Here is a 71,571-nt window from a genome sequence, read left to right on the forward strand (position 1 = left end):
ACCTTACTGCAAGTTATAAATCGCGCCCCAAATGCCTGAATTAGTTTCCCAAAACTATGAATGGAGCCTTTCCTCGAACCATTGGACCATTTCATTTCTGTGGGCCTGAGGCTGGACAAGAACACTTTGCACATCAACCCGTCGTTCTAGGAATAAAGCGACATCATCTGAATATAATGGCTGACGTGCTCCACTAGGTCGGTTTTGCCATTGTAACAGATAAATGATGGGCGATTGACATGCCTTGGCATTTCAGTACACTCTATTTCATCAGAGAAAGGTGATCGGGCAGCTTTCCTCCACGCTTGGCTCATGACATCCAAAGCTGCATTATGATGCTTGTGCCTATCCCAATGGGGAGAATTGTGATGGCATTCCATGGTTTCATAAGATCTATCCCTCGATCGACGTAAATTGCTAGAATGAGACGATTCTCTAGTGTCACCCTTAGAGTAATTGGGGTCATCAGAAAACCTCTCACGGTCCTTCTTACGGCATCGGCCTCTGAACTCAATCTCCAACTTTTTGACTTGCTTTTGTAATTTTTCTAGCTCCTGGTCCCGCTCACTGCGATAAGATTGCTTGGGGAAGTAAGATATAGTTCATTCCCTTTGTGAGGATCCTTCGCCGAAATCAAATCTGGTTTGATGCCCTTCTTGCATGCATTGTTGCTCTTTCCTATGCTCCCTTTCCAACCTCCTTTGGCCTCGTGACGAGGCCCATGAATGGTTTCCCCTAACCGACCCTTCTTCAACATGCTTGCCTTCCATATTTGGACAATATCAGGCTAGCTCAAAGCCTCCTATTGAGTAGAATTCCCACATACGATGCCAATTATGGTGCCCAAACCCAGTGGTGCTTTTTTCAGGGACGAAGAATTTGGGCTCCCAATTTATTTTTTGGTGGGTTTCTTTGCGTTCCTACTGGTTGTTGTCTCAAACGCTGCCTTGACAGCCCAACCCCTTTACCTTTGTGGTCATAAGCTCAGTTTTAACCTACCCTCTAATTTTCCTTCTCACTCAAAGTATTGCTATCTCTCTTAACTCTCTCTCTCTCTCTCTCTCTTTGTTTGCCAACCCCCTCTCCATTCGTCCCATCTTTTCGTTTATAGTCTCCCCTTAATAGGGATCCAAATTATTACTTTTGCATCAGTTCCCATGCAATTCCACTTTTGCCTGGAATCCCAAGGAAAATGATTCATTCTGAGAATTCTCTTAAAACTTGTTCCTGATGTCAAATAGTGTTCGACAGCGAACTTCCCAAAGGCATTAACTATGCTTGGGGGACTGACCTGAATTTGACCATCCCCTTATTGGCCTCCCCTAGCTTGTTAGTCAGTATTGGAACTAACCCAACCCAGACACAGTAGGTTTCCCCCAAGCACCAACCTTACACTCTTGTACATTTGTCTTTCGGCTGGGCCTATCCCTATAGTGTTGGGCCAGTTTCAATTACCTAGGACAGCCTTGGTTACTGAGCCAGCCTTGGGCCTTGGTTACTTGGGCCATTCTTGGTCACTTGGGCCTAAGTCCCTACAATATTTGTATTTTGTAATTTTGTTTTTGTTTTTTTGGAGATAAGTAAACACTATTGATTTAAGGGCAAAACTTAAGTATAGTACTTAGGTATTATTTCTTAAGTTCCCCTCTTGAATTTTGCCATGTGGATTTTTTCTCATAGGATGGAAGAATACTTTTTATGATCCATTTGGATTAGGAGAAGTAAAGTAAAGGAGAGTAGATTTTACCCAAAATTAGTCTATTTTCAACCAATTCTACTTTACCCCCCTCCACTCCCTCTCAATCCAAACGGGCCCTTAGTTAAGTAGCCACATGGTTGAATCATAAGAGGGGAACCTAAGGAATAGCGTTTAAGATACTGTACCTAAGTTTCTTCCTTAATTTAAATCTTGAAATTCTTCACAATGTAAAATTATCCAATTCACCAAGTGTTTTGTAGCTCAATAGAATGACTTTATTCTCATTTGTTGAGAGAATTAGTGGTTTCTAACTTCATAATGCTTTGGGTTTAAAATAGAATTGTATATGGACCAAGCTATTTATGAGCAACCCACATTTAGCTTGGGAAAAATACTTGTTTGTTTAGCAAACAAGCCAAACTCATGTTCAAGTTTAGGCTCAATTATTACATAGACAAAACTCATACATAATAATGCGTTATTGAACAAACTTGTAAACATAAGGCTCGATCTAACTATATATAATATTATATTTTATATGTATATTTGTCTAACATTATGCTATATATAGACATAATATTGTATTGTATATGTTTGTAAAAAGGTTAATATAATATCCAATAATTATGTGTACTTTATAGATAATATAAATAGCTCATTCGTGGTAAAAATTCATAAAGTTGTTAATGGGTAATAAATTTTAGTAATGATTTTACTATATATGGTAAAAGAATAAGTTAATAACTTAGCTTGTGAAGATGATCGAGTTTTTTTTCAACATGAAAATGAATCAAGCTTTAACATATAATATTGTTTTGGGTAATTTTACGGTACCCTTTTTTTTGGTACGATACTGTAGACACCGCATTTTGTACCCCTTATGACTTGGACTTCCGTTCCCCAATGATGGTAAAATTCTAAATCCCAAGGTTGGTTTAGGGTCTGATTAGATTATAAATTGACTTAAGAAAAGTTTTTATGGAAAATATAACTCTTTTATAAATAAAATAAAGCTATTTTTGGAAAATAAAGGCCACAGAAACTCTGGGGTTGCATACGCATACACGCGTATGCGTACGCAGGTTTCATGTATGTGTACGCGTACACGGTCCTGCATACATAGTTAGGGTTCCAAAAGCTATAAAAGATAAGCTTTTCTACATTAAAGCTGAGATTTGAAATGAATCCCACATTGTCTGGAAGCCATTCCAAACCTTGTTTAAGAGTAACACATATAGAAGGAAAGAAAAATAATCATTTTATGACAATATTAATATTAAACTCCTATTTAAAAATAAATGGCTAAATATATAGAAGTATTTTGGAAGTTTTAGTAAAAAATTTATTAAATCTAATTCCATTCTCTCTAATTCTTCCCAATTTTGTTCTCTCTTATTCATTTCATTCCCTCTCACTTAAACTCTCAAACTAGGAAAATTGATTTCCCATTCCCTTTATTAGAACTTCCAAACAAGGGAAGTGAAGAATATTCTAAAATTATTCTTTCCATTTCTTTCCCTCCTCCCAAACCCAAACAGGTTGTTAGGGTTTTGTGTTAGTAGTCGTATGGGTTCTTATGGTTGGTTTGGAAGAGAAGAAGTTGAGATAAAATAAATGAGAGAGACATAAGTGTAGGGGGAGAATTTGAAGCATGTAGAGAGAAACACACACACACACACACACACACACACACACACACATATATATATGTATATATATAACCAACCCGCTTCATCAGTAACCAATATCCACTAAAATTAAATAAATGATCAAGATCAAAACACCATTAAATTAATGGTTTAAATTTCGGTGGGTACCGTACCTCCAAAAAAAGGGATACGGTAGAATGACTCTCTTGTTTGATGATGAACTCAAGCTTGAGCTCGATTTGTTTTCAAAATAAAATTAAATGAACAATCTTGAATCTTTAATATTTAGCTTGTTTATAACCAGGGCCGGCCCTAGGCTTAGGCAACTTAGGTCATCACCGAGGGCCCTTTACTAGAGAAAGGCCCACAAATTTGTGGGCAAAAATTGATATTTAAAAAAAAAAAAAGGAAATATAGGAAAAAATTAGTTTTACATTTTTTTTTCTACTTTTAAGAAGTTCTAAAGAATTGAGTAATGTTAAAGATAATACAACTTTAAACACATAAATCTTACAAATATGTGTCACTAATCAGAAGAAATAATTCAGATAGGAAAATGCCAGAAATACTCTAAATTTTACTTCAAAGTCTTTACAAATTGATGTAACAATTAATATGATTAGTGGACGTTAACATTAAATGCATTTTTGAATTACTTTTTGTGATTAGTAATATATCTTTATAAGTCTCATGTTGTAAAATTTATAATATCCCTAACATCATATACAAATACTTGTTTATTATATTCTTGAAATGTCACTAATCACATTCATTGTTACATTGTTTATAAGTTTTTTTGTAGTAAAATTTGTTATACCTTTAGCATTTTTCCACACAAAAAAGCATATTACAAAATAAAAAGAATGAATTTTTATTATAAAATATTATGATATTAAACACTAATTATAAAATATTATGATATTAAACACTAGTTAAATATTATTTAAGTAATAACAAAAAGACCCTTTTTAAGTATATCGCCTTAGACCTCCAAAGTTGTTGGGCCACCCCTGTTTACGGCTATAGTTTGGAACCTCTAGAACCAACCCCAAGGAATTATTTTCTTTGAAAACTTGGTGTGTGTGAGAAGAAGAATTATACATACCTAAAAAAATAGTAAAATCTCAAAGTGTTTTGTATACCCTCATTTCTATAATTAAATATATATATATATATATATATTAAATTTAGAGTTCTAATTATTATTGTAACTATCAAATCATCAAATCAAAACAAAAAAATCTAATTGACTCATTCATAGTAGATGAATATCATCAATGTTTTAGATAATTCTAATCCACTACCAATGCTTTAGCCGAATATATAAATATATATATTTTAAATTGTATCAATGTGGAGTGTTTTTTTTTTCTTCTTATTTAATTAGCTTTGTGAACTTAGACAGTTGATTAAGTTGTACGGTTGAGGTTGACTATGATTATCTACCAATGTAGTTATTTGTTTATTATTATTATTTATGAATAAGGATAAATATATAAAAAGAGTGCAAAGGAAGAACTCAACCCATCTTAATCTTCTAGGGAAAAAACCAAGGAAGAAGAGTAGAGATAGAAATGATTCCATCCCAATTACAAAAAAGCAGCTCAACGAGTCAAGTTGTGAGAAAGGAAATTAACATACTTAGAAACAAAAGAAAGATCCCAACAAAAAAAGAGAACTAAGAGCAGCTTTGACATTTTAGAGAAAAGAGGCAAGGAACCAAGGAGGAGACAAGTTGATGTTCTGCAAAGCCTCAATAACTCCATTGAAATCACCTTCACAGAGAACATAAGAATACTTGTGGTAGACTGCAAGCTTGATGACTTGAAAAGTAGTTAGTGTTTCACCAAGAGTCAAATCAAAAGGAGGGGAGAGATTTGAATGGGCAAATAAGATATCTCAAAATTCATTTCTCCCAATAGCAGTGATGGTAACATGAGGTCTAATAGCAACATCAAAATTTGTTTCAATCCAACCTACAAGCTAGGGATAAAACCATTTCAAGGCCGGACGTGCTAGGTGAGATGTCCAAGCTACAATATGTTCTGAATAAGCTTGTTAATTATAGCAAAATCTTAATAGTAGCATCTTTTCTAGGATCAGGCTTGAAATTTGCAAATATCATCTGGTTCATAATTCTCCAAATGTTGTCAAAGAAGATTTAAACAAAATAGAGTGATCTTGTATCCATCTTTTGAAGAAATTAACCTATAAATGCTTATGAGGGAAAATTGCATATTTCATAATGTCAATTGGACCTACAGTGGCGTTTGTAAAATGCCACTATAGGTCCTAAAAATGCCATTATAGGCCCATTTGGACTATAGCAACGTTTGCTATAATGAAGTTTTATTGTACCGCGACTATAAACCTATGGTGAGTTGAATTTTAAATGGAGACAGTGGGATAGGTGGCAAAGTTCACTCTCACTTTGGATTCCTTCTTTCTCTCTTTTTCTCTCTTTCTCTGTAGTAGTGTTTGCTATAATGGAGTTTTATTGTACCACGACTATAGACCTATAGTGGGTTGAATTTTAAATGGAGATAGTGGGATAGGTGGCAAAGATCACTCTCTACGGATTCCTTCTTTATCTCTCTTTCTTTGTGTCTGAGCAAAAACTAAAAAACCCTCTGGTTTTTATGAGTATATCAACAGATACTACTACCCATAATTTATGAGTATATCAACGGATTGGGTTACTATATGAAGATATTCAATCAAAGCAGCAAGGCTCCATATCAAGTGCGTACTTGGTAAAATTTTGAAGATACGATAGTGCAAATGATGATGAGTTGTAATCACTAAGGTATATCACTGAAATTTTCTTACTATGATTTGTAAACTTTTGTAGAACAATCTTAATTAGAACTAGGTCAAAGGTCTGCATCTGTTAGAAACGTTGAGATGGTATTTTAGTTCTATATGCTACCATGTTTTATGAAAAAATTCCCCCTCTTTTATGGCGGTTACCACGTATCTTGAGGCACGCATATATATATATATATATATATATATTGTGATATAAATATTTGAATTAGGTTATGTAATATTGTGTTCGACCTGGAATATCTTAATTGGCATGAGATCCTGTCAAAAAGAAAGATTTTTTTTTAATTAAAAAAAAAAACTAATTATGAGGACCTTTAAAAAATTTCTAAGGAAAAAAACAATAAATTTTTTTGATACTTTGTAATAAAAATGATTTCAAAACATTTTTAAAATAATTTATTAACAAATAATCCTTCTTGACTTTCTTTGTCTCTCATAAAAGCAACGCTCTTTTTCTTCTGACACTATATTTTATCTATATATCTCTCTGGCTATTAAAAAAAAAAAAAAAAAAAGCCCTTTATTTCATATTTTTTGTTCAATATTGTGGTGAAGGAGGTTTCTTATTATTGGAAAGTCTAACTTTGTTAAAGCATGGTGCATTTGTTGTGAAAGTTTTTTTTTTTTTTTTTTTTTTTTTGAGAAAATGTTGTGAAAGTTTTATATTGAATGATCACTGTAATAGAATATTATTGGTATGGAGCTGTGTGAATTCTAGTGTGATCCATTTAATTAGTTAGTTGAAAAGTTTAAGAAGCTTTGGGAAAGTCTTTTAAAGCTACCTGAATTCTTGTGTATTTTTTTACAAGTGGGTCTTTTATTTAATTTTTTTCGTCGCTCACTCGCTTTCTTATGCGTTTGCGTTATTGTAGGATCAATCATACTTAGATTTAATTTTTGTTGCTTGCCGATTTTTTGGTAGCTATGAGTGCTCGTTTGATTATTAGAGTGCTAGACAAGTTGGATTGGTTTGAATAATTTTTATGTAAAAGAAATAGTTGGTACGTTATATTGTTCAATGTGTATTTTTAAAGAATGGAATTTTGAATTTCTTGAATTTTTTGGGCAATCTCAAGCTATCCTTCTTATATATGTTGTTTTCTACCTTAGTTTGGCTGACCTACCTTCGTTCATCATTAGCATTTACTTCATTAGGGTCGGCTTTTGCATTTGACAAGACTGTACTAACCAAAATGGTAGAGAGTGGCATGTATGCAATGAGACCAGAAATTGAAATTTCGGGCTTTTCATCATCCCACCAAACTGAAGAAGAGCAGCTTGATTTCCTCGAAATTAATCTACCTAATTATGATCCTGGTACGTACATATATTTCTCTAATTAAGTTCTAATAATTAAATTTTCTTAGCTTTTGAATTATATGAGTAGCAAAATATGCTTATTATATATGCTATTATGGTTTTTTTTTTTTTTTTGGTTATAACAGGATTGCCAGTTTGTCCCTTCTGCTTACTGCCTGTCTTTCCTAGCACTCTTGCGGAGCTAAACGATTTCAAGGAAGAGATCCCTGCCATATTTTTAAAATACGAGTTGCCTCCACGCAATTCATCTGAGACAGATGAAGAATGGGTAATTTTACATTTACTTTTTTTTTTAATGTTTTGTTTTTATAAGTTTTTATTTTTATTATTTTATTTTTCGTTCTTGTTTATCTATCAGAGTTTCTTAGATTTCTTGGAGAAAATTCCGCCAGCCAAAGTTACTTGGGAATTCGATAATATGAATAAAGTACTCCACTTTGGGCAATATTTTCGAAAAATATTTATGGGTATTGCGGACATTCTGTACTCATATCATAAGAGTAATTTATTTTCCGGTGATGTCATTGGTCGAATGAGGATTCATAATGACCTACGCATTGCCCACCCCTATACACCCGCCAACACCAGTCATAACGATTATTTAGATGGGAAATCAAGAAAAAAGAAAAAAGATTTAGATGGGAGAAAAGTAGATATCATGCACTTCCGGTGGCTTGTTGCAAAGGTTGTGAGAAAATTCTTTGGAGAAGATTATGAATCGCACTTATCTAAGTATTTCAAGCTTTGTTTTTCGGAATTATTTCTTCACTCGGATGGGTTGGAACGCTACTACATGTTTCAATATTATCATCCTGTGTTCTACAATGATGGGGATAAATACAAGTTGGTCCATGTGCTGGCTGATCTTCGAAAACGAGACGTACTGTACTTCACACAATATTTTGGGCTTCATGATCCTGAGTACGGCTATCATTGTTGGTGGTCATCACTTGCAAAAGAAAATGACGAATCAATGCTTGGTGGTGTATATTTATACAAAGATAATAAGATTGCCGCGTATGACAATAATTCAAACAGTCTACCGATTTTTCTCCGGAACTGTCACGAGCACCATACAGGTGGTTCTGAGACGAAAAACAGGAGGATTATAGAACGCAACCAACAGATTGAAGAGGAGAACAGAGAGATTCAAAAAAAAAACAAAAAGGTGCAACAAAGAATGCTTCACTGTGGTCAACAAGCCAATTTAGAGCTAGAGCGTAAGGTATGCATTATCTTCAATGTTATTTATTTATTTTAAAATGTTAATTATTATGGTATGATTTAGATTAAAAAAATATGTTGGTTATTATGGGTAGAGAATGGGAGTTAGCCTCCCAAAAGATGGGGTAAAATTATCTACCATAATCTCTCTCAAACTCTGCAAATGTTAAAATGTTATCAATGTTTTCTGATATAGTTGACTACACCAAAACAAAATATTCTACCGGATCAACTGCCGTTCCACTGTGAACTTGAACCCAAGATAACCGAAAGGTTTCCAGGTATCTACGCATGTATGATTGACTCGTGCATTCGAGGATTTAATGATAATGGGGAAAGGCGTTTTGGTTGCACGTTAGCCCAATTGCTGTTTGATAAGAGCCCATTTGGTTGTCAGGTAATAAATCAGTACCGTTAAGTTATTGATTAACAATCTATTTTAAGAAAATTTTGATATTACTCATATGGAAAATGAAAAAATTGTCAAAATATTAATTTTTTTTCTTTTCTCATAAAAACTTTCTTTAAATGGATTGTTAACATTCCCCATAAATATTTAATTTTTTATTTTTTTTGAAATAAGGAATATATAAGAATATATTTACTTGATTCTTATTATTAGTGATTGGAAGAATATGTCTGACTTATGGAGTTCAATGCAGCAGCAACAACAGGTGGGGTATATCGGTGCCGCTACTTTGCAGACTGAGATCGCTCCTTAAAGAGAGACGAAGAAGAAAAAATGTAGGGAGAAAGGTGATTTTTTCTGCATATCATAATGGTATGGTAAATGTTTGATTGACTAATGATTTAAAAAAAAAAAAATCGGATCATTTTGCATGTTTGTTAAAACTTTAGGCCTATTTGGGAAGTTTGATGGCGGAGTGTTATGTTATATATTGTTGACATTTTTCATGTTGGGCTAGCATAGTCATTATTTTGGTGAGTATGTATTTATTAATAGCATGGATTTATCACTGTGTGTTTGTTTGATTAGACAGCCTTTAATGTGTAGGGCTTACAAATTTTAGTTCTCACAGCGGAAAGGTCCTAACTTGCCACAGTATTGGATTACCCATTAAAATCCAGTACATTATGATCGTTTCTTACCCACAAAATACACACCATTTCGTTTTTACTCACCATGTCTGTGGCTTCCTCCTTTTTGTTCTCATGGACTTTTATATTCACCATCAGGTATGCCCATGCTTGTCTTCTCATTATATTATGTCAAATATATGCTAGTGATTTTGTAGAGAATTTAACAGATTCTTCTGTGGATTCTGGCTAAGTTTTCTGTCAATTGATATATAGTTTACAATCTATATTTGTCTAAGAGTAGATTTGATGTTTTCATGCCATTAAGAGTGTTTCAGAGCAAAGCATTTCTGTCAATTTTTGGCTCTAATCGTTTTGATGGTTAATGTTAAGTGGGCACATTTCTTTCTCAATCCATCAAGCTAATGTTGTACCGGTTTAGATCATTAATTAAAGGTTTAAATTTTAAGTTTTTGTATTCTTAAATTATGTATAAAAAATAATTTTATGGATTGAATAGCAAATAATTTCTGATTTACAAAATTTGACATGAGTGTTAAAAACATAAAGAAAATGAAATCAAATGGTTGAATTTCAAAATATGGAGTCATGCTAATTTTTTTAGTGGGAGTTTTGTAACTAAACTTTGTACTAAATATTATATTATAGTTTATGTTACACCATTTGCAACTTTGCAACTTGATAGTTGATACACTTCTTTTATTAATAATATTTTGAATTTAGTAATAATAGCATATATTGTAATTATGTATATCATGAATTTGATGTTAATGCAAATTTGAGTGAAATTGTAAATGGAAGTTCAAAGGATAGGCTTAGTCCATATGATTGACCATTGGATCTCCTAAAAATATCCTATTCATAATATCAAAAAGTTATTTTATTTATTTTAGCATAACATTTAACAATACACTTTACATCACATCTTCTATTTTAAGATTAGAACACATTAAAATAAAGAAAAAGTTTGGCTACAAACTTGATTGTAGTTGTTGGCTACAAACTTCTTCTAAAAAAATTAACATAACTACATATTTTGAAAATCTAGCCGTCGAATTGCATTATCTTTAAACATACATGTCAAATTTCATGTCAATTGAATGTTAGTTACCATTCGATTTAAGAACTTATTTTTTATGCATAATTTTATATTACAAAAACTAAAAATTTAAATAGTTGATTGATAACAAAGCTATTGATATTTAATCTTTTGGAAATTTTGCAAGCATGATATAAGAAAGAAATGTAATCTAATAGTAAATTTGTCAAAATTCACATCTAATAAAAAAATATTGAGTGAAGTTGTAACAATTGGCTATAACTAAGTTTATAGCCAAACTTCATTCTTTAAAAAAAAGTTTATAGCCAAACTTTGTTCTTAAAATAATATAAAATATATATATTTTAAAACCAAGTTACAACCCCAAAAAACCATCACCAGTCCCAAAATCGTCTCCACAACCACAACACAAACCACCACTCAAAATGCTAATCCAAACCACCACAAACAACCAAGAACCCACCACATTCACATTGGAATCCACCAATTCACACACTACCCCTACAACCCACCACATTCACAACTCTCAAAACCCATCCCAAAACCAAAAAACCCATATATGGCCACAACTCACAGAGACCAAAAAACCCATGTATGGCCACAACTCAGAGAGAGAGAGAGAGAGAGAGAGAGAGAGAGAGAGAGAGAGAGAGAGAGAGAGAGAGAGAGAGAGAGAGAGAGAGAGAGAGAGAGAGAGAGAGAGAGAAGTTGAATAAAAAAATACTCAAAATTATATAGCATTTACGCATTAATAGATGTAGCTCATGCCGACTTTTTTTGACATTTGAGACATCTAATGGAGGTGATTTTTGGTGTTTGGCATGCTAAATGCTAAAAAATTAGCATTTAACACATCCAATGCTACTACTCTAAGGTGTTTGTGAATGTCTATGTCTCTACTAAGGTAAAGTCTAATTGGTTAAGAGGCCAAGGCTTACTCCACCAAGCCAAAGAAATTGGAGTGTGTTTGTGAAAATGATTATTTGCTTGGCATTTCTTTATTGGCTTATGTTGTTGCTTTTAGTGGATGCCTATGTGGTGGTGTCATTTAGGCTTCGTTTGAGAGTTCATAAGGGAAAGGAATGGAATGATCATAAGGGAATGAAAATGAATAGAATGGAATGTATTTAATGAATGGAAAGCAATGGAAAAAAAAGGAATGAAATAGAATTAAGTAATTTTGTTTGAATGTTTTAAAATAAAGTAATAGAAAAGAATGAAAATTAATGAAATGTAAATAACCTTGTTTGGGAGTAACATAGAGGGAAATAGATAGAATCATTTTATGACAATATTATTATTAGACTCCTATTTTAAAATAAATGGTTGAATATATAGGGATATTTTAGGAGTTTTAGTAAAAAATTTATTAAATCTAATTTTATTTCCTCCTATCCCTTCTAATTTTGGAAAGAATAAAAATTTGAGATTTTAAGGGAATAAAGAGGAATGATTGTTCCCTCCTACTCATTTCATTTCATCCCACTTAGACATGGCAAAACGGGTCAGAATTTTCTGACCCGACCCGAACCCGATTTTTTTTTACCCGAAGCAAAAACGGGTTGACTCGTGACCCGACCCGTGTTTTGTGCGGGTCAACCCGACCCGACCCGCGACCCGACCCGAACCCGAACCATTTTTTAAAAACTTTTTTTTTTTGGTAAAAAAAATAGTGAAATTAAGACAATATTGGTTTAATTGTTTATTGTGAGCTTTAAGGAAATAATTTATATATTTACATAACTGCATGCAAATTAATTGAAAAATAAATGGTTGAGCATTCTGTAATGAGTAAAGATTTTTAGATATCAAATAGCAAAGTACATGCCAAGATAATCTGATTACAGTAAAGTTAAAAACATATTTAAAGTTGTAGATATGTATGAGACACATTCACAAGTGTAAAAATAGTAAAGCCAAAGTATCAAATTAGCATAAATTATGAATGCTTAGATCAATTTTTTAACAATTTATGTTCAAAATAAACGGCTTTTCAAAATAAATTATGATATTTCCTAGAGTGTGTACAATGATATGATCTTCATAAAAGAGACTAGGTATAAATAAGTAAGCAATCAAACTTTAATGTATATCTCAAATTGAAATAGAGTGTCAACCACAATTGATAATAGATTATAAAATTAATTTTTAAAATTGTAACTTTCTTATATGTTTTTATTCTTTATCAAATGAGTTATCCAATAAGTCATTTGTAATTTTTTTTTTTTTTGGAATGTTGATATTGTGTAAAAATAAAACTTGTATATTTGTTTTACTTATCTTTGTGTTATTTTGTTTTAGATAGCAATGTTAGGATTTGTATAATTTTAAAATTATTGAATAAATATTAATAAGTTTAACTGAGTTTATTCTTGATATAAGTAGTGAATGCAAAATAATGCATTTTACATCAAGTAATATGTTGCATAACTATCCAAATGGCAAATACATATTGTTTTCTTTATAAAAAAAATAAAAAATAAAAAATAAAAAATTTCATGTGAAAAATACGGGTCAACCCGACCTGACCCGCAACCCGATTGACCCGAACCCGATTTCAACCCGCTTAAAATGACCCGTTTGACCCGTGACCCGACCCGAACCCGACCCGACCCGCTCGTTTTGCCATGTCTAATCCCACTTAAACTTCCAAACAAAGGAATGAACTTTTTATTTTCACTATTAAAACTCTCAAACAAAGGAAGGGAAGAATGTTCTAAAATTATTATTTTCGTTCCTTTCCATTCCATTGCATTCCTTCTCCCGAAACAAGGGCTTATGGTGTATTGTTGCTTTAGATGCATGGTGCTCCTGGGCTCTAGGAAGGGGATTTAGAGGGGGTAAATGAAATATTTTATATTAAGCTTCGGCCTGAACGAGGTCTTTGTAAGAGCATAACATGTCCATTTTGCCCTGCAATTTCCTAGACCCATAGCCCAAGTTGGTGATAAATAAGAAAAGGGAGGTCATTTACCCTGGGGCATGACCTCTCAGTTACCAAGTAACTAGGAAATGCTGAAAGTAAATATGTTACTTTGCCCAATTTTGTGCACATAATTATTTTATGTAATTGCCAACGTTATTTTCTTGCTAACTGTTTTTCTAGTTGGACAATTGTATGGGGCAGCTTGATTCACAATTTTTGTTGCCTCTATAGTAGTCGCTAGTTGGATAAGAATCCTATCGATTGCTTTATTTTTTGGTAATTTTATATTGAAACAATGAGAAAGCTCCAGCAGGGTAGATGTTATTGATAACAATTCAATGTAGTAGTGGTAGGTTTTTTTTTTCGATCATCTAATCAGCTATATAATTTTTTTTTTCAGTGTGATGATGAAACTTGCAAATTCACCATGCTCAGGAACAGTTGGCACGCCTGAAGTTGCTCTAGCCAATAACTAAAAAAGATAAGTTAGAATAGAATTTGCATTTTGCTAAATAATGCAATACTCACTATTTATCCTACAAAGAGTTGTGTATAAATACAAATTATAATGCTCATCTTAGTTACTGCACAATGTTTTAGAAGCCGTGAGTATGGGACTAAGCTATGGGCTGGTGCAAATGAGATGTGTAGAAGCTCCCAAATTTTGCAGGGATGCTGGATTCCAAAAACTAGTGCTGTAATGCTCCAATAGGCAATCGTATATTCCTCATGTGAATCTAAGTTAGCATTTGTTATTGCAGAAATTCAACTGCTGTCGATGGCTTTTAATGGTTGATAACATTCTAATTCTCTAATGCAACTAGTTGTGTTTGATTGTGTGAGCTACTTAATATTGGTTTTTTGGTATTATGAATCATTACTTAATAATTAGAACGGCTGTTGTGAAGATTAATACACCATTTTTATTCTATTCTAAATGCTAATATGATGTTTTAAATGTTTGTAGAGGAGAACGTCATGCTACCATTGATATATCGATATAATCTCCATTCAAAAATCAGGAAGCCGGGGAAGTTCACAAGACAAGCCAAAATTATTATTACATGAGACTTACCTACATTTGTTCTCTTTGTAATAATTTTGACTTGGGGCCAATTGAAAGTTATGTAGTACTAATTTTATAGGCTTAAACTCCAAAAGGTAGTTTTAACAGTCTTGTAATGTATTAGGACCTAATTCTAATTCAATTTCTTGAAGGCATTTGGTGGAACTTTTATATTATTTTTGAAATGATCTTTGGAAAATTTGTAAACAAATTGCTATTTAGCTGCACCATTGTTTAAACAGGACACCTGATAATCAAAGATGCCTATCTAAAGTCATCAAAAAAGTGTTTCCTTGTTGGCATAGAGTGTTTATTTTCACAAGTAGAGTTAAAGCCAATTTATACTGGACTGCTCATATGATATAACTAATGATATCTTTTGTGTTAAAAGATTTATTGAATACTTGGAAGAGTTTCTCGATGACTTGTAGTCACTAGATAATTTTGCACAAAAACAGAGGCAAAAACAAATGGTTTTTATTTGGATGGATTGTAAAATAATATATTCCAAGCAGTTTCTCGATAATCCAAATAAATGACCTTATAATTCACAAATATGATTTATCTAATAGCCATCTAGCCAAAACAATATTAAGTACAAGAGAACCAACAGGATAGACAGAGCAATGACAATGTAATTTGTACATCAAACCCCAAACAACTTTTAGCAACCCCTTTAGCAAAAAAATAACTTTTAGCTACCCCAAAACTTTTAGCTACAAGAGGAGAATTTTTAAAATTAATTTGCCTGCTTTACAATTCAAAACTCATTTTTTTATTTAAATAATAGTGTTTGTTACAAGGTGATTATCAACTGAATTACAATTGAATTACAATGATGAAAAATAATAATACCTAAAATAATAATAATCTAATAAGGAAAAAAGAATTAACTGAACAAATAATAATCTAATAACAACTCAATCAGATAACTCTACCTTAAAAACTAAGAATTTATTGGTTGAATTCTAATACTAATCAAGAATTTATTGGCCAAATTCTAATACTAATCAACTACTTACTAATAGCACCCTTATAAAGGAGCCACTCCAACTATTACTCATGTCAAATTGATGATGTTTATCATCATTATCATCCTTCGCTAGCTTAGAGTCCCCTTGTTACATGCTACTGCTTGTCTGAATCATAACAGTAACAGAAGCGCCACTTGGTATGGACAGTCATTTCCATTAATTTTACTAAAGCATATTGAGAGTATATTAAAGTAGCTGCATCTATGCCAAAGTCTCAAACATGAAGTTTAAACCACAAAGAAGTCAAAACACACTATAGAAATTGAACATATATTGGGTGATCAAAATGTTTACATACTAATACGCACCTCATCAAAATCAACTCCACTCTCAGTGGCAATTTCTCTGATCAAATCAGATTGGCCGCAATAATCAAATCATGACCCGAATCAACAAAATCCAGTATAGCCACCAAATCAATGGATCCTCCAAAACCTACAGAATTTGATACAAGAACATTTATTTTTTTGATAAGTAAAAAGGTCAAATAGATACAAGTACATTTACAAATAATTATATATATAACATCCCTCTGAATTTCCAAATATCAAACCTAATTCAGTTCAAATTGCTACTATTCAAACCTTAAAGCCAGTTTCTTTGTTGAGAAATGCAAGTACAATATCAAAAGAAAACAATTAAAGAACAGACCTCCATCCAACTATGACTACTGTGACCATTTGTCTCAATTGAGACAGTAAAATTCAAACTTTCATCTCATTTCCCTCATTTTCTTGGCAGCCAAATAGAACCACCCCAAAAAAGGAGCAATCAATGAAAAACCTAAAGAATTTTTTTTTTTTTTTTTTGTTTGATAAGTAAGAAATAAGTATATTTAAAAGACTGCTTTATGCAAACTAGCACAAAGCAAAACAGAAATTACAAAAAAGAAAAGAAAAGCAGAAACAGAAAGGAAAAACTAATTACAAAGACAAAGAGAGCTAAGCAACAAAGAGAGAGAATCACTAGATGCGAGTCCCCAAGCCCTAGACCAATCAAAAAGGGAACTAGTGAAAAGAGCAAGCAGCTGGTCATTGGATTTATCTAAGTCCTCAAAGGTCCGCCGATTACGTTCCCCCCAAATACACCACATCAAACACAACGGAACTAAATTCCAAATGCTAGATGAGTGCTTCCCCAACCAATTCCACCAACCTAAAGAATTTGATACAAATAGATTTACAAATAATCAAATAAATAACATCCCTCTGAATTTCCAAACTATCAAAACCTAATTCAGCTCAAATCTCTACTATTCAAGCCTTAGGCCTTGTATGGTTGCTGAGAAAATGTGAGTACAATTTAGAGAGAACGACTAATGGACCTCAATTCAACTAAGACCAATGCTACACCAATTGTATCTTCGGAGCTAATAAGATCCAAACCTTCATTTCATCTCCCCCATATTCTCGGCAACCAAACAGATTTAAAAATTAAAATAAAATAAAAAATGAAAAAAACTGCAAACCAAATAAAAACATAAAAATTTGTTACAAATAGATTTATAATTGTCAAATAAATAAATAATCCCTCTTATTTTCCAAACTGTCAAACCTAATCCAGCTCAAATCACTACTATTAAAGCATTAAGCCATGTTTACTTGCTGAGAAACTGTGAGTACAAATCTGAAAGAAAGCAATTAACAAACCTCCATTCAACTAAGACTAATGCTACACCAATTGTCTCAATTGAGCTAATAAAATCCAAACTATAATTTCATTTCCCCCATTTTCTTGGCAACCAAATAGAACCCAATAAAAAGGAGCAATCAAAGAAAAACATAAAGAATTTGATACAAACAGTTTTACAAATAATCAAATAAATAATATCTCTCTGAATTTCCAAACTATCAAACCTAATTCAGCTGAAATATCTACCATTGAAGCATTAAGCCCTGTTTGCTTGCTGAGAAAATGCAAGTACAATTTTGACATAAAACAATTAATGAAACTCCATTCAACTAAGACCAATGCTACGGCAAATGCCTCAATGGTGCTAACAACCAAACAGATACAAATAGATTTGATACATATCGATTGTGTGTGTGTAAAGTGCAATGAAAGAATTTGATACAAATAAATTTATAAATAATCAAATAAATAAAACCCTCTGAATTTCCAAGCTTTCAAACCTAGGAAACTATTAACATCCATTCGTCTCAAATTGAGCTAATAAGATCTAAACTTTCATTTCATTTCCCTCACATTCTCGGCAATCAAACATAATTGAAAAACGAGCAATCAAATAAATCACCTGAATTTGCAAAATATCGAACCTAATCCAGCTCAAATCTCTACTATTCAAGCCTTAACCCATGTTTGTGTGCTGAGAAAATGCAAGTGCAATTTGAAATGAAAACTATTAACCTCCATTCGTCTCAATTGATATTGAAATTGAGGTGGAATCCACGAGACTGGAGGGAGTTGAAGAAGACGGAGTGCGAGGATTTGAGGGCGAGGTCGTCGAGCAAGACGAGGACTCGGCGACTCGAAGGGTTTTCGGGAGAGAAGGGGGTGGTGAGAATTGGGAGGAGAGGAATTAGGGTTAGGAATATGAGGAGCTTCGACATTTTCGATTTTGGGGGGAGCTTAGGGTTTTTGGTTTTGGGTCTGTGCAGAGACAGAGACAAAACAGAGAGACCGTGTGAGAGAGAAAGAGAGAGTTTCAGAGAGCTGGGCTTAACCCATTTTCTTTTAATTTTTAAGCAATATTACATTTATTTTTATACAGTTTTTCACTTATACATGTTTTGAAAAAAATTAAAAATTATTATTTAAAATTTAAACACACATACCAAATGGTATCGGGTTAATGGGTAATTTTCAAAAAAAAAAACCTTTTTAGGATATTAATAATATATAAATAGATAGATATCAAATTTATCAAAATGATATGAAACTATTTGTATTTTGTTTTTGTTTTTATTAGAGACAGATAATGAGATAGATAGTATTTATTTAAATATTGAGATTATTGACAATGCAGAAATTCACCAAGAGTTTTGTACTTCTCAGTGGCATATGGCATTCTCCTTTGTTAGGAGAATTTTAGTGATTCTTGTGCCATGAGGTTTTGGATTCAAAATATAGTAAATAGGTCTGTATAAACTTAGTTCAACAAAATAATTGTTTTTGTTTATTTGTTTAGAAAACGAGGCAAACTTATATGATGTCTAAGTTTAAACTTGACTATTAAATTAATCAAACTCAAATATGATCATGTGTTCATAAACAAGAGGCTCAGTTTAACTTTAATATAATATTATATTCTTTTATGCATACTTGTCTATAAAATATACTATATATATACACACTTGATATTGGGTGGTATAAGTTTGTAAAAAGGTTAATATAATATTCAATTATTATTTGTAGTTTATAGATATTATAAACAACTTATTTCTATTAAAAATTCATAAACTTGTGAATGGGTGGAAAAAATTTGTAATAATTTTACTATATATGGTTGTGAGGAAGTGGTCTAACCAGCTTTTTTTCCGCTCATTGTGGATTGTAAGCCCAAGAGAGAAGGGGTGCCAAGGGAATGGGCCCGGTCCACATGGAATAAAGGAGAGGTTAGGCTTGACCTTGGGACCAAAGGCGCATGCCAGGGAGCTCCCTCTTCTCAAGCTCTGAGCCCAACACTAGTCGACAAAGTCCACCTCAATGAGTATAACAAAGATACTTGTGCGAGGAACCAGCCAAGATTAGCACCACAACTATAGAAGATTGCCAAGGGACTATAGAAGGTTGTGCCTAAACCCATCGACAGTCACATTCATATTATTTAGATGTTCCCACCCAATATGGATTGTATTTATTATTGAATAACCAGTCTAAACAGTGCCTCACACCTAATAATCCACTCAAATCAAGAGAAAATACTTGACAAGACTATTATTTTCTGACCTCCATCATCACAACCCACCACCAAGGAGAGGATTAACCAGTATAAAAAGATCCCACCCCCCACATAAGGGGGGGAGGGTGGTGGGGGGGGTGAGAAAAATTAGAGTTTTTGTTTTTTTAGAATGAAATTAGAGTTAAAGTGAGTTATAGGAAAAATTGTATTTGCCTATGGATGTGTATAATATCGACAACTTAGTATTTCTGCTTTATTATAAAATATAATATTTAGTATTTTGATCTCCTTCTTTAGCTCTCCCATTGTAAAATATTTTTCCCACATAGATAACAAATTAATTGTGAAGATCAAAATCTTCCAAGATTTTTTGTCTTGGAAGATTCTAACCCCCACAATGGTAAAAGAATAAGTTAATACATTAGCTCGTGAGTAAAATTAAGTTTTTTTTTTTTACATGAAAATAAAACAAACTTGAACATATAAAATTATTTGAATATGAGCTCGAGCTTGGTTTGTATTGGAAATAAAATTAAATGAACAAGTTTGAATTTTTGACACTTGGCTTATTTACAGCTCTAGTTCCAAATCTCTAACTAGCATCTTGGAACCAACTCGAAGGAATTATTTTCTTTAATAACTTGGTGTATGTGAAAGGGCGAGTTACATATACCCGAAGAAATAGTCAAATATTAATGTGCTTTGGATACTCTCGTTTCTAAAAAAAAGAAAAAAGAAAATTAGAGTTCGACTATTTCCTTCTCCATTATTGTAACTCTCAAATTATCAAAACAATAAATTCCAATTGACTCTAGATGAATACCATCAACATTTTAGATAAATTTTAATCCACTGTCAATATTTTAGCCGAATAAATAAATATTTTTAAATTCTATCAACGTTGAGTTTTTTTTTTCCTTAATCAGCTTTGTGAACTTGAACAGTTGTTTAATAGTAATTTAAATATTTTAAAGTAAATAAATAAAATTATATTGATTAAGTTTTTTTTTTTGAGAAAGTTGGTTGAGATTTGACTATGATTGTCTACCAATCTATTTTTAGTGACTTGTTGACAACTATATCAATGAACAGTGTAATTATTAATCTAGATTTTTCTCTCTAGGTCGAGTGTGTATGATCAATGATGAAGTTCAAATTGTCAAAAAGTCTCAGCAAGAAAAAAAAAAGAAAAAAAAAAAAGAAAAAAAAGGGCTCGTTGTCACTGCAAATTGTTAAAATTAATGAACTACAGTGATAAATAATATACAACCAAAGAATAAAATAAAAACCCATGTAAATGATGGGATGAAATTGAAAGGGGGATGCTTTATGTTATTATAATATATTTTATAATTACTAAATTCCATTAAAAAATAAGAGTATTGTTACTCAACTAATCATTCTTAGTATTTTTGATGGAAACATTCGGTATATATATCCTCCTAAATTTTAAAAACCACAAAATTAAAATAGAAGAAAATATAAACAGAAAACACAGGGAATGGAAAAGAAAAGAGTGAGAAGACAAGATTTACAACACTAACACTTACAAAATGACCTAATATTTGTAAGTACTAGTGAGACTTATAAACGGAAAACCCATTCACTAACTAACTAATGTAATACTTTAGACTTTTAGCTCGATGACGCATATTATGTTTGTGATTCACCTATATATATAAAAAGGAAAAAAAAAATCCCATGTAAAACTATGTAGTGGATTCGAAAGGGTGGTGTATATTAAAAAAGTTGGGTTTTAAAACAAGTGTCCATTAAACAAAATAAACAAAAAAAAAAAAAAAAAAGGGTACAAATGAACACTTTGTATTACCATAATATTTTGTAAAAAGTATTTGAGTAAAATACTTCAATCACTCACTAAAAATTCAGTTTTTAATTACTAATTTCAAAAAAAAAAAAAAGAAAAAAAAAAAGAGGTTCTTTTCCTTGTTCTGAAGGAAGAAGGAGAAGAACAGAGAGAACCGGTTCCCAGTCAATTAACGCCATATCACCACGCTTCATGGTGTCGAATCCAGTACACGCAGTATATTATTGCTGCCAGTGCACCTTCCTCCGTTCCCGAACATGTGAACATAATATTAAATCGCAATGACAACATTACCCTACTAATCCACGTGGTAATTAATGATTCGATACTTTAAAGAAAAACAAAACTGGTGCGGGCGTAGACAATAAAAACAACACCCTTTATTGTCGAAACGAAAGCGAACTAAACCAAAAGCCAAACCTATAATGGATGACGATGATTGACGCGAAGAAGAGAGAGAGAAAAAAAATAAAATAATAAAAAAAAGAAAGCAAAAACCACAGAGAAACACAAAACAACAACACAACACACATCACATACTACAAATACAATGTATATATAAGAGAAAACCACTCTCTCATCTTCAGATTCCTTCTAAGCTCTCTATCTCTCTCTTTCTTTCTCTCTCTTTTTCTGTGTCTGCGCAAAAAACTAAAAAAGGTTCATATTTTTCATCAGGTAACAACACGAAAAGCTTCTTTCTTGTTCCTCTATTTACACTCTAATCTGATCCAGGTTTTAAGTATGTGTATATATTGTGTATGTATGAAAACATATATGTATGTGTGTGTGTTTTGTAGGTAAGATGATTTGATGCTTGGGATGGTTCTGGGGGCTTTTAGAATATAGAGATTTTGATGTTGTGGGAGTTTCTTGAGATGGGTTTAGTTGGAATTCTTGTTTGGATTCTTGTTTGGGTTCTGGGGTTTGTTTGTTTTGAAAATATTTTTGGTTGTTCAGTATTGTGGTAAAGGAGGTTTCTTTTTTGCTCTTGTTATTAATTTGCTTATACGTTTTGTGAGTAAAGAATTATTGAACTTGTTGCCTCGGGTTGTTTAGGTTGGAAAGTCTATAGCTTTGATTAAGCATGTGGTGGATTTGTTTGTGAAAGTTTTGTTTTGAATGATAGCTGTAATAGGAGATCATTAGTAAGGAGCTGTTTGGATTCTTGTGTGATCCATGTTATCTAGGTAGTTGGAAGTTTAAGAAGTTTTGGGCTCTTTTTCAAGTGGGTCTTTTATTTTATGGTCTACAAACTTGTTGCCATTAGCTTTTGTCTATGAGATCATCGCTCTCTTATGTGTTTGCATTATTGTAGGATCATGCTTATTTAGTGGGAGATTTTTTTTTTTACTGAATTTTTGGTAGCTATGATTGCTTGTTGGATTGTTAGATTGCTAGAATAGGTTGGATTGGTTTGAATATTTATGTAAAAGAAATAATGGGTAAGTTGTATTGTTCAATTTGTATTTTAAAGGAATGAAATTTTGAATTCCTCAAATTTTTTGGGCATGTCTCAAGTTATCCTTCTTACGTATATTGTTTCCTACCTTGTTTAGGATGAATTTGTCCATATATAATCATTGAGGTTTGAAATTTATTAATTTCACATTCTCATTCCATCAATACACTAAAGATTTTTTTTTTTCCCTCGTGCCTGAGAAGCATTTGTGAGGAACTTGCTGCTACGGAAAACTGGCTTTTAAAATCAGCCTAATAATTGCCTTTATCTGTTTACCCTACTAGTATGGCCAGAATAATGTTTTTCATGCCTTAAGTAGGAAATTAACTTAATTGGCACGATCCCACCATCACTTTACACGCGTCAAATCATGATGTTGGGTATTGAATTCTAAAAAAAATTCAGTTACCATTAAATTTGACATGGTATACTTGACGACAAGATAATAGATTCTTTGAATCTGTACTTGTCGAATTGGGGACTTAATAGCAAGCTTAGTATTAATTCATACAAGCTGTTAGAAGAGAAAGCACTAATAGAACATAGTAATGATAATTTAAGAGTACTTGAAGGAAAAGAAGAGTGTATAATAATGAAGGAATTATTAAAGCTGATTTTGTACTTTTTCTGTCATCCATTTTTCAATAAAAAGCATATTTGCCTCATATATGAGATTTTGAAGTAGCTTCAAGGAACAGATGTAGAGGCTCTACATGTCATGCAGATAGGAAATATGTGGCTTTGGCAAATTTGTTGCATCTTTATTCCTTGTGCTGCATGATCAATGGAAAAACAATACTTTTTTAGTACATGAATAGAGACTCAATATCTCAAGGAAGTTACCCTTCTTGGGAGTTGGAAGGCCACCTTATAAGAGTGCAACATTGTGAATCAGTTAAAGATAATGCTTATATCTGGCAAAAGCACAGTAGGAGCTTTATAGATTCCAGAGAGTTTGTTGTATGCTTGATTACGTTCTGAAGTGTGGCTGGAGTTGTCTGACTTGAGTGAGAAGTTTAGACCTAGTTTTACTCCATATTAGTTCCCCCCACCCCCTTGTTGTGGTGATCCTATGTATGCCAAGTCCTTGTTGTCTTAGTCTTGGATGATGCCTTTCTTGCCATGAACTTTGAAAATCATGTCTTATGCCAAGACTTGTTAAATTATTTCAAACTTAAGAGGATCGTGTAATTTAATTTAAATTTTGTTTTTTAAATTTAATAGAATTGTTACTTATCAAAAAAAAAAAAAAATTTAATAGAATTATACTGCCTAAACTTTGTCTTGGATTTGGTATTGTTGTATTACTTGTAATCTGATTTGGATATTATGCTGTAGGAAAAATGATTAAGCTATTTAAAGTGAAGGAAAAGCAAAGGGAACTCGCAGAAAATGCTAATGGAAAGACACCCGTCAAGAAGCAAAGTGCAGGGGAATTACGTCTTCACAAAGGTTATGAGTCCTTTTTTATTTTTTATTTTAATCACTATAATATCATAGGTTAAGTGTTTCCCTCAAGGTACCTGAGCATTTGCTATGAGGTATTTCATTCCATTAAAATTTGGTTGATGTATTCTGAGATCTTGGACCAACATGCGCAACTTTTTTTTTTATTTTAAGACTTTGTTAGAAAAGTTTTTTGGAATCTCCTGGGCTTAACTTGGTATTTGACTCATAAACTCAAACATAAAGCTATATATTTGATTCACTGCTAAATAGTAGAGTTTTTTTATTTTTTATTTTTTATTTTTTTATATATATAAAGTTTCTGTGTTTTTCATTGTGTAGATATCAGTGAATTGAACCTACCAAAATCTTGTGTCATATCTTTTCCCAATGGCAAGGATGACTTGATGAACTTTGAGGTTACCATTCGGCCTGACGACGGATATTATCTGTAAGTACTCTCGATAAAAATCCTCAGCATTTTTCTAAGGGCGATGAAGTATCCTATCGTGAGATTTTAATGATAATACTTGGTTTAAGTTTTGAATATTAAAATGTATTGTTTTTGTGTTACAGAGGTGGTACATTTTTGTTCTCTTTTAACGTTTCTCCTATTTACCCTCATGAGGCACCAAAGGTCAAGTGCAAGACAAAGGTAATCAAGCGTGTCCAGTTCTCTAAAAATGTAGTACCTCAATACTCAATAATATTATGTGGTATTTGCAGTAAGGACGTTTTAACAGTGCATCTATGATGCAGGTGTACCATCCTAATATCGACTTGGAAGGAAATGTCTGCCTTAACATTCTAAGAGAAGACTGGAAACCTGTTTTAAATATAAACACTATAATTTACGGGCTATTTCATCTTTTCACGGTATTGATTATTCTTCCACAAAATACGATCTTGCAACTAGATGGATGCCTTTTTATTATAACTTGTCTTTGTACATGCAGGAACCCAATTATGAAGATCCCCTCAATCATGATGCAGCTGCAGTTTTAAGAGACAACCCAAAATTGTTTGAATCCAATGTCCGAAGGGCAATGGCTGGTGGGTATGTAGGACAAACCCTCTTCCCACGCTGCCTTTAGCGGCCACCTGTTTTTCTAAGCACCAAGTTCATTGCTTGAAGCGTCAAGGGCTGTAAATTTGCATTGGACATGAATTCTTCAGAATCAAGGGGCCCGTTGGAAGGTGTTTGTATGCTGTGTAACTTAATGACATGTTTGAGTTATTGGTTGGGAACAGCTGATTTTCTTTATTTTGATCTGAATCACCAGGATAAGACATCAGTTATGTATTTACTTTTTATTTTGTATTGGGGGAAAACATGCTTTCACTGCCATGCTTGGGCAAATTATGCTAAAAGTCAGTTTCTGTGTTCTGCACTTGTTTTCAGTGTTATTGCTCCCACCTTTTAATTTTTTTTAACCAGTAGTGGTGTGTGATTACCCTTTAGTTTGGCCTGTGATCATAGTTTGTCAGTATCAGGACCCTTATTATGGGGTTCCTTCCTAAATATCAATCATTATTGGAATTCTGTGTATTTTGACTTTTGAGGTTAAAAAATGTGCACTAAAAGCATTGGTTCATTTTGTGATCAAATCTGAGTGGGTTAATTGAGAAACCAGGCCTCTCTTGGCACTGGTCCGAGGAAGTAACATAAGTTGCTTTTTTCAGTATACGATTCTGTTCCAACCAACAGCAATGCAGCAGGATCTATACCTCATGCCTGTGTGTGGAGTCGGTGGAACTGAATTTGTGGTTGAAGAACGTGTCTAAGAAATGAGCATTGCAACTTGGAAAGATCATTTCCCGGAATTGGTGCACGAATTATAATACTGGAAGCAATGATGAAATCGTTCAATATTGGAGTACAAAAATATTAAATTTGTGGATAGCCATGAAATCAAGCCATACTTGCAGTGAGAGGTAATAAGAAGGAAAATATTAGCCTCAAAGGAATGATCTTCTAAAAAAAATATGTATATATATTAAAATATCAAGATTTTATTGAGAAAGAGGAGATAGATACTACAGAGTAAAGAGAGAGAAGGTAGCAAAATCTAAATTACAGTTCTTTTTTTTTTTAAGCAAAAAAAAAAAAAAACAAGTAGAAGAGGGTGACCAATGTGCCTTTTTTATATGGCATGATCATAGTAGCACCTTATCCACTCTCAAGTGAGATCCCAAACTTCCAATTTGTGAGAGAATCTAAATTACAATTTGAGTCACTAATGCCTGTGATTCTAGAACCACTCAAAATGGCTATTAAATAATGCATTTTTAGGAAGCTGAAAATGCATTATTTACTTAAGACTTAGTTGGGTCCTTGTTGAGTGTTAGATGGTCTTCCTTTTCCTCCGTATAGCTCACATGAAAGAGGGCAGTATTCCACGCAAAAAAATTGCATGCTTTATTTATTTATTTTTGGCTGAAAGCTTCTTTATTTACTTAAGACTTAAGATTAATACCACCCAAATAAAATATTATCTATCACCCTCATATGCATCACCAAAAGTACTCTGAATATAGCAAGAACGAAAGCTCAAGTGTGTAGGCAATGAATTAGCAAATGGTCCACTGTTTTGCTAAAACACCTAGACACGCAACACTGATTTACCAGATTGATCTCTCTTTTAGTAGGAATTCTCCAATCTCATTTTTCTCTCCAAGGCTGCTGTCCAACTGAAAAAAAAAACTCCCTTTAATAATTTAGTGCATCATATACTCTTCCACTGAATTCTTGCATCATTAGAACCATGAAGAGCTTCATAGTAAAATTTTATGTCAAACTTAACATTAACTTTTGGTTTTCACTTCAATCGATCTCAAGCACCTCCACCTCGAATATTCGAATAAAGGATATTATATATAAGTATAATTTAACAGACTCCAATTTCAATCATTAAAACGATGGACAAATTCCATGATGAAGTCCCTTATCCAACTAGCTGTTCCAAAGAAGAATACATCAATGTGTCTTTGTCAACTGTAAATAAGTACAAATGAATGACATTGTGCATATTCCATGTGAGAAGTCAAAAACGCAACTTTTCCATCAAGAACAGTCATTTCTCCCCCCCCAAAAAAAAAAAAAAATCATATGCATTTGGTATTGCATTTTCATATTATAAAGCTGTGGTTGAAGAGTTTGGATCTGTAACCAAATTATGCCAAGCCAAATTATATAGACCGTGACTTTCCATGCGAATGAACCACACATACACAGCCCCAACCAAAAAAGAGACCATTCAAGGACGGAACTAGGATTCGAAGTTGAAGGGGGTAAATATAATTTTCTTGAGGAAGGCAAATATAATTTTTCTTGGATTATTTTCTAAAATCTTAAATATATACTTACTATTTAATATTTTAAAAAAATTTGAGGGGGGCCAGCCCCCCTCAGCTTGTACATGGTTCTGTCTTTGAGACCATTTGTGTGACCTTGAACTTTGTGAGAGAGCAGTTCCATTGCAGAGGAGACTCCATTAAAGAATATAATTTTGGAAAAAAAAAATTACATCATATATAAATATGTTTTTTCAACTAAAAGAACAGAGGTGAGAAGAAATATATGGAGAAGAACACACACCTCTATATTATTGATGATATTAAGTGATACAAAAAAAAAAAAAAAGAAAGAAAGGATTTTCAGACCATATACAAATAAAACGAACAATCAATGAAGTGAAATCTGCTGTGGGAAATACAAGTATTCAAGCTATTAAATGAAATGCTCCTCAGCTATCTAAAATCTATTAACACACGATATCTGAAGACCTCACAAAACCGAGTGAAAATCTGTGAAGAACAGAAAAAATGGAGTAGGATGTTAACGCCGCTTTAGAGAGACTAGTTGAGGCTGTGATCAGAGTTAAGAAGCTTTGGCAAACCTCTTGACTATACCAGCCATGTACTTGCCCTGATGCTCTGCAAGAGCAAGCTCAGTATCACTTGGTTCCCTAGTGCCATCACCAGAAAATACTCCTGCACCATATGGAGATCCGCCTCTGATGGAGTCCATTTTGAACATTCCAGCACCAAAAGTGTACCCAATAGGTACATAAAGCATCCCATGATGGGCTAATTGAGTGATTGCTGTCCAACTGCAGCACGTGAACAAATTCATTAAATGAAGCTTGATCACTTAAATGATAGTTATCAAGAGGGTGCCCCATAGCTTCAACAAAATTATATTGATGTATGGCATAATAACAAATATGGCTCTAACTTGAGCATAGACCATTTTTTATGTTTATTACTCCTCCCTCTTTCTCCAACTAAAGGTACAAGGAACCCCTGTCCATGCTAGATATCAATCTTTTGTAGTCAGTTGATACGTATTACATTGGGCTAATAACAGGAAGACGGTTAAATAAATCAAAGACACCACAACCAAAAGAAGTTATGCAGGAGGTTCTTAGTTTGACGCTTTGGCTCCTCAAAATAATAGTGTTTTGGAACAAATTCAGCCAGTAAGCTCTCTACACATTGTATGAGGGTGGGAATTTGATCCCATCTTCACTTGGGTTGGAAGTTTTATGGATTGGGAAGGATACCCCTGCCTTAGGACTGAAAAAGAAAAATCATTTGGCTTGGGGGTAATGATAACCATGCCTATACCTGAGGCACTCAGTGGCGTAAGGAGTGAACAGATGGATTTTGTTTGGGGTAAGAGTGGTACCTATGTCCTAAGCAGGAAAATGCTTATATGCTTTTGTCAGCTATTACCAAGAGGAACTTAGGTCTTGAGCTAAAAGGCTATTATTATATGATTGGAATAAGCTTTTAATTGTACATTGTAAGACAAGTAAACTTTCGGTACATAACAGAACTTGATTACAAGCATAATCCCCCAATCCTTAGAAGTTCTTGGAGCTGCAAACTATATGCAAGATATGAAACATCCAAACAATTCTCTGAAGGAGAGGAAAACACAGATTGTAACAAACACTATGAACTCAAGTCTAAATTCCAATCCTATCAAAAAAAGAAAAAAGTCTAAATTCCATTTTACATTGTTGTTGGGATAAAACTTAAATAGTCAGCCACATTTACAGATGTAAGAAATGCAAGGTACATTCTGAGCTTTATATAATAAATTTAATTTTTATCATGTTTCTAGGAAAAATAAACAAAATAATCAGGTATAAAGTATAAACAGGGAGTAAAAGATGAAAACCGCGACATCTATTTGCTGAGCAGTCAGATCAGATATGGGTAATTCCTTATCATAATCTCTGAACCCACCATAAAAGCCACATAAGGGACTGGAGTTATCAACAATTGATTAGCAGAATCTCAAACCATATAACTGCTTTCTAAGTATTGGTTTGATTTGATTGGATGTCCCCAAAGTGACAACTACTTTCTAAGTAGGATCTATATAATTCCCACCCATCTGATTATCACCTTTCTTGAAACTCAACTACATAAGTTAGTTCTGTCTGATGTTCGAACCCCTTCCAACCGATCAAACTAATATTTTATATGAAGATGTTGTTCTAATCACTCATTCTGTCATTTATCTTCCCAGAAATTTAGTTGAATCGACCGATTATTCTCAACCACTCACCGATAGGGAACAAAACTGAAATTTATATGTAGAAGTTCTCTTTGTCAAGGTGAATCACTCTGACTAATTCTAGATGACAGCATATGGGGGGACTAACAGACTAGTAAAATGTCTGACTTCCTGCAAATAGATTCTTACATGTAGCATGCTCCCTTCCCCTAAAGGGTTCTCACCCCCACAGTTATCCCAATTCTCTTGTTTGGAAGCAAATCACATCTACAATCTCAAAAAGTGCCAAGTCACCAACAACTAATCAAACAAACAATACCATCTAATAAGGATTCCTATTATCCTATACTCATGCAACCAACAAATTGCATAGAACTCTATATTGTTTCTAGTTCATCCAATTCCACAGAATTCTTATATGTATCAAGAACACTACTCAAACCAATAATATATACAAGAATAACAAAGTATAATAAAAAAAATTTCCACAAAACATAAGCCCAAAAAAAAAAAAAATCAACTCTTGAATCAGTCTAATTACTCAATACCAATAGCCATACTTACGCCGTGGTCTCCTGCCCTCCTCCCTGTGTGCCAGTGCTAACAAAAAACCCGGCAGGCACACCCGCCAGCCTCTGCTGCTCCCACAGCCGCCCTGTCGAGTCAAAAAACGCCTTCATCTGCGCCGCCATGCACCCATACCTCGTTGGAAATCCAAAAAGAAACCCATCAGCCTCAACCAACTCCTCCACAGATATCAAGGGAACCTCATTGTCCTTCGGAGGCACCCTCATTTGCTCCAAGATATCCGGAGCCAAAGTCTCTGGGACTCTATAAAGAACCCCTTCAACACCTTCAATTGAATCAACCCCTTTCTTCATTCTCTTAGCTAAAATCTCCACATGGCCGTACGTTGAGTAAAACACTACGAAAATCTTGAGCTTCTTGGGAAATTGTAGCCCATCTTGAACTTGTGTTGTTGTTGTAGTATTAATGCTTTGGGTTTGGCTTTGCCCAGAAATTATAACAGTACTGTTCCTTTCTGGGTTTGGAGTTGGAGGATCTTTATCAGAAACACCTTTTGGTGCTCTTTGCTTGCTTGGTACACACCCACCTCCTTTACCCATAAAGACTTCAACAGGGTCTTAGCCTTTTTTTAGTTTAACACTGAATTATGGTTATACTAGTACACTCAGACACAAGTGGTGATTGATTTGGAAAAATGGGTGCTTGTAAGACAAGAATTGAAAGGCTCTTCTACTGGGTGTTAGCCTTTTTTTGGTTTAACACTGAATTGTGGTAATTCCAGCAACTGATCAGACACAACGAGTATGATTGATTTGGAAAAATGGGTGTTTGGAAGACAAGAATTCAAAGGCTTACCAGGTTCTGAACTGCAACTGCAAGGCTTCGAGAATGGTCGGCCATAAAGTAGAACGACAAAGACAACATGGGAATTGGACTTGAGGTTGGCCTTTTTAATTCTGAGTTGTTGTCTGGAGCTTTAAGAAAATAATCGCTGGCAATTTAGATTTATAAATAAAAATAGAAAAGTTGAGTTTTGAGAATCTCTTGAGCATGTTCTTTTATTTGAATATTTCACTAGTTAAACTTTGAATATTTCACTAGCATCCACGAATGAGTTACCATTCTAGGATTCGTTTTTAGCAATTGCCCAATAGTAAAGTGAATACGTGCCGTTCGGTTTGATTTTGTGATAATAATATAAGAAGTAGAACTTTTGGTTCATAAAAAAAAAAAAAAGGTAGAACTTTTGGCACACACTCTGACCAGACGGAAATGGGTGGATAGACTTGAAAGACTTTTCCAAGAATATTCATTTTAGTAGGAAATATTCATTAATACATATATTTTTTTAAGTCAAAATTTTATTTTCTTATCACATTTTTTTTTCCTGGGTAATTGCGGGGATAGAACTCCCGAGTAAATGGTTACAACGGAATTGAGTACCACTAGACTACAAGACCCGGGGTATTTTCCTGTCACAATTAGTGAAATATAAAATAGGACATAATATTTGTAGTCTCTTGAGAACTTTTTTTTTGAGGGGGATCTGGGATCTAATTGCAAGGAATAAAATGAAATTTATTGGATTTTGACTAAAATATCTATGTTGCATTTTTATATTTTACAATATATATCTTTTTATTTTTATTTTTTGTAATATGAGTTTTTTGACTGATGTAATTATTGTAATATGAGTTATTACAATAATAATAGTTGACAGTAACAGTGACGTATAAAAGGGGCCTATATTCTATATATCAAATTGCAAATGGGGCTTTTGACTTTATCAAATTAAAGTAATATTTTGGATAAAAGCAATTTTTTAGATAGAGACAATAACTTATTTTTGATAGGTAAAAGCAAATAACATAGAGACAACAATTTATATGTTCTTATCCGTTTCTTTAAATAAAATAACAATAAGTGTTTTAACAAAACATTTAACATGCATTTAAGTTTCGGTTGATAGAGACAACAACTTATTTGTTCTTATCAATTTCTTTGAATAAAGTAACAGTAAGTGTTTTAACAAAGTATGCAATATTTGACTTCATCAAATTATAGTAATATTTTGGATAAAAGCAATTTTTTAGATAGAGACAATAACTTATTTTTGATAGGTAAAAGCAAATAACATAGAGACAATAATTTATATGTTCTTATCAATTTCTTTAAATAAAATAACAATAAGTGTTTTAACAAAACATTTAACATGCATTTAAGTTTCGGTTGATAGAGACAATAACTTATTTGTTCTTATCAATTTCTTTGAATAACAAAGTATGCAATATGCATTTTAGATCAAATAAAAGTTAATGTTTTAATAAAATATATAACATACATTTAAGTTTCAATAGATAGAGACAACAACTTATCTGTTCTTATCAATTTCTTTAAATAAAATAACAATAAGTGTTTTAACAAAGCATGCAACATGCATTTTAGATAATATAACAATAAGTATTTTAACAAAATATACAACATGCATTTAAGTTTTAATTAATAGATTGTTCTTATCAATTTCTTTAGATAAAATGACAATAAGTGTTTTAACAAAGCATGCAACATACATTTTAGATAAAATAACAATAAGTGTTTTAACAAAGTATGCAACATGCATTTAAGTTTCAGTTGATAATGACAACTTATTTGTTTTTATCAATTTCTTTAGATAAAGTAATAATAAGTGTTTTAACAAACTATGAAACATGCATCTAAGTTTTAGAAATTTAAATTCTACTCCAATTAAAAATCTGTTATCAAAATTTCAAAACTTATATTTATATTCATCAATGGTATATCCATAATATAAGCGGATCCAATAGGCTAAGCCCACTTAGAATAGCGGATTTAGGTTAGACGGCCCAATACAATTAATTTGTTAAAGAATGGGTTTCTGAGGTCAACTTTAATGTACTAGTAAGATTTAAGCTTTAGATGGATGGGTAAAAGTTAGACAATTCAAGGAAGAAGAACAGAATTTTTAGAATTAACACTTCCTCGGGCTTGGCCGAAGAGTAGTTGTTCATAGATTGTTTAAGTCTTAATCATATGATAGTTCTATACAATGTCAGTATTTCCTTTCAGTTTTTCATCCCCGTTTCTGTTGGAGCTTCCTTTCTTTATATAGTTAGCTGAATTGCATCTGAGTCCTTCACTTGTACAATCACTGGCTTTTCTTTAGATGCTTGTCCCATCAAGGTTTTGCTGGAAGTGGTAGAGTGTGCTGTAAGCTATTAAGACATTGTTCAAAGGTCATTCATTCATTAATGTGGCTAGTTGAGTTGGTGCAGTGCATTGAATGTGAAGGTGATGGTTACTTTGTCTGGATACTTCCCTTCTTCTTTGCTTACATGTCTCTATAGTCTTCTTTGGTACTCTGTTATCTAGGGCAAGTGGCCTGCCCAACAATTCCAGAGGAACGCTTGCTCTTCGGGCTCTTCAAAAAGTTGGCCTCTTCGTGGTTCCTCCTCGGATTCTCATCCACGTGTTGGGTAAGGACAATGCATGGGTGGGTCCTTCCCCTTCCTCGGACTTGGCCGACAGGCTCTATTTCGTACTTGGATCTTAACCTTTCTACACATAAAATCTCTCTTTGCATCCAACATATTTTTTTTTTCCTGAGTTGCAACTTATGCATATACAAGTAACAATAATATGCAAGTATTAGAAAATATTTAACTGCTTAAGTTCAAATCACCCTCTTCATTAATAAATAAGGAATTATAAAAAATAATAATTAGAAAATTTTTTATTGATAATTTTTGTAAGGACTCAATTTGTAACGATCTCAAACTAGTATTGGGTTCAATCGCTAAAGGCCCAAACAATAAATTTGTAGAGCGTGGATATACTAGAACTATATCAAATCTAAAAGAAAAACGATTAAACTTAAACGTTTCTGGATGGATTAGCACAAATATTACGATCAATTTCTCCTTGAAACAAACTAAGTTCGTTATTTCATAAGACTTTCTTCTAGGCATCCATCGTTCAGAAGTTCTGATCTCTTCTCTCAATGCATTTTTCCATGTTATATACTGTCCTCTTGGTGTCATCTTCACCACACACGTGTAGGTTGGGTTCGGGGGATCTCTTCCTGTCCCATCCAACACCTTCTGGAACCTCCAACCAGCAGCTGTAAGGCTACTTCATCATTGTTCAGGCATCACCTCCACATTAATGCGATCAGGGAGTTGGTTGAGAGGCAATTAATGCGGAGACAATTGTTGTCAAAGATATTTTGTTTGTCTTTTCGTTCTTGCCCTTGGTCCCATGTCCCACCTTTTGTGGTAATACAACTTCGAAGTGTGTTTGTGACAATGCGGCGTTCAGATCGTCCTCGGACACATATTGCCGAGATGGATTTTGTCCTCGGACGTATACTGGACCCATCTCATGTGATATCTACTTCTTTTTTCATTTGGTTCCCCTTATAATCTTATATGGGCCTCTTTGAATGGTTTAACGTCTTCGGATGAGCTACAGACCCAGTTAATAGGGTTTTAATAGTTATTGATTAATCGGCCCCCACAATTTTAATTAGAGATATATAAGGACAAATATACAAAATCATGCACTTATTATTATAATAATCATTCATTTAGTTAGAAAAGAGTTCTAAATTCTAAAATTATGTTATAATAACTCATTTTGTTATTATTTCTCAAAAAAAATATAAAGAAAATTCATGATTAAAGACGTGCAATGCATGAAAATTTTATTAGTTTATATCTATATATATCCAAAAGCTGAAGTGTAATATTTATTTTTGTTATGCTCTTGTGAACCACATTAGTAGCCACATTATCCACTCATTTTCAACTCTCTTTTTTCTTATTAACTTCCCAACTTAATGTTATACTTTCTCCAATTTTTCCCCTCCTTTTTACCTTTTTATCTACCCACTACTATCTATATTTCTATCACTTTTCCTCTATCCTTTTATTTTTCTTTATTTTTGGCTTTTTTTATTCCCCCCTCTTAGTATAAATTTAAATTTTTTTTTATTTCATTCTATACATAGTTTTCCCACACTCAAAAGCTTATTTCTGTCTCCCTCTTTCTCTGTCTCAATTTTTTTTTTTCATTTTTTGGGTTTTTTTTTCTTGCATCTCTACTTTAAGTTGATGAATTTTTTATTATTATTTGAAACTTTATTTTGGGTTGATGTGATTAAGTTGTGTTTTTTAGTTGTTATCTTTTTTCTTTTCTTTGATTTTATAGATGTTATCTTATTGCATTATATATAAAGATAATATATAAGAATATAATGTTATTTTATTACATAACATAACATGACTTGAATAATTTGGTTTTTATTACAATATTTTTTATTTTTACTTTTTTTTCTTCTCATATTATTCTCTCTCTCTCTCTTAATTTTTTTTAAGCATTTCTTACTACTCTACTTTATATTGATGAATCATTGTGATTTTTAAGACATTATTTTGGATTCATATGTTTTGGTGTTGTATTTTTTATTTCCCCATTATTAGTCTCTCTCTCTCTCTCTCTCTCTCTCTCTCTCTCTCTCTCTCTCTCTCTCTCTCTCTCTCTCTCTCTCTCTCTCTCTCTCTCTCTCTTAGTTTGGTTGGTTTGATTTGTTTGAGTTAATACTTGATTATTTTGGCAGTAAAAGATTTGAGTTTATATCAAAACATAATTTTGGCTATGCTAATACCAGATCAACATTTGGTCCATTTCATCAATTCAGTCCGGTTCAGTCCACTTCAGTACAAATAGGTCCATTCGGTCTACTTTGGTCAATTCAGTCCAAAACTCGAGCGAGGCGAAGTGGAGAGGGGCGAGTCAAGATAGGGAGGGGTAAAATTGCCATCCCTAGTCCCTACTAAATAGACCAAAATGGACCAAATGGTCCGAATTTGATGCAATGGATCAAAGTAGACTGAATAAACCAAAGTGGACCAAGTGGATCGAAGAATTTGACCGAAATGCTATGCTGATGTAACTTAAAAAGAGCATAGCAAATGGCAATAATAAATTGTAGGCTTCAACTATTAAATATTATATAGGTATAAATCGTGAATTACAATATTTAATATATTCTTGAAGTATTCTAACAAAAATAAAAGAAGTAATGGAGTGCATGAATAGGAAACGAACCTGATTGGCGCCAAGAGTCTTTTAATATAACCTAATAGCATTGACGGGTGTTTTCAACAAAAACATCTAGGATCCTAAGTTTCTAACGGGCTAAACCCCCCTCCCCCACTCAAAATGTATCCCAAAAAAAATAAGAGCTTAAAAAGCTTGACAAAATATACAAGTCTAACATTTCAATCTTCATGGAACTACGTAACACCATGGTGCCATCATGTCGAAACAGTGCTTCCATGGAGTTAATTTATAAACTTCAAGCCATAGCTTGAAGCAATTGATTTTAAATGTATAGCCGAACCTTGTGGAGATTTAGGTTGTTACTTTTGAGTTTAATTTAGTTTCAATATACTAAAGACACGAAAATAACCTCTATTTTCCTTCTTTTAATTTGATCAAAAGGAAAATATACACATAGTACACTAACAACAACAAGAACACAACGGTGATAAGTTACAGGATCAGTAACAGAAAATGGCATCTTGTTCAGCAGTCTATTTGGGTTCTTCTCGTACTATAACAATATGACTTCACATCAATGGAGCTAAAATCGGAATAAAATTTTACAAATACAACAAGCAAACTCCACACAGGAAGGTTAGCGAAGATGGAAAACCAGGCAAACAAGCCTTCTATTTTGACATTCACAACAACAAACTTGCATAGACTTCACCCTCCCAAGGGCTTATGAATGAGAATGAGCAGTGGTGTGATAGCCCCCAACCCTCCAATGCCTCAATATTGCAGGATGGACGATTGGTGTCCATTTAACCGAGGAAAGTAATAAAGAAATAAACTGTTCTCACCTTTCCTTCAACGAACCAGTTTTAGACCTTTTCAACTCCCATGGTGGCAAACAGCCTTTATAGTGAGAATGTAGAAACAACGATGACATTGATACTTCCCTCTGATGCATTGAGATTGATGACAAACAACTAAAGGCACTCCTCAGTTTCTTCTTTTCGTTCTCATATCCTTGGAAATCAGGGTCGTGGCATACAGTGGTGGCTTTAAGGGCCTCAGGGAGTATGCAGTTGCACAGTGAACCTACAAGGATGACAATACACAAGAATGAGTTTATAGTAGCCAACACAAGAATGATGGGAAATTAATGTAGTAGCAAAGCATGTAACTCAACAAACATCCTGTTCACCTTCAATTTTTAGTTTTTTTTTTTATTTTCTATCTCTGGTTCTTTTGATTAGTGCTTTGACAATGAAATATCAGCAGATAAGTCTGTATGAGTCTAATATGCAAGGCAACCTATCAGATAAAAGCCGAGCCTCAAGGTTCATTCAATAGTCACATGAGAGCCCCCTGCTTTAAGACTTACACTCATGACAATTGTGAGCCCTATTTGCCTTAAGTATGAAACATATGAAGAGAACATGTGCCAATGATATTGTCGCATAATATACAAGAACAATGTAAATGCTTTTAGTTAGTCCACGATCTTCAACTTATATGTGAACCATTCAGCCCTAAATCATCTAAGACTTGAAGCTAAACCTCAAACTAAGATATAATGTATGATAAGGAGGATGTAACTCACCTATTCTTGCAAGTCGATTAACCCATTTTGGCATTGGGTTCCCTGTCAGTTTATAACAAATATCATCACAGAAATGATTGCAGTTCTTAGCAATCAAGTGATAGGTATCACCATTATAGTTTGCTGACTGGCGCTCCATGAACTCTCTAACCTCGATAGGATCCAAGCTTGTCGTCCCCATAAATATTGACTTCCTAAACTTGAAGCCAGGGCACTGTCGAGGTTCAACCTCAAAGACACCACTCGTTGGGTAGTCATGAGCTCCAAAGGCATATTCAACACCATGAACTGTAGTGAAATAGGGACAATAAAAACATTTGCATCATCCAGAGAATACTGTGATTCAAATGAGAAAGCAGATAGCAGAATATTAACATCTAACATATGTGGATCTTTTCCATGTCCTGGTCTTTCAAAGACAATATATGCCTGTATGTTCACATTCACATGCATATGCAAGGGAGAATCCAGGAATTTATCCTTGGATGATTGGAAAAGGGATTGAAAGGAAGGAAAAGTAAAAATAATGTATTCATAGTGCAAACTAAGGCTTTATAGAAAAAGGACAAATTGTTTTGCTGCATCTAAGCTAAAGAAGAAAAGTAGTAGACGATTCTGGATTTCGAAAATTACTCTCATGCATATGGTTTAGCCACCAGTGACAACTCACATGGTTTAAGGTTGAAAGTGCTGCAAAGATGGATGAGAGTCCAAAATTTTATGGAGGTTGCATGAAGAAACATTGGCATACAAATCAAAGATTCAGGGAGAGAAAAAATGTAAGATACGGTTCATGTTACCAACCCCAAATAGATGGGATTAAGACTCTCTTAAAAGTATTATGGAATGAGTTTGGTCAAAGAATTCAAGTAGAGCCCAAGAAGTCAAAATAGTTTAAACATCAATATTTTCAAAGTTATATGAGATTACAAACTGGTTTTGGGTGTCTGCACAAGCATCTCTTGAATAAACAGCAATTTTATTTAGCTCTTTGAAAAATGTACTCATGCCACATTATGTTTATATTTTAATAAGAAATGTTTGAATCTAAATCACTTGTGTGCTTCTGCAATTATATGTTATTATGTAGATTAGGCTCCATCTCCATCTTAACTCCCCCTGCTTTGAATGGACACAAAAAAATGAAAATATTTTACAAAGATTATCCTTATCTTTGGGTTGTATAGTTTGAGAAAAGTATTGTCTGGTTGATTGAGTAGAATCAACAAATTATTTCTTCTGTTCTATACAAAATTCAATTAATCATACTTGCTATTTAATTATGTTACAACCCAAATCAATATGAAGACTAAGGGCATTTTCCCTTCCTCAGTGAAGTTAATATAACAGTACTAATTGACTTATCAACTCATGCTTTCACTGTTGGCAATAATATACAGCCAAATAATTTTGAGTAACTTCATTAGAAGCATCATATGCTCTTTAATACTAGATGATTTTAAGAGCAACCACTAGAAATATAAAAATTCATGATTTTGAGAAATGAGGAATAAAGGTAAGCTTACCTTCCACCCCAGAGTGAAAGATACCAAGGCCTGCCCAATAGACATATCCATTTATGGGTGTCAAATCATATACATTTAGATAGACGGGTGTGTTGCCTGGACTATATCCTGCTGACTTAACTTTCTGGAACATGCAGAAACGTTTGGCAGATTTGCCTCTGAAACAAAGAGGCATAATAGAGTTCCAGCCATTCTTTGGTCCAGATTTCATGATCAAAGGTGAAACCAGGTATCTGTCAATGCCTAGTTCCAACCTGTAAAAATGGAAATAACAATATCAACTGCCCCATGTTCAGAAATTACAAAGAAACCAGTAATAGATTGAGGATGCACATAATTTTGGTCACACAGTAGCCTACATTAACAAGCATTATAACTATCTGTTAACTTTCCTAATTGTATCCACGAAATGTAGAAATCAAAATCTAGTCCTTAATTGTAGCATAAAACTGTAATATATTAATACAAAATATCTTCCATCAAAAAAAGTTTCCCCTTTCTAAAATATGTACCAAGTAGAAAATCTTAAGATCTATGTGTAATAACCATGTTATTCCTTTTTTTTTTTTCTTGTAAAGAAATATTATATATTTTTTCATAAACTATTTCTTCCTCCAGTTACTTTCTGCATGTCTTTCATCTACTTTATGTATTTTTTGCTCTAACTGGCCTAACCACACTTGCAACTTCACTCTAGACCACCACCACATATGTTTTTTGGTTTCAGTGTTGGTTGGTTACATGGTCAAGTCCTACATCAAGTTAAAGTGAAAAGAGTAATAGTTAGAATATCATTGTTGCCCAAACCCACTGGCTTAGACTTTTTGAATTAAAACAATTATAACAGGTTGTACCAATCCCTCACAAAAGACTCCGAAAGTGTTAACTCTCAAATCTCACAAACCCAAGATTCAAACAATTGGAGTCAGAGTTGATGGTTCAACAAGGTTAGTGTTCAAATTCAGTTATGTAAGTATCAGTTTGATTACTACTTCATCTCTGCACACCATCTCTGCTGCATTTATGTAATTATCAGCTTGATCTGAACTTGGATGGTTACTTCAATATGATAGGTAATCTACAAAGTTCTAATATTCTTAAATAACAAATTATTAGATAAGCCAAGAATCAGACATGCATAATTTCCTATTTACCAAATTTTAACCCCGATCCCATAATAAAATTTCAATTATTGCCAAAAAACGGAAGTCACATTCTCATTTGTAAAGAAATGGACTTTTTTGCTGTTTTAGCATTGAAAAGATAATGAAGGACAAGATATACTATTAAGGGAAAGAAAACTAGAAAATTGTTGACATCAAATAAAACTCTAGTAAGTGAATAATATATATATAACACAAGTAAGCACACACCATAAATAGTAAAATAAAATTTATAAAAGAAGAAAAGATAAGAAAAACAGGTCACATATACAAAGAAACCTTTCAAGGAAGCAGATCAGATTCATAAGAACACACCCAAGAAGAAAATAACCAAAGAAGGAAACAAAGCAATGTAGCAACTGATCTTGTCCATAAAACAAAAAAAAAAACTTACAAGATTTGATAAGCAGTAAACCCCAAAAAGAAAAAAACAAAAAACTTTGAGAAATAAAGTGAAACCCATTAAAGGAAAGTGAAAAATAAAAGAGAACCCACATACCTCAATGCACAGAGCAACCATTAGAAAGTGAGGGAAATGCAAGCACCAAGAAGCAAGACAGCCATTTTCAGAGCAAAGAAGGCACCTGAAAATGAAGCAAATTTGAGTGTGGCTGCACAACTCCACACATTGTCTTTGGTGATTGGTCTCTGCTGACAAAAAATATGAAATGAAAGTTCAGAGAAGCACAGAAAACTTCAGTGTTTTTTTTTTCTCAAACCCAATGAAGAAAGAGAGGAATAAAAAAGAAGAAGAATGAGATAAAGGGTAATGTTTCTGAAATGATATGAAATGAAATCTACTAACTAAAGGTGAAAGTGAAAACCTTGAAAGATATCCTGTCCCTTTGTGATACTTTGACTGAGACCAGCGTGCTTTACCGGTCACCAGGTCTGGTCTTCTGCTATTTTTTTCCTACATAGGATTTCGGTTTCTTTTATAAAATAATGATTTAATATTCAATTCGTTATTAACTGAAACATTAATTAAAGTTACTGTTCTGTAATATGATTTACATAATTTAATATTATAATTTTTGTACTGTAAACACCTAGGTCCAATGCTTCTTGTAATTCAGTTACATTTTCTTAATATACTTTTACGGCGAAAATGGCCAAATGGCCTTAAAAACCAAACTATCTAGTTAGTAGGCAAGACTTAAAAACATATTTCATTTATAGCATCTCGAGTCTTAAAGACTCGATTTTGGGCTTCAAAATCGAGTCTTTAAGGCTCGGTTTGTATGCTTGATCACGTCTGATGTGGCAGAGTTGCCATCTGGCATTAACATGGAAATCGAGTCTCTTAGACTCGATTTCCACGTGTATTCCAACCGGAAATCGAGTCTTAGAGACTCGATTTCAATCCCAAAATTTTTTTTAAAAATTCTAAGTCTCTACATGCCAAAATACCCAAACGCAGATCAGATCAGAGGGAGAGAAACAGAGAACCTCACTGCCAAACCTCACCAGATCAGATCAGAGTCAGGCCGCGCGCGACCTGGGGCTCGCGCGAGACTCAGGCCGTGCGCGACCCAGGCTCGCGCGAGCCCCAGGTCGCGCGCGGCCTGACTCGCGCGAGCCCCAGGCCGCGCGAGCCTCAGGCCGCACGCGACCCAAGCTCACGCGAGCCTCAGGCCGCGCGAGCCCCAGGCCGCGCGAGCCCCTGGCCGCGCTCGACGCTGGCCGGCGCGAGCCCCTGGCCGCCTGGGTCGCTGGTCAGTTTCTGGTCATGCCGCGCGCGCCTGGGTCTCCGATCTCGATCTTCTCTTCCTCTCTGTTTCTGGTTTTCTTTTCTTTTTTCTTTTTTTTTTTTCTCTGGGTTTTTCCTCCTCTGATGCTCTGGTGTTTGGTGTGAGTGTTATATATAAGGGTTAGAAATTGAGTCTAAGAGACTCGATTTCCATGTCAATACCAGATGGCACCACTGCCACATCAAACGTGGTCAAGCATACAAACCGAGCATTAAAAACTCGATTTTGAAGCCCAAAATCGAGTCTTTAAGACTCGAGATGCTATAAATGAAATATGTTTCTAAGTCTCGCCTACTAACTAGATAGTTTGGTTTTTAAGGCTAGTTGGCCATTTTCGCCATACTTTTACCACTACCACCTTCAGTCAAATATATATATTGTAGGGAAACGTTTCTCAAACGGCCCAACAAGGACGTTGGGCTCGCACGTGAAGGATCCCTCACAATAAGATTTGTAGAGAGTGGGCTTGAAAGGCTAACGTTTGGTCACAGGGCGTTGGGCCAAACCGGACTTTCGGGAAACTCATATAAGAAAAGGCTTCAGCCTGGATATCCAAGCCTTACAACTGTGTAACTTGAGGGATTGGACTCCTCGGATCATGTCCGAGGAGCACTAATGCCTTTCTCCGGTTACCCGGCGATGGGTTTTTCGTGGTGGTGTACATATATTATCCGGGCGTTCTCATCCCTGGAGTTTTTCCCAAGAAGTGAGATGGGGATCCCCCTTTCTAATTAGTTTACCCTTTCTTTTATACTAGTCTACGTTTGCTGTCCCTCGTCCACGTGTAGGGTCAACTTTTCCAGGACTGATATTTGTCCCGTCAATCTAATCCCAGAATTATTGGGGATGGTTAATAAAGCCTAAAAATCAGGTTCTGTTAGGTGCAGAGTCTTATCAGTGAAGGGTATTAAGGACAACTTCCCTGAGATATTTTCTGATCTTTAGGGTTTGCCCGTATGTCACTTTCATCAATGAGACTATGGGTCTGCCGAGGACCAAGCTGTCCTCGGCTGTATCCCCGGTCCATTTTGTGCTTCTTATCTTTGAGCTTGGGCCATGGCCTTCTTCGGCTTGGGCCTGTGGACTCTCCATAAGCAAGCGGGCCGGGCCCATAAATTATTGAGCCCCACAATAGCCCCTCAAAACCCTGCTGTCCAACATCTTGGTTGGAAAGGTGGGTTTTGGTAATACCGAGCCTTTATCGTGGCTCATTTAATTCAGTCCTTGATCGACGTTGGCGACTCTTCACCTCCCCAAGGAATGCGCCGTTCTACAAGACGTTTCCCTCAATTTACGCGAGATGCGTTTATGCCGTTTGGTTATCCGAAGCATGCCTTTAATATCTTCCTTTTACGAGACTTCCCAGATTCAACGGTTTTTGATAACATGGGGGAATGAAACGGGTGTATTGATGTTTGCAGATCTTCTTGGAGATCTGCACACATTAAGTAATCTCCTCTTCGTCCCCTATATAAAGAGAAGAAACAAGAGGTGTTTCTCCCACAGATGAATCCCTTTAATCCCCACAAAATTTGAAACCCTTAGATTCCTTCCGGAGTTTATTCTTGCTCTCCGGTTACATCTTAGCCTGAAACACTCACCGTAATATTAAGCCATGAAGGAACCATTCCCTTCCCAGAAACACTATGTTCTAGTGAAGCTCAAAATGGCTCGGTCAGGGCAAAGATGGCGGAGACTCAAGATTTGTCCCGCCGTCCTTTTAGCCAAAATCCGAAGCAGGGACTCGTCACGTCACACTTTCGGCGTGACTGAGCCGAGGAAGCACATCATCAGTACCACCCGCTCTTTCACGAGCATATCTAACATGGCGCCAGCGTGTTAGGAGTCAGGACTGGGGCAGGGTCTAAGTGCCCTTGCTTCTTCCTCTCTTCGTTCACTGGCGCCCCCCTTTACCTCTCTTTCTTCTTCTCTCCACCACCAGATCCATCCTGGTGCTTTTCCTTCTCCCTCTTTTGCTCCTTTCTCTTTCTTTTCATCTCTTCTCTCTTCTTCTCCTCCTTCCTACTCATGTCCTCCATCTTCTTCATTCATCTCCTCCATCTTCTGCTCATGTCCTCCATCTTCTTCTTCCTTTATGCTCCTTGATGACAAGAGCCTGCTGAAGTGCTTCCATGTGTTCCAATTCTTCTTCCTTCTCCTTCATCTTTTTCTAAAGAAGGTTCTTCTCCTGATATGAGCAGTACTGAGGCAGAGATTGGAGAGACTTTGAAGGCGAGTTTAAAAGACACCTGACTGTTTACTGATCTGTATTGCGGATGCTATTGTTGCCTTAGCAATTAATTTTTTGTATAGGCTTGTTTAAGCCCTTCTTTGTACGTTGTAATAATTTTTCATATTAATAAAAGTTATTGTTATTCTACTTCGCATGTTCTGTTTATATGTTTTAATAAATTTGCAAGCACTGCTCGGCATAATAGTATAGCATTTGAATCAACGACAACTAAGGCCAAAATACGTGCTAATAAAAAGATGCCACCATAACTTTAATAGAATTACTTAACATAGCAATGCCGACCAGGGAGGGACGACACTTACCTCAAAATTAGCCAAGATGAGGACTGAGTATTCGATACGGTGTAAGAAGTAACTATCCGAGGACATGTCATCCGCAAAACGAACAGCTTCCTTAGGCTATTGAATAGGGGGTCATTTTGCCATCTTAACATACTGGCCTTAACATTTTACAGTATTGGAGCCGAGGACTTTCCCGTTCGAGTAGTTGGCGTTCCCATAGGCTTGAGTCCGAGAACCATACAAAGCCCAGGTTCTGTCCAAAAACTTTTTCCAGTACTTGGTTTCCCCATAGGCTTGAGTCCGAGGACCATGCAATGCCTTGGTTCTGTCCAAAACTTTTTAGAGTACTTGGTTTCCCCACAGGCTTGAGTCCGAGGACCATGCAAAGCCTTGGTTCTGTCTAAAACTCTTTAGAGTACTTGGTTTCCCCACAGGCTTGAGTCCGAGGACCATGCAAAGCCTTGGTTCTGTCCAAAACCTTTTGAGTTCAATATCTCCCTTTCTTCAGGTATATCACGAGTCGCCGAGCAGGAGGTTGCCCTCGGCAGCGGCTATTCCTCGGCGTGGGCCATAGTCCCTGGGCCCTTATGCAGAACGGGCCTGGGCCGCGAATTCACTAGGCCCACGAATTAAGAGGTATTTATGCAATCTTTGGCCACGCGGTACTTTCTGATGTCCCAGTGTTCGAGGTGCGCCTTTACGAGGCTCCTTTAATCTTGTGGTTGCAGTTGACGTTGGAAGTTGGGCCGGAGCCATTTTGTCTGTAGCGTTCCTTGGGACGTTGCGTGAGTTGACTGCCACCATCTTGTCTTTTCAAATAAATAGGAGGGAGAGAGAGTTGCTTTATATACACACAGCTCCTTCAGTTTCCTCCCAAATCACAACTCCTATATTCAGTGCTGTCCTCCCTTAACATAACATGTTTGAGGCGAAGGTTGGGAAGGAAGAACTCTCTCCGCCACAGAAGCGCCGTGTCCTCATGAGACTCAAAATAGTAAAGTATGGGCACAGGAAGCATAAGTTCAGGGGAACACTCCATTTCGACCGAGGGGAAAGGGTGTTTCTCCCCCTTTTAGTCAAAATCGGAAGTAGGTTCTGTTCATGCCAGAATCTTGGCGTATCAGAAGAAAGATTCTCCGCCGTCAGCGCCTCTGCCTTGTGGCGGGCAAATATTTAGAGAAAGCCCCTCAACTTCCAATTCCCTGCACCTTTCCTTCAGCGGTGTCAGGCTCAAGTTGGATTTCTTTTGCTGCCTGAGTCATGGGCATGTGAAAGCATTGAGGAAGAGCAAGGTCTTGGAGCAGTAGCCAACCTATCCTCTGACACACCTCATCGGCTTTCTCTTATTCTCTTGTATCTTTCTTTTTGATTATGTGGCTAGCTTTAGTAGCCGACCTCTCGTCTGTACTGCTCCTCGGCATTATTTTATATATTTTTTCTTGTATCTTCCTACTCGATTATGTATTGAGCTCTGACATGAGCTGATTCCAGCTTTTCATTGTACGCTGTACTATTTCTTTGTTTTAGCAAAAATAAAAATTTATTTACATGCTTTGAGTACTGATCTTTTGGCAACACTACTTTGTGAATGGATGTGCTCCATGGGTGTGTTTCTTCAGGAATATTTAGAGCAAGATACCTTGAAACATAATCTAACTAACTCTAATTTACCAATACTACCAGGCATTATATCGATAATTCATAGTAAATCAAACTTAGGAAACTAACCGGGGTAACAGTTGAATATTTTGTGATAAGCGTGTGAATACCGTCCACGACTGATAATCTCCAGATAATCCAGGCGAGCAGTCGACTGGGAAGTAGGGAACTTCGATTGTGTTTTTGTGTACTTGGTTTCCCCATAGGCTTGAGTCCGATGACCATACAAGGCCTTGGTTATGTCCAAAACTTGTAAGACTTCTTTTTTGTACTTGGTTTCCCTATAGGCTTGGGTCCGAGGACCATACAAGGCCTTGGTTCTGTCCAAAACTTGTAAGATTTCTTTTTTGTACTTGGTTTCCCCATAGGCTTGGGTCCGAGGACCATACAAGGCCTTGGTTCTGTTCAAAACTTGTAAGATTTCTTTTTTGTACTTGGTTTCCCCATAGACTTGTGTCCGAGGACCATACAAGGTCTTGGTTCTGTCCAAAACTTGTAAGATTTCTTTTTTGTACTTGGTTTCCCCATAGGCTTGGGTCCGAGGACCATACAAGGCCTTGGTTCTGTCCAAAACTTGTAAGATTTCTTTTTTGTACTTGGTTTCCCCATAGGCTTGGGTCCGAGGACCATACAAGGCCTTGGTTCTGTCCAAAACTTGTAAGATTTCTTTTTTGTACTTGGTTTCCCCATAGGCTTGTGTCCGAGGACCATACAAGGCCTTGGTTCTGTCCAAAACTTGTAAGATTTCTTTTTTGTACTTGGTTTCCCCATAGGCTTGGGTCCGAGGACCATACAAGGCCTTGGTTCTGTCCAAAACTTGTAAGATTTCTTTTTTGTACTTGGTTTCCCCATAGGCTTGGGTCCGAGGACCATACAAGGCCTTGGTTCTGTCCAAAACTTGTAAGATTTCTTTTTTGTACTTGGTTTTCCCATAGGCTTGGGTCCGAGGACCATACAAGGCCTTGGTTCTGTCCAAAACTTGTAAGATTTCTTTTTAAGTAATTTTTTCTCTATACTTATTTATTTTTCGAAGGTTAACCCTAGGCCAGGGAGGGGAGAGTTGGCTTGAGGCCGGAAGCCCCTAGAGCTGCCCGCGCCGTTAGCAGTGCAAGGCGTAGCCCCTAGCAGAAGCTTATGTCAGATCAATGACTGCACGTCGCCGGAGATGGGAAAAACTCGCGAATCTCTGCTTGCCAGAGAGTTGACTCATGCGCTACCCGTGCCAACGCGCAAGCCTTCCCACAGACGGCGCCAATTGTAGGGAAACGTTTCTCAAACGGCCCAACAAGGACGTTGGGCTCACACGTGAAGGATCCCTCACAATAAGATTTGTAGAGAGTGGGCTTGAAAGGCTAACGTTTGGTCACAGGGCGTTGGGCCAAACCGGACTTTAGGGAAACTCAGATAAGAAAAGGCTTCAGCCTGGATATCCAAGCCTTACAACTGTGTAACTTGAGGGATTGGACTCCTCGGATCATGTCCGAGGAGCACTAATGCCTTTCTCCGGTTACCCGGCGATGGGTTTTTCGTGGTGGTGTACATATATTATCCGGGCGTTCTCATCCCTGGAGTTTTTCCCAGGAAGTGAGATGGGGATCCCCCTTTCTAATTAGTTTACCTTTCCTTTTATACTAGTCTACGTTTGCTGTCCCTCGTCCACGTGTAGGGTCAACTTTTCCAGGACTGATATTTGTCCCGTCAATCTAATCCCAGAATTGTTGGGGATGGTTAATAAAGCCTAAAAATCAGGTTCTGTTAGGTGCAGAGTCTTATCAGTGAAGGGTATTAAGGACAACTTCCCTGAGATATTTTCTGATCTTTAGGGTTTGCCCGTATGTCACTTTCATCAATGAGACTATGGGTCTGCCGAGGACCAAGCTGTCCTCGGCTGTATCCCCGGTCCATTTTGTGCTTCTTATCTTTGAGCTTGGGCCATGGCCTTCTTCGGCTTGGGCCTGTGGACTCCCCATAAGTAAGCGGGCCGGGCCCATAAATTATTGAGCCCCACATATATATATAATTTTTGTTATGTACATATATAGAAAAGTCTATCATATCTTTTTTTTTTTTTTTTTATATATTATTTTATTATGGATTTTGTATATTTATTTAGTAACATAGTTACACATAACATTAACCATGTTAAGTGCAAGAAAAACATTAACCATGTTACATTTAACAAGTCACATTAAATAATAACTTCATATTTTTAGTATTTTATATTTATATTTTTTGTATTGGATTGTGATATCTATGAGATGTTAGATTTCTCCATGTCACACATAAAAAATGTCTTTTTTTATTAACTTTATATTTATTTCATTTTAGACATTTAGTAATATGGTCACACATGAAAGCAATTTTGTCACTTTTGCTAGTAATTTGCGTCATAATAAATTTCACTGTGATATCATAACCCTAGACATGTTAGATATATCAATTTATCATTGAAGGCCATGCACATCTATAAGGTATTATGCAATTAATATTTCTTGTCTACTAATATGATCAATTATGACTTTACCACGAGTTTTAAATGATAGTCCTAATGATAGTGGTATCTTTTGTGTGTGCCTTATATCTATGTTTTGAACCTCATTTCTTCCCTTTTGGGAGGATTGCAAACCTTTGAGAACCCTTTAGTATGGGACATTTGGAGGCCTTGCTTAAGTAATAGCTATTTTTAAGGTAATAATATGAAAAGCATGTTCATAAATATACGAATGAGTTCATGAGACTTCAAGTGAAATTGAGGATTCCAAACAAGAAAAATAATTACAACGGTTTTCTCTTTCATGCTGGTAGAAACTTTGCCAACCTTGATCTACTACTTTCATTTTCATCGGATTCATTGTGATTCTCTTGTCCAATTCTCACCCATACCAACTCGAAGTAGTGATCTAAAGTGAGACTTAGGACTGAGAATGTTTCAGAAGTGCATGTAAAGCCAATCAATTTTGATTCATATAGTATTGCATTAAAGACAAGATCTTTCTTGGTTAAAAGCATAAGCGTGCAAGCAATCAGATTAAAGTTTTTGTCTGCTTTTACTTAATAGTATGAAGGTTTATGAAATTATCCCATGGTGATGGAGGCCATTATATGGTATGGCTGCCAGAGATCACATCACTATAATGCTTGATAAAATGAACCCAATCCTCCTCATGGATGTTATAATAGTTTGTAATTTATTCCTTAGGTCCTCGTCTCTTATATTGTATATAACAAGATAAAATATTCTCTAGTGTACTATGACTAATTAAGCTAGTAAATGGTTGTAACACTAGCAATGCCAATTTTTTTTAGTAGGGGAAAAAATAGAGTAGAAGGATAATAGGGTTAAAGGAGTTTTTCTCTTGGCCCAAAAATCGGGAAAATAAAAATATTAAGATTACCCCGATTTTTCCATGCATCATTCTACTTTTAATTGAAAGGATATTATGATAATCAACTCTCTATCCTTCAACTTTTATTACTATTTTTTTTTTATCATTTTTATTAAATATACATGGTGGAAAGTACAAATATTTTCAACTATTCCATTTTTTCTATCTTTCCAACTAAACAATGCCTAAAAGGCCAAGAATTTAGAAAAACAATATTGGTATGATAAGATTTAATTTCGCACTTCAATTAAAAATTCGCATGCTGTTAAGTCATGACAAAAGGAATATTATCCTCTTTGTAAATAATTTTTTTGGTTTTTTGAAAAAAAAAAAGAAAGAAAAAGAAAAAGAAAAACCAGAAAAAGATAAGATTGAGGATCCCATTATTTGTAAGATAATATAAATGAAAAGAAAAATCCAGATCTGACAATATTTTCACGGGGTGACAGAACATTGCTTTTGATGAAAACTAATTTTTATTTATTTATTTTATGAGCACTATTATATTGCTTTTATCTTTGTCTGTATATGCAAATTGTAGGGATCCTCCTCCATGCTTTAAAAAAATGCATTACTCTTCTAATCTTGAGAGTTGCAATCCTCTTCTCATTGGTTCAAGAAAATAAATAAAGAAAATGACCCATTTGCCAGTTGAGCAAAAGAGATTGCATTACCACCAACAATCTTCAATTATTGAGAGAGAGAGAGCCACATTATTGTCTTGTTGTTTGTGTTAAGATTATTTTTTTTACCAAGAAATATGCTCATTCATTGCATATTTTGGTTCAGAATGTTGAAAAAAAAAAAGCCCAAAAAATCACTATTCTTTGAATGGTAGCTCATTTTAAGTTTTAACTCTTCCTATGGCCCATGTATTGGACACTAGTTCAATACAGAACAGCCCCCTGACAATTTTCCATTGATCATTTTAAGATAGAGAGAGAGTAATTACATTTTTTTTTTGGTTTTTAGTTACCGGTATTAATATTTGATTTCGATTTTCAGTGGTGGGGTTCAGTATATTATTCTTCAGAATTTATTGAATGCAATTCACCTAGAATTTAGTTAATTTGTACTGTTATAATTATCAAAAAAGAAAAATAGAATTTAGTTAAGTTGTAACTTGTAAGGATGTTGCATTTAAATATTTGTAGTTTTTTTTTTTTAATCCCTCAACGGTTCTTTTATTTACACAAAGAAAAAGATTACAATTCAACTTAGCCAATTTCAAACCCATTTTAATAACAAAATGCCACAACTTAAGAAAACGCTAACAACATTTGTGCTAGATCTAAAAAAAAGATTAGTTAAATAGCAATTAAGCTTCTCATAATCAACTATATAGCTTAGATCAATTTAGTATATATTCAATGGAGCATTTAACATGATGTCTACCACATTCTAAACAAGTATACAATCCACCTCTCAAAAAAAAAAAAAAAAAAAAAAAAAAAAAAAAAAAAAAAAACAAAAACAAGTATACAATCCACAATCATAAGTCATACCCCATTAAAAATGAATGTTAAGATGGATTGGTCATATTTAACACAAGTTTAACATCAGATGAGGCAAAGTGTCTGTTTGAGATTTGCTTATTTTTCTGAAATTGAAAACTTTTTGCTGAAAGTGCTGTAGATAAAGGTAAAAGTTAATCGAAATAGTATAATGAGACTTATGAATAGTATCAAAAAATGCGGTGGGGCTTATAAATAGTAGCAAAAATAAATTGAATAGTAAAATAAACTGGGTTTTTAAGCTGGAATCAAACACACACAAAGTCGTGTAAATTTTTGATATTTTATTTTGATAACACGGGAGATGTAGGTGATGAATCTTCTCAAAGAAAAAGAAGTCTCTAACAGCCCCTCCTCCAATATTGAACATTTAACCAACAACCAGACCTGGTATCATGGTGATTTTTTTAAATCATAACAGCTAGATTTATCCACACATTAATTTTTTTAGATCTTTGCTTTTGTAATGTACGTATTCTGCCAAATTAACTGGGCCACATGATTAAAACGAGACCAAAAACTTGTAGTCAATTGGCATCTACTGATATTCTCAATCAAGACGTCAAAAGTTCAAATGCCAATCGAATTATAAAAAACAAAAAAACATGATTATAATGACAGTTGACAATCTTTTCAGCTATAGCTATTTCTCCTTGTGCAACATCTCCAGCACCGTCTCTTAAAAGGGGTAATAATTCTATTGGCTAATAAGTACCCCACCTATAGCTGTGTTTTTCTGAGCCACCCATTTCCTGTGGAATTATCCTATAAGATTAAAAAAGAAATTTAAGAGAGACAATATAGCATCATTGGACGATTAAAGAAAATTACAACCACTACCGTTGACATTATTGCTGCATTTTTTTTTTAATTTTAAATTTTTTTTTTTCACAAAATAGAAATTCTACTCTAAACTAATCTAAGTATATATGTGTGTAAAACTTTCTCCTAAAAACTTGAACCTGACCCTTATTCTCACATCTTATAAACACTTATACTTATGGAATAACCACAATACTAAAGGTGCGCGGTGGTATTATTGCTGCATTTTCAATCCCCCAACCATTGGATTAGGTGATAAAACTTAAAATTAAAAAAAAAAAAAATTATGTGGCTCTATGCCAGTTAATAAATTTGAATCCTGCTTGGGGGGAAATTTTCTCACTGTTAATGTTAACCTCAAGTGTCTAGACAGTATCTGCTATTATTATCTCTTTTTCTTTACCACTACAATCTTTGAAGACTCTCTGATCTCTGAAGATGCTATCCTTGATTTGTAAATGGATTATGGGTCTTGTTCATGGGTGCCCATGGGGTAATTTTTAATTGACAATTTAAAAAAAGTTTTGATACTATTTTTATTAGAAATATAAAAAATTGTCAAAAAAATTGATTATTTTTTTCTTTTCCTATAATTAAAAAAAAAAAAAAAATTCATAAGCCAATGCCATTAGGGCATCATTAACATTTCCCTTTATAAATTATAAATTAGCCCTTGGGTAGACACCGGTGAAAGTGGAATATTGGGACCTATATGTCAGTTAGTTGTTACAAACCCTGCAAATTTTATTTATTTATTTTAATAATTCGATAGTTGAAAGATGAGAGATTTGAACCCTAAACGTCTTCTTTAAAAATACTAGAATGTACTAGTTGAGTTACAAAACTATTGCTGCCTTACAAAGAATAAAAAAAAAAAAAAAAATCCCCTTATCTATTTAATTTGAATCTTCCCATTTTGGAAAGGGCATACAAACTATGACATTGATATGATATATATGGAAGAAGAAGAAAATATATCAAACAGCTTACTGTCGAGAAATGAATAAAAAATCCCTTAATCTCTTTTGAATGTTCCATTTTATTCTCTATCTCTAGGAATATGTAAACTGAAAAGTATATTAAACCTAACATTAATAAACGAATGGTAATGGGGGGTTGTTATCACCATTTAATGCTGGATACACCAAATAAGGTAAAAGCATGTTAAATATTAGCATGAGCCAATGCTTGTGGATGTGAGAAGAGAGGGTGTTATAAACTTATAAATGCATTTAATTACCACCCACCCAGCAATAATAAACCATTTTCAACCCAAATATTGGCATAGCTAGTTAGATTGTATATGGAACTCTTTCCAAAAACACCATTTTTTATGGGTTTCAGTTAACTCAAATAAGAGGTCTGAGGTTTAATCGTTGTCTACATCAAAAAGTGATTAGTGTTTTGATCTGATAATAAAAAACTATCATTAAAAGTAGATGTCATAGATTAAAGCCCTATTAAAAAAAGCACCATTTTTGGATGAAAGGAAATTCTTCATTCACAAAGCATTAAAAGACAATTTATTAGAAGTTTAGGAAACACTTTCGCACATTAATATATACTGTACACAAATGGCTACACGCATGGCAGATTTAATTTATCACTCACATGATTGCCAGGAGGTACGGAATTGACAGCTAGCTTGTGTTGTGTATGATATTTCATATTTGGTTGGAGAAGATTTCTTTATTACGAGATAAAACTACCCATCAAAAGATGATGAATAATTCAAAAAAGTTGGAAACACCTTTTCCACATTTGTGTGCGGAATTGCTATCACAATTATTTCTGCTTTATAAAATTATTAACCCGCACCACTGACACACATCTTCGTTAAAAACATTGGGGCAAAATTTTGGTTTTTAATTGGCATTCATTGTAATTAATTTTTATGCTAATCTCTATTTATAATAGAGAGTACTTTGGCCCCCAATAACACGATTTTCAGATCCGGACCGTTTATAGAATTGTAAAAGAGAGAGATTTAAGGTTTTAAAGGTTGAATCATGATAATGTCATAATTAATTTAATAAATACAAAATAATATAACATATTTGTAAAAATGAGTAATTTTTATTAAAAAAAAAAGATATAGAGAAATTAAATAATTTTCAAGTACATTTTCACAGCTTATATAAAAAAAAAAAAATACAACACAAAAAAGAAGTACAATTACACTTAATCCTTCAAATATAAAAATATTACTTTTTTTAATAGTAAACAATAGTGCTTAAACAATAAGATAATTTTGATGTTTCACATACAATAATATTAAGTATATTAGTCACAATAAAATATTTATGATTTTAATTAATATTAGAATATATATTTTATAATCGGACTATTGGATTCTTTTTTAATATATCTAAGTTTTTGAAAGTTAAGTTAAAACTAATATGCTTTCATTTTAGTGAATAAGAAGCTTAGTTGCCGTGGTGGTTAGTGTGTATGTATTTGTTTGAACCCTATCTGGTACTCTAAAAATCGGACGGTTCACCTGCGGTTTGAGCGGTTCACAGACTTTAGTATAATGTTCGATTCTTGATGCTTAAAAAATCGGTCTTTTGAGTCGGTTCATGGTTAACCTAGTCAAACTGGTCTGGTTTGGGATTGAAAACCATGGCCAATAATGGAGAAGGTATGAACTTGTTTGGTTAAGAGAAAGGAACATATTTTTTCAAATATTGACCTTGACTTGAACCGTGCTTGAACCCTGTCCAGTTCTCTAAAAACCGGACGGTTCACGGACTTTGCTGTAATGTCCAGTTCTTGATGCTTAAAAAACCGGTCTTTGAGCTGGTTCACGGTTAACTTGGTCGGATCAGGCGGTCCAGTCCGGGTTTGAAAACCATGGCCAATATTGGAGAAGGTATGGGCCAGTTTGGTTAAGAGAAAAAAATAGTGTTTTCAGTATTCATTTTCACATTCTTGTGGGACCCACAACCAAAAAAATGGGCTTGGTTGTGTTTTTGTACTTAATATTCATTTTCACTTAAAAATAAAAAAAGTGGATTTGAATATAGAAAATGAATACAACTTTTCAGTGTTCTATGAATATGAATATAGTGACATATTCATAAATACTGTGAAAACAAAAAGGCTACTATTTTTTTGAGTGATGTGATGTGTATGAGTGAAAAAAGTTTATTTAAAAATAAAAAATAGAAAACAATGACTAAACCCGAGTATGATGTATCTTACACCCAAATTATGTATTCAAAATAATTTACCAAACACTACCAATTGTGAAATAAGTGTTTTTTTTTTTTTTTCTTTTCTATATTCAAATTTAGGATTGGAATATAGAATAAAATAAATGAAAAGTGAATACACTACTTTTTGAAACCAAACAGGCCCTATACCTCTTGCATGCGGTATATACAGATGAAAAGTATATTTTTCCCCAATAATAAAGGGCTTGGGTGTGATATTTTCACAATTAAAACAAGATTTTTTTTTTTTTCTCATGGTCCAGTTCTTTCATGAGTAAGTTTGGCTTTTGCATATTTATGGTAGCTTATTTACATTATGTTTATAAAAAAAAATGTAATTTCTGGTAACTTTTATATTAAATGTGTTGCAAAAGAATAAAAACTAATTTATTTAAACATCCTTTTTTTTTTTAGAAGATTTAGTAAAACAACCTAAAAGTAAAAAGAAACCGAGACATACATATATATATATATATATATATATATATTATAAGAACCAAGTACAAGAGTTTTGGGCCTTAGATTCCTTGGGCTCACAATTTATTTGTAGTGGGTTTAAGGATTTCCTACAATGGGTCGTTCTCGGCAGAGAGACTCAAAGTAACACTCAGTTGAAATGCTCTCTCGTTGACTATTTTCTCTCCATTTTTCTGAACCCCCTCTTCTCCCAACTTTCTTCTATTTATAGTCAAGGTTAGTGGGGAGATCATGATTACAATCACCGTTAGTGTTACTAAAGGTCCAGTATTATCTGGTTAAAGTGGTCGTTTAGGTGGAAGGGCGGTGCAGCATTTATGATCTTGGAACTTGTTTCCATTTGCACCGATTATGTTCGGCAACTCACGTTCCCGTTCATATCATGTCCTTCCCGGATATGACTCATGCGCTCTTCCGGGAAGGATCAACCGGTCAACTCTGGGAACTTTGTGCTCAAAACCTGTTTTTACTTTAAGGCAGTTTCAAGAAGGGTCCGGGCCCAAGGACAGTACGGGCTTTGGAAGCTCGGCGCCGGGCCTGCATCCAGGGCCGGTATGGGCTTGGGCCCGGGGCCTAGATGGGTCTGGGCCCAAGGGCAGTATGGACTTTGGAAGCTCGGTGCCGTACATATATATATATATATGTATATATATAGGACTTTTATGTGGTTTAGAAATACCCCTAAACCTTAGGTTTAATAGGGGGAAAAACTTGAGGATAAACTGGTAAAAATATACCTCCAATTCCACTTAGAATGTTTACAAAATAGAACACTTTTCTACTAATTCATATCTTCAAAACAAACTTATCATTTTTTTTTTTTAAAAGAAAAATTAAGACACTAAACAAAAAAAAGCCTCATCGTAGGCGCAAAGCGCGTGTGATGAGGCTATTGGCTAGTATACATACACACACACATTTTTTAAAAAATATTTTTTTTTTATGGGACCAAATATTAACATTGCTTTTACATTAATAGTAACTTCTATCCTTATTAACTGTCGATCCTCAAAAAAAAAAAAAAAAAAAAATCCTTATCTATACTATTAATAACAAAATTCCCAATTTGGTTTTCAACTTTTTACATATTAAAATACCCACACACAATTTCTTAAACTCTCTAAAATATCTCTATCATTTAGTTAAATAATTTTAAATTAAAAAACACAAACTTGTTAAAAGAGTAATTTTCTTTTCTAAGTTTTAGGTTTTTTTTTTCTTTATCTTCTCCATTCAGTCTAAAACTTAGGACACTATTTCTATCTCATTTTTAAATATTATTCCACGTTACCTTATCTCTTTCTTAAAAAAAAAATACACGGGTTATTTATATATCACTTTTAAACATTATAACACTAACCCAAAAAACAAATAAATAAAAAAGAAAATTATTGCATGCGCAAAACGCGTGTATTATGGAGTATCATGTACATGAAAAAGTCTAGAGACAATTTTTGCACTATATCTCTCGCCACAACTCTTAAGTGGTCAACTGTGAGGGTTGAGATGGAAAAAAAAAAAAAAAAACTAATGGATCCATGTGAACGTGATAATCTTTTTTTTTGTTGAGAAACTATGAACGTGATAGTCTACCGTTCATAATCAACTAAAAATTGTGGTCACAAAAGAACTATGCATATATTATCAACTGTATTTGCAACTGGACCATAATTACACGCAAGAAAAAATTTCATCAACTGTATTTGCAACTGGACCATAATTACACGCAAGAAAAAATTTCATCAACTGTATTGGTGACATACACCAACTAATACTCACGCATAAAAAGGCCTCAACTTTTGGTTGGATGTATATAGAAATAATAAAGCTAGTTAACTAAAAGCTTTTGGTAAGAGTTTTATAGCTCAAGTGCTCAACTGTTAAGGATAAGATAAGTCACGACTCTAAAATACAAATTCAAACTAACACTTCTAACTTCACTTTAACTGATACTTTTTAAGATTCAAATCCCGTGCTCCCAATTATCAAAATATAGTAAGCTTTCTGTTTATAGCAGCTTCCATCCACACACCTGTTAACAAATCCCGTATTAGGTAGTGACTTCTCTGTGTCAGTTTAGCTTTTGGTTATGTGGTAAGGCTATCATCTTAAGCCACGTCCCAACATTGCAACTTATTTGTAAGTATTTTTTGGACCACTCTTTGCACATACATAGGAATATAAGAGGCCGTTTGGTATAGAAGACTTTAAACACATGTTTTCAGTTTTTAAATAACATTATATGTATTTTCACACTTTTTCATTTACGCGTATTTCTAAAAAATATAAACCACGTTACTAGAACAACATTATCAAACGGCCCTTACAAGAACATAGATTTATTGAAACCAAAGTAGACCCCAAAAGAAAATGGATAAAAATATGGGGGATATAGAGAACCGGTTGGGCACCATGAACGCTGGAATGGAAGAGGAGACACAATGCGAGTGGAATTGGAGAGACTCTGCTTTCTTTGGTTTTCTTTTCATAATCATTTTTCTCATAAGTTTGCCATCAATTTTGAGAGTGTCTAAAAAAGCAGAGAATAGGGGAGTGAAGGATCAACCAAGAGACTTTCACTTTGAGGAACGTTTCCCAATGGGTTTTCATCTATTTCAAGGAAAATTTGACACCCAGAGTTTTGCGGTGTCCATCATTCTCATTGTCCTCCTTGGTTTGGTAATTTGCTTGATTTTCTCTAGGCAAAGAAAGAAGCAAATGAAGGCTGCCCTTCTCAAAGAGGGCGTTGTACATGAATTGGGTCATCTTCCTTCCACACAATAATTAACTTATGCATTCGATATGTATTGTGTCTCTTGTAAATATGCAAGCTCCACACTGTATAAGTTTAATATGCCGTAAGAATGATGGTAACCGTGAATCTCATTTGTGGTTTTATGCAAAAAACCTACCATTACATGAGAGGATGATGTGTTTGGGATAAAGTTGGTTTTTTATTTTTTGGGCTTGAGCCTTGGGGGGGTGTGGTGTGTAGGTAGCTTAGCTGCCTAGGGCAAGGCAAAGGAAAACTTTGAATTAATAATAAGAGTAAGACATTTCTTTTTATTTGAGTATATGTACGGCCTCTCATAAAGTTCTTTTTATTTTTTTTTCCAAAGAGGATGTTGTGCATTTAGAATTTACTGTTCTTGTACTATTTTATACTAAGGTTTAGCTTTAGTCCAATGTTTAGTGCATTGAATCCAGTAGGATACTGTTATGTGTTCAGATATTGCCACGTGATAACATCTCATCAAGTCCAGTGCATAGAAAGTACTAGACCTAAGCCTCTCCCTTTATATTATGAGTTATGGAAATTTGTATGATTCTTTTGTAAAAATATTTTCTTTTATTATTAGTAAGCTGTAAGCGTCTTAATCTAGGGTTTAATATACTCAGCAATGCTTGTAAACAAATCTCCACATATGCTTTTTGCCATATTTCTGTTTTGATTTTGGTAATTATATATAAGTCAAAGTGCCTAACCAACTTATTTTTGAGACAATTTTAGACCACTGTTAAGAGCATCCTTCAGCCAATTTCACATAGTTAGATATACAATTTGCGAAATTGTAAATTAGTTGATGGCAGCTGTGGTATTTACCTAGGGAAAAATATAAAAAGTGATAAGTCGGGAAACGACCATTTTTTTAAATAGTTGTGCAATCGTTGGGGTAGGAGGGATTTGAAGTTTAAACCCTAGTCTTCTCGACCCATTGGAATACCAAGAAGTATTAACTAAGTTACAAGACTCTTGGTAGCTAAGGACCGCTTAGAATAGAGGAATGGAAGGACCATAGATGTGGAAACTATGCTTTCATTTTTAGTTGGTGTTTGTACTATCATTTGAATCATTTCTTACTATTTAGTGTTTAGTTGGACTTTAAGTTAAGAAAATTTCAAAAACTCATTAATTTTATTACAAAGAGTTTACAAATTGACATGATAATGAATGTAATTTACAACATATTATTTTTTCTTTCCTTATAAAACACTCAAAGTTAAAAATGTAAAAAAAAAAAAAAAAATTATTAGACACACGACATACTACAAGTGGTCTTGTAAGGTTTTTATTTATTTATTTTTATTATAAAATTTTTGGAACCAAATATTTAGCTTTATGTATCCAATTGAACATTCTTCTCAAAAAAAAAAAAAAAAAGAAAAAAGAAAAGAAAAAAAAAGAGAGAGTATCCAATCAAACACTCATTTCTTTCTTTATTAATAGTAATTAGCTTTTATTTCTTTTTTTAAAAAAAGAGCATTTTATTTATAAAATATCCAAGTTCACACATCGATTTGTAAGGTTTATATTAAAATAGGGTAAATTGCAAATTACATCCCTAAAGTTTGGGGATGATTGGATTTTACATTCTAAAGTTTCAAATTTTGGATTTTACCTCATGACATTTGAGGTGTTTGGATTTTGCACCCTCACGTTTTAAAATTTGGATTTTAGTTCTTATATTTTAGGGGGTGTTTGGATTTTATCCCCTAAAGTTTGGAGGGTATTTGCATTTTACACTCTAAAGTTTTATAATTTTGGGGTGTAAAATTCAAACACTCACAAACTTTAGGGGGTAAAATCTAAATCCTGAAACTTTAGACTATAAAATTCAAACACCCCAAATTTCAGGGGGTAAAATCCAACTTCTGAAGCAATCCAATCCCCTCCAAACTTTAGGGGTGCAATTTACAATTTACCCTATTAAAATATTACTAATATTACTCTTTTTTTTATATAGTAAAATCAATGAAAATGGAAGTAATAAAATTATCGAATGAGCTATGCGTTTTAAGCCAAGTTATTATTTTATATACCAACTAAGTTATTACTTATTAGCAGTCATTTCTTAAAAAAAGAAAAAAAAGAAGAGGTTATTAGCAGTCATTGGCCTTTCACTTTAGAAATAAAAATCACTTGTCCCATTTAAGTGTTTTAGTTTATGCTCTACTAATCATAGCGGGCAACATATTCTTTTTTACATATCCAATAAATAATCCATTTCTTTATTTATTAATAGTAAGATTTTTGACTCTAAATAAAAAAAAAAAACAGAAAACTTTTTGTTTATCAAAAAAAAAGTATTGAAATTTTTTTTACATGAAAAGTGTTAGGTCCATAACATTTTCACAACAGTTTATAGGTGATATTTTGTTATTAGTAACAGTCAATAACAACCTACTATTTAAAATTTTTCATAAAGATATTGTATACATAACATTTCTCTTATGATATAGCGACTTCTATTTATATGCTTGGTAACAAATGTGGTATCAGGTAATGGCTTTTTCGTGTTAGTTCATCTTTTGGTTATGCCATAGGGGTATTTTCATAGGCCACGTCCCTACATACCAACTTATTTGTTATTTTTCAGAATTTTAGGACCAATGTTGTTGCACAATTATAGATTACAAGAACGCAGACAACTTTGGTATTTTATTTATTTATATATTTATTGAATTAGCTGGGGTGGTAAAAAAAACCAAAGAAGTAGACACAGAAAGAATGGGAAAAAATGATATAGAGAATAGGTTGGGCACCCGTATCAATGTTGAAATGGAGGAGACGAGGTGCAATTGGAAATGGGGAGACTTTGCTTTTTCGTTGGTGTGTTTTTCTTTTCTTTTTTCTTTTCATGATTCTTCCACCAATCTTAATAATTTCTACAAAAGAAGTGGAATATATCGGCCCACCATTGGACATATTCAAGACCAAGGGTTTTGTGATTTTCTTGGCTCTCACTGTCCTCGTTTGTTTGGTACTTTGCTTGAATTCCTCTAGGCAAAGAAGGAAGCAAATCAAGACTGTCCTTCTTGAAGACAGCATTTTACGTGCGTCCGGTCCTCTACGTCCTATCTTGCAATAATTATCTTATGTATATGACGTTGTATTGTTTCTCTCTTAGACATGTGAGCTCCGCAATGTATGAGATTAAGAACTTAATATGTTGAATGTTTTGTACAAAAACCTACCCTTCTGTGAGAAGAAGGCGTGTTTGTCAAGCATAATTAATTGGTTTTTTATTATAAGGTTGGTTTAATTAATGATTAGACATGTTTTTTCATCTGATTATATGTACTACCTCTCATTCTTTTCAAAAAAAAAATGTACTACCTCTCATTATGTTAACGCTTCATTGTTTTTTATTTTTATTTTTCTGAGGAGGATTGTTAGCTAGTTTGGTACCGGCTTTGCCCCAGGCTTAGATTGTATATGGAACTCCTCCCAAAAGCACCACTTTTGGATGAATGGGAATTCTTCATTCACAAAGCAATAAAGACATTTCAGATGTTTAGTAAAACATTTGTGCACATTCATGGCAGATTTAACAGTCACAAGATTGCCAGGAGGTACAGAGTTGAGTTGGCCAATATTATGGAAATTTTCGTATGAAGGATTTCTAGCCTTCATTAGATCATACTTTATAGTTCTTTGCATAGGGAATGTTCATAGGGTCAGGCTTCCAACCTTGGCCTTATAAGTTACATCTAAAGGTCTAGCTGTAGTCAATGATATCTTCATCACAGCTAGAAATGTGACTCATGTATGAGTATGAACTTGGTTCATTAATAAATTTGATTTATGTGGAAGATAGAATATAATCCACTTGGACTTTGTAATTCTTGAGCAAAGGATGGTTTAGTGCTGGCTCTTTATTATTGATGTCTATTTAGTGTGCTTTTGGATGTACACTTTGTTTATTTGCTGAGAGTTTATTAAAATATAGTTGTACTTAGTAAAAATGAGGTTTAAAAAGTTGTGCATAAACAATTAAACTAAAATAAAATGTTAAATTTATCTAAAAATAAAAAATAAATAAAATGTAAAAAAAAAAAAAACTGTTTGACAAAATATTTGGTTGATAATGTCAAGTTCCTTGTCTAGCTTCTCAAATTAAGACTTGCTATAATCAATTCTAGATTTTTAGTGAGTGTTATCGTTCTTGAAACCATATTAGGATAAACCCACAACCAAAAACAGTGCAAAGCTTTTTTAACTAGATAGCTGTCCTTCTCGCTTAAATAAATCAATCTGATATATTACAAGTCTTTCACTTTCCTAAATGTCTTAATTACATGGGGTTGGTTCAAACTTCAAAACTAAGTTTAAACGTGTTTGTTTCGTAATAATTGTTATTTTTATAATTAAGACAAAACATCAATTAATTTTTAATGTAGACGAATTTGAATTCTAAATCTTTTACTTGACGACAAAATTTAGTTTGTTTCATAATAATTGCTATTTTTATAATTAAGACAAAACATCAATTAATTTTTAATGTAGATGAATTTAAACTCTAAATCTTTTACTTGACAACAAAAAAAATTTAACAGTTGAGCAAACTGAAAGTTGAAACCCACAAATTTTCGTGTGGTTTGATCATTCAATAATACACATGGCCGAAGCCACTTTCAATGTTGCCTGGCGGGTTTAATGTTGGGGCCCCAAAAATGAAAGTTTCTCAACCAAAATCTTGAAGTTAGCCCATTGGCCTCCAACAAATGAATTTGTGGGTTGGCCCAGTATTATAGAAAATAACTGGGGTCTGGGGAGTGTTGCGGTATTTTACTTAATTGGTTCATTTTTATTTTTATTTTTCCTTCAATTAATTAATTAATTATTATTTTTTAATTTTTTATGTAGGATTCATGGAGTTGAGAAGTAACAGCAGAACTATTATTATGTTTTTATTGGGAAAAATTACAATTTTATCTTCAAGCAGTTTGGTCTTATCATAATTTAATCTACAACTTTTAATGACTACATTTGAAGTGCCAACAATTAGGGCTAAATGTAATCGATAGGGTTTTGTTCCTGAATGAATATTTTTTCACATATGTGGAATATGTGACCTCGTATTGATTTTATTTTGATCCGACCTTTTAGAGGTCAAAATGTAATAACTAAAACAATTGTGGGACTAAATTTCAATATAGCTAGTCAAACTGAAAGGGGCTAAATTATAATTTAGCCAAATGGAAAATTCAAAAGAAATTTATTCCACAAAATATAAAATCTTTTAATTTGGATGGAAGCCCAATGATTTCATTTTGATCCAAATTAAGAGGTCAAAACTATAAAATGAAAGTTTTATGGACTAATTCATTATAAGGCTAATCATCTTAGGGAATTTTTTTTCCCTTTTTTTTATTCTTTTAAGAGATCCCCTCTTGTTTTTGTAAACTCTAAACCTTTCTCATTGGAGTTTAACATTTTTTTTTGGTTGCATATGTTTAAATTTTTGATAATTCATGAATTTGAGAACCACATTGATTCCATTTAGAATGTATTTTATTCACATTTGATAGCTAATTTAATAATTTATAATGAAAATAAAATTACTAAGAATGTAAACTCTAAACCTTTCTCATTGGAGTTTACCAAAATTTTTTTTTTTGTTGCATTTGTTTTAATTTTTTATAATTCCTGTATTTGAGAACCACATTGATTCCATTTAGAATGTATGGTATTCACATTTGATAGCTAATTAAATACTTTATTTTGAAAATAAAATTATCATGAATTTCATTGTAAAGATGACAAAGGAGATATGGACATTAAGTTCAAAAGAGTAATCTTACTCATTTAAAATCAAGACATATTCCTAATTCTTCAATTAAAAAAGAGACAAGAGCAAAACCTAAATATAAAAACTTAATTAGCATTAATTGTGCTTATATCTCTAAAATTTGGAAAAATATTGTTAACAAAATTCATAATATATATCTATACCTTTAATAAAAATAAATTAACAATATTAAATTTGAAATAAATATTATTTATTTAATATTTAAATATCAGACAAAAATTTACTTAATTTATCACTTAAGTCTCAAATTATATTCTCCCCAAACTTGAATTTAAGGTGAAAACCTATAAAACATATAAGAGCAATTCTAGATTAAAAAAAAAATTATTAATTTATCAAGGTAATAAATTATGATTGGTGTAACACTTTATAAACTTAGACATTATTTTTATTGGATTTCAAATTACCAATCAAATAAATTTTGAAAATTAGCAAACAAAAAAAGAAAAAAAGAAAAGCATAGTTTTTTTTTCTTTAGATAAAAGTCGGTTGAGATAATATATTTTGGACCGTAGATAATTTAGTGGAAAGGATCCTGACCATTGAGAAACTTTAGTAGAAAAGACCCGTACGACTGTACCGTATATTATATATAGACTTTTTTTACACAACAACCGAACACACTGCCTATTTTGTTCTTACCAGGACTTCCCTTTCGCGCCACAACCACAGGTCTCTCTCTCTCTCTCTTTCTCTAACTATGCTTTGCTTTTCAAACTCTTTCTCATAAGGGTTGGTGTAAAATTCTGTTTGATTTTCAAGAATTACTTTTCTTTACTTTGCTTATATTCAATTTATATCCTCTTATGTGCTCAGGTAGTGAACTGGGTTTCCTTGTTTTTTGTTTTTGTTATTATTGTTTTTGGGGTGTTATAGAATGTCCTTTTATGGAGTTTGATATGCATGATAAATTGATAACCTTGTTTTGGCTGTTCTTGTCAAAGTTTCAACCTATGAGCTTGTTTTCGGTGGAGAGTTGGTGAACTGTAGTCTATAGGTTAATTATTTTGAGTTTGCTCTAGATGTTAGTTCTGAAAAAGTTTTGTTGGTGTGGTGATTCTTATTGGGCTTTTTTTTCATTGGGTTTCTTTTTAATTCTATTTATTTTAAGTGGGTTTTTTTGGGAAGTTCATAATCTCCATTAATTTAGTGTGGCATCCATGTTTATTATATCTCACAGTGATGTTTATCTGAGCAGGATTTTTATTTTATTTTTATTGTTAAGATAATCTGGTTTCTGGTTCTTTAAGCAAAATTTTCAAGTTATCCTGCAGTTTACTCTGAAAGGGTGTTAAATATGGAGATATAGACTCTGTTTTTAGATCCTTTAGTAATTTTGAATATTGAAAAACATGTACAATACATGTTTGTACATGTTTAATCGTGTAAAAGTCCTATATTACCACATAAAACTTGATAAAAAAATATTTTGTGTGATTTTAGTTCATCCTTTTGAGTTATATAGGTATCGAGCATATAATGGAAAAATGGAGGTCTTTGTAAAATGACTTGATGCACTCAAATAAAGTTATAAGCTTCTGACTATGATATCACTTATGAAATAATTTGGGGTTTCAGAGTTGAGTCCTATATAAAGTTAAAATTTTAACGTAGTTCATCCTTGTTAAGAGTGAAAGAGCTTGGTGTGCTAATATTCATAGTAAATATAGATGCCTTTGAACTTTTAGTAATCTGCTTCTGTCACAACTTGAATAAGCACTAGCCATATTTGCGCTATACCCCAAATAGATTTGTCAAATTACAATTAAAGCTTATCGTAATCACTTATATACCCTAGATTGTCCTAGTAAACACCCTATGTGGAACTCAACACTTATAAAATTTAATCCAATATCTAACCCATTTGGGGTATCACACTTTCGTTGAAAAGTAATCTAGCCTTTCTCTTTAGTTTAATGTGAATTCTAATTGTGATGAATGTGTGTTTCTAGAGTGAACATGTAAAGCTAATTTTTTTTTTCTTTCTTTTTATTGGTTTAATTTCTTCCAGCCAGTTATTGGATTAAGGTGGGTCATTGAGCTCATATTGAACCTTGTCAGAATGGGTGAAACCAGTGAGATGGCCAAGCCTTCCAAACAAATGGGTATTGGGGAAGTCAACATGCCTCCTAAATGGTTTGTACCATTGTTTTCAACTCAGGTTCTCAAGCAATCTCTCTCTCTCTCTCTCTCCTCCCCCCAAAATTTTTTTTCCGTCACACACATTTCTCATCATTTTCACTAAATCTTTACTAATGTTACAGGAAACACCAAAGACACCTTCACAACCAGATGGGCCAACTTTTGTGCAGGTTCAAGACAAATAAAAAATAAATTACATATATTTATCCATGCGTGTGTTTGTGTGTGTGTGTGTGTGTTTGTGTTTTGGAGGGTGGGGAGGTGGGCTATGGGTGATATGGATCTGTGGATTTGATAATGAAGAACCAGATTGAGTGTCTTTCAACTTACTCTTGCATCTTGACTCTTGAATAGGCATATTATGGTTCTGGGGCTACCGCACCTCCCTTTGTCATGTCAAGTTCCGCTGCCTCTTCGTTGTTTAATCCCTATATGTGGGGAAATCAGGTGATTATCTTCATATGTGAGAGGTCAAGCAGAGAGTTGACTACCTTGGATTATAACATGGGGAAAACTGACTTGTTTGCTCTTAGGTGGCTTATCAGCAATGTATGTCACAATATGGACCTGGACTTCAATACCATGCTCCATATAACAAGGAGGTCCATGCAAATCTTAACACAGTTAAGGTAATCCCAAACACATATCTTGTCATCTTACTTTTGTGTGCTGTACTTTTCTCTACATATTAAATCTAGTAGATATATATATATATATTTTTTGATAAGTTAGTGGTAAATTTCTTTATTTCATCAATTTCCATCAATAAAATAGAGGTTGTGAGAGTTTCTTTTGGGTATTAGTGGTTTGTAACTTGTAGGTGCAATCTACTTGTCTTCCACTAAGACTCACATTTTTCATGTATATCTTATATATAACTACTTATATATGGTTAGGGTGTGGGATTGGCCATTCCAGAAAAAGAGGAAAGGATTCTCAAGGGAAAGGACTTGGATTCAATGAGCAAACACAAGAGAAGCTCAGAGAATTTGATTTTGGTAGGTAATGGATCAAGAGAAAGTGAGAAGGCAGCTTCAAGTACCAGAAATGATGGCGGTGGTCCTTCACAAAGGTATTCTTAATTTCTATAGGAATTTTTCTTCCCCAATAAGTTTTATTATGTTAGCAGTACTACCATTCTTTTCCTTCTTAGCTGGGTGTGGGTTTTCTTTTTCTTTTTTTTGTGGGGGGTTGTATGCTTAACTCTAGATTTTTATTTCTAATATTTTACGCTAGCTGAATATCTTAAATGTGCTTTGCTAAACTATGACTGCAAAATTCCTTTAAACAGTGATGTAAGTGGAAGTGAGGGCTCATCAGATGACAGTGATGTCAAGAATCAGGTTGTTGCTCCAATTAATTTTATGTTGAGTAAATTCTCAAAAAATCTAAAGGTCTATTAGGTTGGTTTTTCCTAGCACTAATATGCACTGACTTTTCATTTTTTCCAGGAGTTTTCTAAAAGTAAAAGGCAAAGATTTAACCAGTTGCAGGCAGATGGTAATTTTTGAAGTTCATGGGTTTTGCTTTCTTTATAAAAGTCCATTAGTTTGATTACCTATAATACTTGAACAGGAGTGGTTGCACAGAACAAAGCTAGTGTCCAGGATTGTGGTGCAAATACAGATTTGGCATTGCATGATTCAGTAGCAAACGTGGCTGAAACTGATCTCAATTTGGGAATGAGCCTTAGTGCATCCAGTGCTCAACCTTTTCTTATGAAGGTGAGGCCAAATAAATTGGGTGCATGACTGCTATGCTTCAGCAATAATGCTTGTGTGACAATTTATGCTTGGAAAAATGGATTTAGGAATGGAAAGAGTTGAAGCTGTCTGTTATTTTGATGTCCATATTATTTGAATTGTTTTTATGGATTATACTTTCCTTGTTTAATGTAATCTTCTGGGGGTTAAAATTTATAGTTTACAGTTGTTTCTTAGCTTCTCTTTCTCTCTCGCTCTGCCTTTTTTTTTTTTCCTTTACCTCCTCTCCTGAACCCATGTTACATAGGCACAATTACAACTGTAAAAGTGATCCATGGTCTAAGAGGTCAGGATTACTTGTTCTTACTTTTGACGATCTTTATCTCTTGCTTTGACAGGAAGGGATTGACCTGAGAAATGAGAGGAGAAAGCAGTCTAATAGGGAGTCAGCTAGGAGGTCAAGAATACGTCGACAGGTACTTATCTTTGTCCTTTTGTTTGACCTTTCTTTTCTGGGTAACATTTTTAGTATTCTGTCAATAAAGGTACCAGTTATTTTCAGTCATCAGATCTTGCCTTGTTTTGAAGGTTGAGTTCTGGTATCCAGTCTATACACTTCAAATATATACTTGCAGATGTGGCAAGGAATCCTCTTTATGGTTTCTTAAGGTCCTATAGGCAACTATTTCAGATGCTCCTTCAACTTTTATAGGTTTAGGTCACCTTATGTGGAGTTAATGGTTAAATTCGAAAAGGAAAGAATTTTCTTCCAAACTCCTCCAACCCATTATGAGATGACTCATAATACAATCCACGTGTATTATTTAAACAAGTCACATAACCCATTCAATAGGTCATGTGACTAAAGGTACATGTTGATGGTTTTATCAATTGTCATGTAGTGGGTTGGAGGAATTTTCCTCCAAACCAGTTTGGAGATAAATTTTTTCCATTTGAAAATACATGAAAAGGATCACCATATTCAGTTACTATGTTTTCCAGAGTTTTCCTTTGCCTTTTTATTAGCATTTTTCAATCTTCTTCTTTTTTATTTTTTATATTTTAAATCCTGGTCCATCTCTATTGCATTCTAGGTTTGGTTAACTATTAAACCTCATGATATGTGGATTATAAATTTTGAATTTCAGAAAATCCAGGCTTAAAATCTTTGTTAGATGTCAAAATTTTCTGACATTGATTGATGCTTTAGTTTAAGTTAATTTAGAGGTGGATACTCTTAGCAAAAAGTGGATTTAAACAAAATGTTGGGGGGACATTTTCATTTACCATGGTTATGCCTCTTAAATTTGCTCTATTATTCCTCTAATATCTGTTTGCTTTGATTTTCTACTAAAAACTGCTTCCTCAAAGCATCCCCCTTCCTTTTGCTAAAACTTTGTAAAAAATAAAAATTAATAAGTTGATGATTATGGCACTAGAGGAACCAAGAGAGAGAGAGAGAGAGAGAGAGGATGGTGGGAGGGGAAGGGGGGCTGATGATAGAGGCTTGTTATGTCTGGCAAAGCCATAGAGTATGACTATGAATGGTTTGTTGGTTACTTATAATATGTCGAAAAGATTATCCAACAAAAACTTCCAAACTCCCTCAGATTTGGTTTTGTATAAAGGCATTAGGTTGAGTAAAATTTTGAATTTAGATTGAGCAGCATTACTTTTGATAGAAAACCAGGAATTCTGGAAGGAATCTTGTATTGCATCTTATAGAGCAGATGGGAGAAATTTTTCTGGGTGGTTGGCAGGTTTCTAGCCTATTGGGTCGCTAGTTTCATTCCAATTGCATTTATTTTGAAGGGAAAAAAAAAAAAAAGATAAAAGAAAAAAAAGAGAGGAGGGTTTACTCCCAAGGTTGGCAATCGTTTCTTTTTCCTTTTCTTTTTTTACCCCCATAAAATTTGAGGTCAAACTTGAAGTCCGTCAATTTTTTAGAACGTTCCCTTACTTGACTTGATTATTAGTTTTGTTTTTAAGATATTTTGCTTTTGGGTTTCTTATTATCACAGCAGGAATGCGAAAAACTACAAGCATTGGCAGAGATGCTAAAAACCGAGACTTCCATGCTGAAGGAGGAGCTAGTTAGGCTTTCCGAGGAATGTGGGGAAGTTGATGAAGAAAACAATTCCTTAATGGTTTGCCATCCAAATCCTTCTTCTTTATTCATTTATCCTATACTGATGATTGTTGCAGTTTCTTAGCTTAACCTATAATAAATATCATGTTCTCAAATTTCACATAACGTGTGCTTCCTGCCTTCCCCCCTCTGATCTTTTCGAAATGTTAAGGTTGTTTATGGTTAGAACCACTCTAAAGTCTAAAGCTTATAGTATCTGTTATGCGGAATCTATTTATTGTCAAGTCCAAACTTCTACTCACAAGCCACCCATGATAAAGATTAAAGTGTGCCTATATAGTGGTTTTTAAAATTCAGTGTTTACATCACCCCCCCCCCCCTTTTTCTCTCTCCTCCTCCCCCTAAACTATTATTTAATGAAATTGATTTGCTGATGGAGCAGGATGAGTTAACCAAGATGTATGGACCAGATGCAATTTCAGACCTAATTGCTAGGAACCCTAACTCCGGTTGTAGTGAAAGCAATGACAATGAAGAAAGAATTCCTAGTGGAGATGACTCACCTCTTCATACGATTAGAATTACATGAAATTTTAGTTTGAAACTAGAATGTGGCTTTGACTGAAATTATAAGTTCATGTCGATTCTTTATGATTTTTTCATATTCATATTTTAGAAAAAAGAGGTATTATTCCAAAACATTCATGTGGGTTTCAGATTTTATGTACTCAAATGATTTCAACATTTGGTAGAGTGCTAATTTTAGGCTTTTATTCTTTTGTGCATGGTTCCACTTTAATA

General features: G+C 33.8%; 5 protein-coding genes and 1 long non-coding RNA gene across 15 annotated transcripts; 3 read left to right on the forward strand and 3 right to left on the reverse strand.

Annotated features, from left to right (window-relative positions):
* The first annotated feature begins 5,789 nt into the window (after window positions 1-5,789).
* On the forward strand, window positions 5,790-15,106 carry LOC126707438 (uncharacterized). Of its 9 annotated transcripts, none has more exons than XR_007648957.1 (7): window positions 5,790-6,154; window positions 7,318-7,494; window positions 7,623-7,765; window positions 7,856-8,722; window positions 8,918-9,118; window positions 9,384-9,502; window positions 14,734-15,106. XR_007648957.1 is itself a non-coding variant. In XM_050407071.1 (7 exons), the coding sequence occupies exons 2-6, from the start codon at window positions 7,371-7,373 to the stop codon at window positions 9,441-9,443; spliced, it is 1,395 nt and encodes a 464-aa protein (XP_050263028.1). In that variant the 5' UTR covers window positions 5,790-6,154; window positions 7,318-7,370; the 3' UTR covers window positions 9,444-9,477; window positions 14,734-15,106. The 9 variants fall into 9 exon arrangements, 7 of the variants coding, with proteins under 7 accessions (XP_050263028.1, XP_050263029.1, XP_050263024.1 ...); XR_007648956.1 differs by lacking the exon at window positions 14,734-15,106 and adding an exon at window positions 14,167-14,603; XM_050407071.1 differs by having other exon boundaries at window positions 9,384-9,477.
* An 879-nt stretch (window positions 15,107-15,985) lies between these two features.
* On the reverse strand, window positions 15,986-18,571 carry LOC126707440 (uncharacterized). The gene is made up of 2 exons (XR_007648958.1): window positions 18,234-18,571; window positions 15,986-16,301 (listed from the first exon to the last, which is right to left on the reverse strand). It is a non-coding gene; the product is annotated as an uncharacterized LOC126707440 (long non-coding RNA).
* A 3,494-nt stretch (window positions 18,572-22,065) lies between these two features.
* LOC126705669 (NEDD8-conjugating enzyme Ubc12) lies at window positions 22,066-25,857 on the forward strand. Its single transcript, XM_050404780.1, has 6 exons — window positions 22,066-22,234; window positions 24,357-24,470; window positions 24,807-24,915; window positions 25,041-25,119; window positions 25,224-25,340; window positions 25,421-25,857. Exons 2-6 carry the CDS (start codon window positions 24,362-24,364, stop codon window positions 25,556-25,558), a joined length of 552 nt encoding a protein of 183 aa, XP_050260737.1. The 5' UTR covers window positions 22,066-22,234; window positions 24,357-24,361; the 3' UTR covers window positions 25,559-25,857.
* Window positions 25,858-28,043: 2,186 nt separating this feature from the next.
* LOC126705955 (probable NAD(P)H dehydrogenase (quinone) FQR1-like 2) lies at window positions 28,044-31,609 on the reverse strand. Its single transcript, XM_050405195.1, has 2 exons — window positions 30,559-31,609; window positions 28,044-28,576 (listed from the first exon to the last, which is right to left on the reverse strand). The coding sequence occupies exons 1-2, from the start codon at window positions 31,119-31,121 to the stop codon at window positions 28,345-28,347; spliced, it is 795 nt and encodes a 264-aa protein (XP_050261152.1). The 5' UTR covers window positions 31,122-31,609; the 3' UTR covers window positions 28,044-28,344.
* Window positions 31,610-37,076: 5,467 nt separating this feature from the next.
* Window positions 37,077-41,662, reverse strand: LOC126705957 (deSI-like protein At4g17486). Of its 2 annotated transcripts, none has more exons than XM_050405197.1 (4): window positions 41,383-41,662; window positions 39,721-39,974; window positions 38,195-38,482; window positions 37,077-37,689 (listed from the first exon to the last, which is right to left on the reverse strand). In XM_050405197.1, the coding sequence occupies exons 2-4, from the start codon at window positions 39,929-39,931 to the stop codon at window positions 37,445-37,447; spliced, it is 744 nt and encodes a 247-aa protein (XP_050261154.1). In that variant the 5' UTR covers window positions 39,932-39,974; window positions 41,383-41,662; the 3' UTR covers window positions 37,077-37,444. The 2 variants fall into 2 exon arrangements, with proteins under 2 accessions (XP_050261154.1, XP_050261153.1); XM_050405196.1 differs by lacking the exon at window positions 41,383-41,662 and adding an exon at window positions 41,163-41,203.
* Window positions 41,663-65,463: 23,801 nt separating this feature from the next.
* Window positions 65,464-71,543, forward strand: LOC126706449 (G-box-binding factor 1-like). The gene is made up of 12 exons (XM_050405925.1): window positions 65,464-65,508; window positions 66,852-66,997; window positions 67,101-67,148; window positions 67,333-67,425; window positions 67,512-67,607; window positions 67,875-68,050; window positions 68,270-68,321; window positions 68,430-68,478; window positions 68,554-68,702; window positions 69,080-69,157; window positions 70,703-70,828; window positions 71,213-71,543. Exons 2-12 carry the CDS (start codon window positions 66,899-66,901, stop codon window positions 71,357-71,359), a joined length of 1,113 nt encoding a protein of 370 aa, XP_050261882.1. The 5' UTR covers window positions 65,464-65,508; window positions 66,852-66,898; the 3' UTR covers window positions 71,360-71,543.
* The last annotated feature ends 28 nt before the right edge of the window (window positions 71,544-71,571 follow it).

This window comes from Quercus robur, chromosome 11, assembly GCF_932294415.1.
Source record: "Quercus robur chromosome 11, dhQueRobu3.1, whole genome shotgun sequence".
NCBI classification, from domain to species: Eukaryota; Viridiplantae; Streptophyta; class Magnoliopsida; order Fagales; family Fagaceae; genus Quercus; species Quercus robur.

Bases quoted from the DNA above. Each gene is read 5' to 3' on its own strand.
- LOC126705955 (XM_050405195.1), bottom strand. From the start codon at position 31,121: ATGGGTAAAGGAGGTGGGTGTGTACCAAGCAAGCAAAGAGCACCAAAA. The intron at 28,577-30,558 runs GTAAGTATGGCT...CACGTGCTGCAG, and splicing joins GGAGGGCAGGAGACCACGGC to TTGGACAGCAATCACTCAAT.
- LOC126705957 (XM_050405196.1), bottom strand. From the start codon at position 41,188: ATGAATCTGATCTGCTTCCTTGAAAG. The intron at 39,975-41,162 runs GTTTCTTTGTAT...CCATTTTTACAG, and splicing joins CTGATCTGCTTCCTTGAAAG to GTTGGAACTAGGCATTGACA. The intron at 37,690-38,194 runs GTGAGTTACATC...TCATCCTTGTAG, and splicing joins TAATCGACTTGCAAGAATAG to GTTCACTGTGCAACTGCATA.
- LOC126705669 (XM_050404780.1), top strand. From the start codon at position 24,362: ATGATTAAGCTATTTAAAGTGAAGGAAAAGCAAAGGGAACTCGCAGAA. The intron at 24,916-25,040 runs GTAAGTACTCTC...TTTGTGTTACAG, and splicing joins CCTGACGACGGATATTATCT to AGGTGGTACATTTTTGTTCT. The intron at 25,341-25,420 runs GTATTGATTATT...TTGTACATGCAG, and splicing joins GGCTATTTCATCTTTTCACG to GAACCCAATTATGAAGATCC.
- LOC126706449 (XM_050405925.1), top strand. From the start codon at position 66,899: ATGGGTGAAACCAGTGAGATGGCCAAGCCTTCCAAACAAATGGGTATT. The intron at 67,608-67,874 runs GTAATCCCAAAC...ATATATGGTTAG, and splicing joins CAAATCTTAACACAGTTAAG to GGTGTGGGATTGGCCATTCC. The intron at 68,479-68,553 runs GTAATTTTTGAA...ATACTTGAACAG, and splicing joins TAACCAGTTGCAGGCAGATG to GAGTGGTTGCACAGAACAAA.
- LOC126707438 (XM_050407071.1), top strand. From the start codon at position 7,371: ATGGTAGAGAGTGGCATGTATGCAATGAGACCAGAAATTGAAATTTCG. The intron at 8,723-8,917 runs GTATGCATTATC...TTTCTGATATAG, and splicing joins ATTTAGAGCTAGAGCGTAAG to TTGACTACACCAAAACAAAA. The intron at 9,119-9,383 runs GTAATAAATCAG...AGTTCAATGCAG, and splicing joins AGAGCCCATTTGGTTGTCAG to CAGCAACAACAGGTGGGGTA.